Here is a 68,247-nt window from a genome sequence, read left to right as displayed (position 1 = left end):
CCCCTGACACAGCTCCTGACCGCCCCAGCCCCCGCACTGCCCCCCGGCCCCCGCACTGCCCCCCGGCCCCCGCACTGCCCCCCGGCCCCCGCTCTGCCCCCCGGCCCCCGCTCTGCCCCCCGGCCCCCGCACTGCCCCCCGGCCCCCGCTCTGCCCCCCGGCCTCCAGTGCGTGGCATGCCTTCCCCTCGCTCTGCCCACACAGGGTCACATGCCTGGCTGGGGAAGGGTTCGAACCCAGGCCCCTCCACTGTCTCACCACACTCCTCTGGGGACAGAGAAAGAAGCCCCCAAGCTGACCCAGCTGGGCCTGAGTACAGCAGCCATGGCTGTGGGGAGGGCTAGCGGCACAGAGCGACTTCCCGGCCCCCCAGCAGGGCCCCAGCTCCCCTATCCCCTCTGCCGCCCCACCTCCGAGTGGACCGGTCAAGAGTCAAGCCTCACTTGTCGACGGAAGAGATGGCGTTTCAGCAGGCTTGGCAGGAACCGAGGACTGGCCTGGATCCCGGCACTGAAAAGCCCAGGAGAAAGCTTCCGGCGTGGCTGGACCCAGAGCCCTGAGAGTCAAGAGAGACTCGCAAGGATGGGCAGGGCAGGGCAGGCGGGTGGGGGGGAAAGGGGGCAGCCTCACGGGGGGGCAGCCACACGGGGGGGAAGGGGGGCAGCCACACGGGGGGGGAAGGGGGCAGCCACACGGGGGGGGAGGGGGGCAGCCACATGGGGGGGAAGGGGGGCAGCCACATGGGGGGGAGGGGGCAGCCACACGGGGGGGGGAGGGGGGCAGCCACATGGGGGAGCAGCCACATGGGGGGGCAGCCTCACGGGGGGGGCAGCCACACGGGGGGGAAGGGGGCAGCCACATGGGGGGCAGCCACATGGGGGGCAGCCACATGGGGGGCAGCCGCAGGGGTGTGGCCTCAGGCTGTGGTCGCTGATTTCCCAGCTGGTCTCTTGGAGCTTTGGGGCCCACTAGCTGGGGGCGGGGGGGGCCACTGAAAGCCAGGGAGACGTGGGAAGAGGGCCAGGAGGCGCGTGGCACCGCGTGGTGCTGCATGGTGCTGCGTGGCACTGCGTGGCGCTGTGTGGCACTGCATGGTGCTGCATGGTGCTGCATGGTACCGTGTGGCGCTGCATGGCGCTGCGTGGCACTGCGTGGTGCTGCATGGTGCTGCATGGCACTGCATGGCACTGCGTAGTGCTGCATGGCACTGCGTGGTACCGCGTGGCACTGCATGGCGCTGCATGGTGCTGCATGGCGCTGCGTGGCGCTGCGTGGTGCTGCATGGTGCTGCGTGGCACTGCGTGGCACTGCGTGGCACTGCGTGGCACCGCGTGGCACTGCATGGCGCTGCATGGTGCTGCATGGTGCTGCATGGCACTGCGTGGCACTGCATGGTGCTGCATGGCACTGCGTGGCACTGCGTGGTACCGCGTGGCACTGCGTGGCACCGCGTGGCACTGCATGGTGCTGCATGGCACTGCATGGCACTGCGTGGTACCGCGTGGCACTGTGTGGCGCTGTGTGGCGCTGCGTGGTGCTGCATGGCACTGCGTGGCACTGCATGGTGCTGCATGGTGCTGCATGGTGCTGCATGGCACTGCATGGCACTGCGTGGTACCGCGTGGCACTGTGTGGCGCTGTGTGGCGCTGCGTGGTGCTGCATGGCACTGCGTGGCACTGCATGGTGCTGCATGGTGCTGCATGGTGCTGCATGGTGCTGCATGGCGCTGCATGGTGCTGCATGGCACTGCGTGGCACTGCATGGTGCTGCATGGTGCTGCATGGCACTGCGTGGTACCGCGTGGCACTGCGTGGCACCGCGTGGCACTGCATGGCACTGCATGGCACTGCGTGGTACCGCGTGGCACTGTGTGGCGCTGAGTGGCGCTGCGTGGTGCTGCATGGCACTGCGTGGTACCGCGTGGCACTGCGTGGCACCGCGTGGCACTGCATGGCACTGCATGGCACTGCGTGGTACCGCGTGGCACTGTGTGGCGCTGAGTGGCGCTGCGTGGTGCTGCATGGCACTGCGTGGCACTGCATGGCGCTGCATGGTGCTGCATGGCACTGTGTGGTGCTGCATGGCACTGCGTGGTACCGCGTGGCACTGCGTGGCACCGCGTGGCACTGCATGGCACTGCATGGCACTGCGTGGTACCGCGTGGCACTGTGTGGCGCTGAGTGGCGCTGCGTGGTGCTGCATGGCACTGCGTGGCACTGCATGGCGCTGCATGGTGCTGCATGGCACTGTGTGGTACCGCGTGGCACTGCATGGCACTGCGTGGCGCTGCGTGGTGCTGCGTGACCTCCAGAGCCCTCTGGGGTGGCCGCCTGGCCTGTGCTCGCCCTCAGGGGAGGTGCCCAGGCCCACCCCCCACACGGTGGAGTCTGCGGCCCCACTGAAGAGATTCTGGGCTGGTCTTGGAGCAGAACCCGGCCCTGGGCCGGCTCAGCTAATCCAGACAAAGGATAACAGGTCCCTAATTAATTCTCCAGCCAGTCCACCCATCTTAATGAGCTTAATCGACTGGACTTGATGATTTTATTCCAAACCTAGGACCGAAAATTAAGCTCTTAAAAATGCACTTGAACTTGATTGGCAGCAGTAATCCCAACAAAGTCGGCTTAATCCCCGGGCTGCCTGGGGTGGGGGGGCGCCGCAGGGGCTGCCAGAGCCCCTCTTCCTCCACGGTCTGCCCCCCGCTCCGGGAGAAGGGACCCACTGGCAGGAGACACTCTTGCCTCCTCCCTCCTACCCAGCTGGTGAACTCCTAACCACCCTTCAAAGCCCAGCAAGAGCCTCTCCCTGAGCCCTGCTGCACACATTCCATCACAGCCCAGCATGCCCTTCTGCTGGTCTCCACATCCGTCCCCACAGTCCACTCCTGACCACATGGAGCCCCACCAGGCCACAGCCCCCTCCTCCATCTGAGAGCTGAGCAGACGTGCCAGACAGCCTGGTAGATGGCGCCATGGTCACAGGACTCCAGTTCTCCATACGCCGCTGTGGGCACGGCCTGGCCTGGGGTCCTCCTGGGGCAGACGGTTGACTTCTGCAGCCTGGACACCGCCCCAGCCCCCGCACCCCCCCGAGGGCCCTCGCTTCTGGCTGAATGAGGGTCGACTCATTCCTGGCCTCCAAGTCACCCTGTGCGATGTGCCTTCCCACTGCTGGGAACAGTCTGTAGGGCAGAGCCAGGCGCTCACAGCCAGGCCTTCCTGGACAGCCCAGCCTGGAACGCTCTAAGCCCAACTACACCAACCAGACGCAGCCTAGACGGGCAGCCCGACGGGCAGCCCCGCATGGACGGGCAGCCCGGGATGGATGGACAGCCCGGATGGACAGGCAGCCCCGGATGGACGGGCAGCCCGGGACAGACGGGCAGCCCGGGATGAGCAGCCTGAGCAGCACCTGGGCTCCGTACGCAGCCCGCTCGCCTGTTCCTCACCGCGGCGTGTGAGGCGCGTTAGCGGCGCCCGTGTGCAGCCTGGCTCACCGGCACTTGCTCCCCGGGTCACCAAGCTCCCCGCAGGGCCCACCTTTGGTCCCCAAGGCCTCGGGATGTGTAAGAGTCGCGCCTCAGCAGCCATACCCCGGGCCTGGCCCGAGCCGGCCCACAGCCCAGAACCCAGCCTGCAGGCCTGACCTCAGGTCCCCAACTCCCGCCAGGAGCACCGGCCTCCCTCCACTCACACGCAGATCCACGGGTGCGGAGGCGTTGAGTGAGACACACAAACACACGTGGGCACACACGCACATGTGCGTGTGCATGCACTCACATTCGCACACAGAGCTCCAGCAAGCTCACACTACTCTGCACAAGCTGCCCTGCAGTTGCTCACTGAGACAGCCACTCAGCTAGCACAAAGAACACCAGCTTCTCTATAGTTCTCAAAATGTGTTTTCTGCTATCAGATTGGCCGGGCTCCAAGTGTTTTCAAGGCGCTTTCTTGCTAGACCTCCACAGTTGCATGCACACCCTGATCTGCCGGGGCCAGAGGACGGCCATCAGGGGCCAGGGCAGCTGCCCGGCACACCCAGCCAGTGCCTCTCCCACCTACAAGTCATCTTCCGGGCCCAACGTGAGGCTGGTGGCCAACCCAGGCTCAAATCATGGTAGGGCAGGATCTGGTTTTGAGAAGCACCCAAGATGTGGCAGAGAAAGAGGTGAGGCAAGCCTCCGGGCCCTGCTGCTCTGTGCTCCCACCTGCCCACCCCAGGCATACCTGCGGAGGGCAACGCGCCTTCACACCCTCCTCACACAAGTCCTACACCAGCAGCCAGCATTCATGGCCAACCAAGCCCTGGGCTCCTACACCAAGAGCTGAGGAGATGGCACTTGGATGAATTTCCAGACTTTATGCATCTTTCAAGAGCAGACAAGATGGGGTCTGCATGGAGGGTCTACATGGACAAGATCTGCATGGACAGGGTCTGCGTGGACAAAGTCTGCATGGACAAGATCTGCATGGACAGGATCTGCATGGACAGGATCTGCATGGACAAGATCTGCATGGACAAGGTCTGCATGGACAGGGTCTGCATGGACAGGATCTGCATGGACAAGATCTGCATGGACAAGGTCTGCATGGACAGGATCTGCATGGACAAGATCTGCATGGACAGGATCTGCATGGACAGGATCTGCATGGACAAGATCTGCATGGACAAGGTCTGCATGGACAGGGTCTGCATGGACAAAGTCTGCATGGACAAGATCTGCATGGACAAGGTCTGCATGGACAGGGTCTGCATGGGCAGGATCTGCATGCACAAGATCTGCATGGACAGGGTCTGCATGGACAAAGTCTGCATGGACAAGATCTGCATGGACAAGATCTGCATGGACAGGGTCTGCATGGACAAGATCTGCATGGACAAGATCTGCATGGACAGGGTCTGCATGGACAAGGTCTGCATGGACAAGGTCTGCATGGACAGGGTCTGCATGGACAAGATCTGCATGGACAAGATCTGCATGGACAGGATCTACATGGACAAGATCTGCATGGACAGGGTCTGCATGGACAAGATCTGCATGGACAAGATCTGCATGGACAAGATCTGCATGGACAGGGTCTGCATGGACAAGGTCATGGACAAGGTCTGCATGGACAAGGTCTGCATGGACAGGATCTGCATGGACAGGGTCTGCATGGACAGGATCTGCATGGACAAGATCTGCATGGACAAGATCTGCATGGACAGGGTCTGCATGGACAAGGTCTGCATGGACAGGATCTGCATGGACAGGGTCTGCATGGACAGGATCTGCATGGACAGGATCTACATGGACAAGATCTGCATGGACAGGGTCTGCATGGACAGGGTCTGCATGGACAAGATCTGCATGGAGGGGCCCCCAGGGCTGCCTCCTCTTTCAGGCTGGGTGGGGGCTACAGAAGGCAAGACAGAGCCCTGCACTGGGGTTGAGAGGGACCCCTGGTCTGCAGCTTCCCTGGTGGACGGGTCCCAGGACCCAGCTTCACCGAAGGACTTGGCAGAGTTTCCCAGAAACTTAGCCTGAGACTTCCCTGAACAAGAAGGCAGTCGAGGCTTTGCCGGCTGATTTCTGTCTCACCTTCTACCTCAGCTCACCGTGGCTTTCCTTCCTGGTTCTGTCTACCCAGCTGTCTCTGGGCAGCGCTGGGCTATTCCAGGGCAAGGGAAAATGTGAAGGTGGTCCTGGTCCTGTGGTTCAGAGGGGCTCCAGGGCCAGGAGTGGTGCAGTGGCCCTTAGGAAAGGGGCCCGAGGCTCCAGGGACCCAGCACACCGCTGGCCGAGCCCCGACCTCCCTGGGGAGCTTCCTTCCAGCGCTCAGAGCACCACCCTTCTTGGTTCTGAGCTGTTCTCTCCACAGCGACTGTGATCTCTCTGAACGTCAAGAGTGGCAGGCCTGCACATTAAGATGCTCACAAGCAGGGGTGGAGAAAGCCATCCCCGAGGACAGGACAGACCCACAGGACAGACCAGCAGCCAGGACAGCAGCACCCCGCGGACCCCGCCAGCGAGGGCAGAGCTGGGCCACGGTTCATCGTCTGCCCACTTCCCCACATTCTTCCTCTCGCTAAACCAAAAGCTCACGCTTGTGCCCTGAAGATGGCTGACGTCCTTCCTTTGTCTCTGACAGCGGCCGTCTGTGCCAGCAGGAGCTCCCCGCTCTCTGCCCGAGGATGAACCTGGATCAGCTGGGGGCCGCAGACAATGTCTTCCCCAAGGAAACCCTAGCCGAGGAGAAACGTTCCCGCGTAACACTTGTGCCCCTCTGGTCAAGAGTCCCATTCCAGAGACTTGACCAAGTCTGCCATGGGGGACATTGGCTCTGAGCCCCACGGGCTGTGATTGGGAGGGTCCCAGGCGGGGCTCTTCAGAGGAGGGGCGGACCTGGGCATGCACAGGGGACCCCGCTTCGTGGTACTTTTCTGTGAGGCCTAAAGGCCACCAAGGGATCTTCCTGTGAGGACACGTGTCACCCTTCCTTCCCGTGAGGTCACACGTCACCCTTCCTTCCCGTGAGGACACATGTCACCCTGCTTCCCGTGAGGTCACGCGTCACCCTTCCTTCCCGTGAGGTCACGTGTCACCCTTCCTTCCCGTGAGGTCATGTGTCACCCTTCCGTGAGGTCATGTGTCACCCTTCCTTCCCGTGAGGTCACGTGTCACCCTTCCTTCCCGTGAGGACACGCGTCACCCTGCTTCCCGTGAGGACACAGGTCACCCTGCTTCCCGTGAGGTCACGCGTCACCCTTCCTTCCCATGAGGACACATGTCACCCTGCTTCCCGTGAGGACACGCGTCACCCTTCCTTCCCGTGAGGCCGCGTGCTCCCCTCCTGGGAAGGCGGGTGGCCTCTGGAGCCCCTGAGGCCTCCTGGGCTGCTCAGCAGCGCGTGGGCTCCCCCTGCCCACGGCGTGGCAGAACCCAGCCCCCCGCACTGCAGGCCGCTGCCCCTGCCTGGGTCACCACCCACACCCGGCTTCCATGTGACCTCGGCGTTGCTGTCCACACCCTGACCGCAGCACCACCTGTCCTCGAGCCCCCGCCCACCTGCGCCGGCCCATCCCCCGCCCACATGCCCCGGCCAACCTGCACCGGCCCACCTGCGCCGGCCCACCCCTGGGCCACCCCCGGGCCACGCTGCCATTTTGTCCTCATGCTGGAGCCTCGTTGTGCAGCGCTCTGGCCTCTGACCCAGAGCCCTGACTCCTCATTAGCGATGAATTTTACCTAGCAACCGTTGCCCAGCAACGGCCTTCAGAGAAAGACGCCGAAGGACTTGGGGATGCTCCAAGGTTGGTGTGAGGGAATGTAGGTCAGCGTGGAGTGCGTGGCGGGGGCCTCTGTCCCGGCCACCGCTGGCCCTTGGCGGGACCTTGGGACAGCCACATCACCCCAGGGGCAGCCGCCCCTCCACCCATCGGGAATGACGCCTGCAGCGATGGCGGCCCGGCCCACGCACGCCGTGGCTAGCGGGGGACCTCTGGAGGTCCCTGAGTGCACCAGGACTGTCACCCCCGCCCCATCCCTGGGCCAGCACCTGGTCCCCACAAAGAGGGAGGAGGAACTGTGGGCACCAGGGCTGGAATTCTCACGCCAGCAGTGACTGAGGACAGGAGCCCGGCGTGGAGACCAGACGAGGCAAAGGAGCAGACGGCGGGGTGTCCGGAAGTGGCGAAGGGACAGGGAAAGAGCGTGCCTAGAGGCGCGGGTCTCAGGGAAGCACAGCGAGCACGAAGTGAGGTAGCACACAGCTCCTCACCGGGCAAGGCCTCTGCGCCGCTCGTATGCACTGAAGGTGGAGGCCGGAACGGAACGCGGGCCAGTCGGACCAGTTGGGGGTGGGTGCCAGCGGGAGGCGACCGACCGACCGACCACAGTGGGGTCCAAGTCGTCTGTTTGCAAATATGACATTGGAACAATAAAACCTGTTGAAATTGTTTCAAGGAGGGGGAGGGGCCGAGGGGGAGGGGAGGGGTGCGGTAGGTGGGGTGCATTGTGTCAATGTGTGGAGATATCACAATGAAACCCCCCCTTGCACAACTAATGTGCACTAATCGTCTTAACTTTAAAAAGAGAACCCTCAAACAGACAAAGCTAATATTATTAAAAGGAAGACGTTTACTCACCTAAGCCCCGTTCAAAGGTGAAATGACAGTCCACGGATGGAGAGATTCTCTACAACAGATAGAAGTGCAGAAAGATCAACACCCAGACTGTATGAAGGCTCCGGACTGTGAGGTGTGGCTGGGGGGGGGCGGGTGGAAAGGACTCGGCTGGCGGGTGACCAGGAAATCCAGGCGAGCGGGAAGTCTCGCTGCTGGCTTTGGGACCCCGCGGGTGACAGCGAGCCGCTCTTCCCCACCACCCGGGCAGGAACTGGACAAGCACAGCACACCGTGGCAGTTTCTGGGCCGCGCGGCCATCCGGACACAGCACACTGGTGTCTGCCTAAACCCACAGCACCAGGCGCACTAAGCATTAACTACAGGCTTCATTTAATCATAATGTATCGATATTGATTCGTTAATTGTGCAGGTCTACCGCTCAAGTGCAGGATACAGAATTGTGTTTGTGAGGGGGCAGTTTGTATGGGGATCCTGTCGTCTGCACAAGTTTCCTGCAAACCCAAGGCTGTTCTAGAAGGTACTCCGCTAGGCTGTTTTTAAATGATCACTATAAGAATATAAGCCTCAAACGGAACCTCATGTGATATGAAATTCAATCAAAATGGACCACAGACTTACAAGTGACAAATTATAAAACTCTGAGGAGAAACAACAGCAGAAAATCACCAGGATGAAGGGTGGTTTACAAAGGGCTCTTGGACTTGGTGCCCATGGCCCACAGCTAGGAGACCAACTGTCACCAAAGCTAAAAGCTTTTACTTGCAAAAGACCCTGATAGTGGTGCATGAAAAGCTCCGCCCCCCAGGAGGACCTTGGGGGTCCCTGGGGGTCCCTGGGATGCCAGGCGGTGGGCATGGGCCCACGGCCCCCTCCAGCCCCCCAGCACTGGGGCTGTGGTCAACCTCTGATCTCTGGGAGCCCTAGGAGGCCTTGGGCAGGTATGGAGCCCGCCCCCCCGGCGTGCGCAGTGGGCGGGGCTCGCAGGATGGGTTTGAAGTGGCGGCGCACAGTGGTGGAGTTAGCCCTGAAAATGCAGGTACCCTCCCACTCCCACCCCTGGAGTCGGGCCGCCCAGGTGCCAGTGCCTGGCCGCGGGGCCTCCACCACCGGAGCCACACCCCGGCTTGGAGGGCGGTGGTGGGGTGAAGCAGTCTGCAGGGTCGCACCCCATCAAGGACAATGACAGCAACAAGCACAACCCGCCCCAAAAGCCCAGCGGGGAAGGGAGCTGAGGTGGCCGCGGGACCTGGGCTTTCTGAGGGGGCAGTGGGCCCTGTGCGTGTCAGGCCCAACCCCTCAGAGGGTGACCGCAAAGGAGCCATTCCAAACTGGTCAGGTACCTGCCCGGATGTCGTGAGGAGTGAGCTTCAGCCCCATGGGGCTGGCGGGAGGGTCCTGCAAGCAATGGCATGCACTGACACACGCGTGTGGACTGACCGCAGCCCACGTGCTGGGCTGGGGGGGTCTGCAGGCCAGGCTGGGGGAGCGGGGGGGAGGGGGGCTCAGGCCAGGCTGGGGGGGGATCAGGGGGAGGGAAGTGCAGGCCGGGCTGGGGGGAGTGGGGGGAGGGGGGCTCAGGCCAGGCTGGGGGGAGTGGGGGGAGGGGGGTGCAGGCCGGGCTGGGGGAGCGGGGGGGGGAGGGGGGCTCAGGCCAGGCTGGGGGGGATCAGGGGGAGGGAAGTGCAGGCCGGGCTGGGGGGAGTGGGGGGAGGGGGGCTCAGGCCAGGCTGGGGGGAGTGGGGGGAGGGGGGTGCAGGCCGGGCTGGGGGGAGCGGGGGGGGAGGGGGGCTCAGGCCAGGCTGGGGGGGATCAGGGGGAGGGAAGTGCAGGCCGGGCTGGGGGGAGTGGGGGGAGGGGGGCTCAGGCCAGGCTGGGGGGAGTGGGGGGAGGGGGGTGCAGGCCAGGCTGGGGGAGCGGGGGGGGGAGGGGGGCTCAGGCCAGGCTGGGGGGGATCAGGGGGAGGGAAGTGCAGGCCGGGCTGGGGGGAGTGGGGGGAGGGGGGCTCAGGCCAGGCTGGGGGGAGTGGGGGGAGGGGGGTGCAGGCCGGGCTGGGGGGAGGGGGGAGAGGGGGGCTCAGGCCAGGCTGGGGGGGATCAGGGGGAGGGAAGTGCAGGCCGGGCTGGGGGGAGTGGGGGGAGGGGGGTGCAGGCTGGGCTGGGGGAGTGGGGGGAGGGGGGCTCAGGCCAGGCTGGGGGGAGGGGGGGAGGGGGGTGAGGTCGGGCTGAGAGGGGGAGCGGGGGGAGGGGTGGCGCATGCCAGGCTGGGGGGTGCAGGCTGCGGGGCCCTGTGCAGATGGGGGTGTTCAGCAGTGGAGCATGGACAGCACCCAGGGAAGAGAAGGCAGACAGCTGTGCGGCCATTAACCCCTGTGGTGTGGACCCAGACCTCTCCACTGCCCCTGCCTCAACCGCCCGCCGCCTGGCGCCCAGCGTCTCCTGTCACAAAGATTCACACGCACGCATGCACGCACGCGCATGCACGCACGCACACGCAGCACACACACACGCATGCACGCACACACGCACACCTCCCCAGGAAACTGTAAAGACAGGAATGAGGTAGAAAAAGCCACCACCAGGCCCAGGCCGGAGGACTGGCCTGCTCAGCCCCCAGCTGAGCGGCCCGGCCTGGCCTGGCCCGGCCTCCAAACCTGGCTTGTGGGGCTGGGGCTCCGCGGCGGGAGCTGGCTGGCAAGGGAGGGAAGCCGCCCCGCCACCGGCCACTGGGTGTGAGTTCAGATCCCGGGCAGCTGAGAGAGCCATCATGTGAACATCAGGCTTCTCAAACCGCAGTGCCGGGTGGTGGTGACGCTCAGGCTGGCGGGAGCTTAGACCACCAGAAGACGCTTTCAGACCGGCCCGTCCTCTGAGCTGCATGCTGGTGGGCCCCCGGCAAGGTTGGCTCCAGGGCCAGGTGAGGGCTCTGCTGCCCGCTGCCCGGGGCTCAGAGCGGCTGTCCGGCTCTCGTGCTCCTCAGGCCCCGAGTCCAGTGTGACAAAGCCCTCCCCCTCCCTCTGGCCCACGTGGCACTGGCTCCCATGCTGCCCTGGGTTCCACTGCTGGACGGGCCCATGGCACCCGCCTCCGCCTGCCGGGCCGGGCCTAGGTTCTGTCCTTGCGCAGCCTGGGGCTCCCCGAGGCCCTGCGGCCAGCCGTCACCGCCGCTCTGCTCACGGCAGCTCGGAGGGCTGTTTTGAGCCGCGTTACGCGTGCAGCAATCAGATCCGGCTCCGGCTCAATCACGTCTCATCGCCTGGGTGCTGGGGAGCTGATTGCGGCTCTGCGAGGCCCCTCGGCTCAGGCAGCGGCCAAAGCCTTCAAGGACTTCCTTAACAAGGGTAATTGAGGCAGGGCTGATTATGCTGGAAAGCTGGGGTGGGTGCACCGAGCCCCGGCACAGGCCGCGTCACCCCCAAACAGGGCCACATTCTCTGAACTTGTTTCCCACGCTACTCTGCGGTGATTACACGCACTTCTTTTTAGTAACAGAGCGGCCCCGGCTGCCGCAGGAAGCACTCATGATGATTTATGGGCTGCTGTCAGACCTAGGCCAGGCGGGCGGAGACGCGCAGCCCTCCCGGGGCCCTGGCCTCCCTCGCAACGTCCAGGTGGCCCTGGGCCGCGTGCAGACAGTGCAGCCCGGACACCCCATCCTGCGGGGCAGCGCCATCCCCACAGGACCACGGGCGTCCCAGCGCCAGCCACCCAGGACCGTCCCGGCCAGGCCTGCCAGGGGGTGTGCATGCGCCCCCGGGACCCAGGGGGCCACAGCCCACCTGCCACGGTGGAACCACGGCAAAAGCCACAAGCCAGAAGAGGCTGCGCGATGCCCCAGCAGGCGAGGCTGAGGCCGACCCCCAGGCAACCCCCGCCCAGGGCTGACTTCCAGGTCCCTGCTCTTCCAGGGGATCCCAGCACTGCAGCCTGGATGCCCAAGCTTGTTCACCGCCAGCTCCTGCCGCTCCGTCCCAGGCCGTGGCTCTCATCTTTGCACGCAGCGGTGCGTGGCTCTGTGTGTGCCACCGCCAGGGCCTCTGCCCAGGACGGAGACCTGTCAATGCCGCCGCCACCCACGAGTCCAGTGCCACGGGGGCCACAGCTGACCGCTGCCCACTGAGTGGGAGCTGCGGGCCGTCCCAGCCGCCGCCACACCTCCCAGCAAGCAAGACTCGCAGCCAGCATGTAGCAAAAATGTTTAATCTCTCCTTAATGTGTGTTTATTTACAAGTACTAAATCTGAAGAACAGTAAAATAGGAAATAGCCGTGTATGTACACTCTGCAGGCTGGACCCGGGCAGCTCTGGCCTCCAGCGGGACCTGGCCACGCTCGGTCCACTCAGACCGTCCAAGGGCCGTTCTTCTTTTGGGGGTTCTATAGAGTTAAAGGAAAGCTAACGGTGGCCTTTGTCTTAAAAATATCATCCTCTCTCTCTAAATATATCTATTCTAGCTTGTGTAGCACCAACATGAGCCATCAGATTCGGGCAGGGGCACCGGAGACCCTTGGCAGGGGGACCAGAGAGGCATGGGGCACTGGCCCATGCCTGGGACTCAAGGCTGTGTCCTGGGCACCCCGGGCTCCTCTCTGTTCCCCACGCTGCCCCTCAGGCCAAAGGGCAGGCCAGGCAGGTGGGGCGGCAGGGTGGGCCCGAGGTGTCAAGGCCGAGTGTCCAGACCAAGGCCCAGGCCTGAGCTGGGTGCTGGGGCACAGCGGGTCGGGTAGGAGGGGCTCCAAGGGGCGGGGCCTAAGGCTGCAGGCAGCAGAAGAGCTCTGCTGTGCCAGGTGGGCCGGGGGCCCCGGGGCTGCTAGGGGCCCACGGCGTCTTACCACCTGGAGCACAACACGCTCATGCCCAGCCCCCAGAAAACACAAGCCGGAGGCCATCCGGTGTTGTCGCATCCTGCAGGGCGCCTGGGCCAGGAGGACAGGGTGAGGACACACAAGCCCGGGCCCAGGCGGGTGCAGCGGGAGCCGAGCAGCGGTGGCTGGATCAACTCACATGTAAACAGGATGCTAAAGTGCTTCAGACAGATGCCCCGCGGGGCTGCTTAGGCTGGGCGCGCACCCACCGCCCCTGCCCAGCATCACCACGCGGACAGGGCGGCTGCCAGGGCTAAAGGAGGCCACCCTTCTCTGTGGAGGCCTGAGAGGGGGCAGGGAGGGTTCTGAAGTGATTCGGGAGCCCAGAGGCTGCTGCGTGGCCGAGGCAGAGCTGGAAGAACGGGGGCTTCAACTCGAAGCCAGCATCCAGGGAAGACTTTGGGGGAAACGGAGGCTCTACCCAGTCCCAGCCTAGAGACGTGAGAGGGGCACACGGGGAAGGGTCCCGGGCTACACCAGGGGCTGCAGAGACCAGCCCGCTCCCAGGCTGAGGAGCCCGGGCGCTGGACGCCCGCGGGACCATGGGGACAGGTCCAGGGGCTGCAGAGACCAGCCCGCTCCCAGGCTGAGGAGCCCGGGCACTGGACGCCCGCGGGACCGTGGGGACAGGCCACGCACAGCGCCCAGGGCAGGAACTCCCTGAGTCAGAAGTTCACGGACCTCACACCAACCCCGTGCGGGAGCAGCTCTAGGCTGACCTCGGACGCCCCCTATGACCCACACCGCTTACAGGGGCCAGATCCCAAGGCTGGCCAGTTAGCTGTCCCTCAAAGCCCATTGAGAAGATTGAGTACCATTGAAAAAGTGAACTGGAAAAGGGGAAGAGCCACTTGTTTGCTTTGACAAGTGATTACCGATTAATTTAAAAAACATAAAAAAGGGTCTAACCACCTCTAGTATTCAACACTTGCAGTTTGAAAAAGATCAACCCAGACTAAACTCTAGCACGATCATGCAAATCCACGGGCCCTGCACAGGCCGGAAGCCGGGGCTGGGCGGGGCGGCCGCCCCTCCCCCGCCGCGCCTGCGTGCCCTCGGCTTGCTCTGCTCTGCGCCGCAGCGTCCTCTCCTCTAGTAACTGTACAGGGCCCCACTGGGGCTGGAGATGAGGCCAGAGCCACACATGTATATACACACATATATATACACACACATATATATATATGTACAGGAGTTTTGGGTTTCATTAAAAATCTGTTCTTTGCTCACAGAGGGCGAGGGTGGTCAGCAGCCCATCTCCAGCCCCTTGGGTTATGGCTGCCGTTTGTGGTCCACGTGAATCCAGGGAGTGCCCGAGAGGCCCTGCCCCTCGGCCGGAGTACAGCAGGATTTCTTGTTCCCCTTTAACCAAAAACGCCCCCTAAGTCGCACTGTTCCGGAGGGGCCTGGAAGCCACTGAGAAGCCAGACAGCAAGCCACGTGGGACAGAGGTGGCGATCAGGAGGAGACAGAGAGGAGGGAGAGGAGAGGACAGAGACAGAAGGGAGGGCCGGGGAGAGGACGGGGCAGGCAGCCGGCCAGCTCTGTGGGCAGCACAGGGCTGCACCGGGGGCAGGCGGCGAGGGAATAAATAAGGGGAACATGCGCTCTGTGACCCGGGGGCCCCCAGAGGCACAGCCCTGAGGACAGAGGGGCTGCCCAGTCCGCCCACGAGTCTCTGGGGAGTGGCATCTGCACCCTCCACGGGAGGAGCAGCCTTTCCCCCGGTGGACGTGGCATGCTGGCCCCGGCGCGCGGAGCACGCGGTGAATCTCAGGGTGACGGCCGAGCGCTGGCACAGGTGCCGACGGGAGGCCGGGGGCGCGGCCCAGGCCGCAGCTGGCCGGCCCAGCCTTGGGCATTTCGCCTCTCCCTCTTCTGCCAGCCAGGCCCTGGACCCTCACGCTGCCCGCGGGTGAGCTGGGGAGGCGGGAGCCGTGATGCTCCAGGGACGGGCCAGCCACTGCCGGGCCTCTGAGTGCTCTGCAGAGACCGCCACCCTCTCCCGCCATGGCCGCCGGGCAGGGAGGCGGCCAGGCCGGCACCAGGGCCCTCGGACAGGGGTGGAGAGGCCGCGGGGGCCCTGCCCGGCACTCCGCGGGCGGGGAGGCCGTCTGCCCTTGCACCGGGCCTCCAGTGGGAGGCTGCTGGGGCTCTCAGCTGCTCAGCGCCATTGTGTCCACCACCTGCTCCAGCTTGCTCCGGAGCCGCTGCCGCCGCGCCTGCTCATCCTTCTCCAGGGCCACCAGGATCTGTGGGGCGGAGGTCAGGGCTCAGGGCTGCCCTGAGTGTGGGCCAGACACCGTGCCATGATGTGTCAACAGGGAAGACCCCAGAGGCCCAGTCCTCACGCCCCACGCTGTGGAAAGGGGCTCCCCGAGACGGACACCCGGGCCTCACATGCGGTCTCTACCTCCCGTCCTGGGCTCTGACCCGCGCAGAGGTCCTCGCCTCCTCCACCTCCCTCCCGGCCCCAGAGGCCGCCAGCCCGCCAGCCCGCCCCCCACCCCCCAACCTGCCCAGCCCAGCCCAGCTCTGGCTGCGGGACCACGGGCTGGGCGGGGCTTAGGCTGCCCCTCCTGTCCCTGCTGCCTCTGCTCCAAGGCCCTTCTCCTGGGCTGAGAACTTTCACTTCCAACTTGGTCCCAGAACCTTCCAGAACCCACAGCTCCACAGCTTTCAAACCTAGAACCTGATCTCAAGGCCTTAAACCTCTGTTCTTGGCTGGTCATTCTGACCCTCATCTCAGGGGCCCAGAACCACACGGGATACAACCCTGCCTCAGTGGCTCCGAATCGGCAAGTGGACCCGCCGGTCCCGCCTCAGACTGCAATGGCCGACTTGCTCAGGGAAATGGCCCCGTCTGAGCCTGCCCGCTGGGGACAGCCTGCCCGCCCCGGGTCAGTCCCGCCCCGGCGCCCGGCCACTGCCCACACCTCCGTCCTTCCAGACCTCCCACCCCGGCCGCCGGCTCTGCTCAGCTAGCAGGGACCTTCCACGGCCCCACTGGGTCCTACAGCGCCGGGGGCAGAGGCAGGAAGACAGCCAGGGACGGGGAGAGCCAGGGGAGGAGCTGGGCGGGGGGTGGCCCGGGCCAGGACGCACCTCGTCCTTGTACTTGGCGATGTACGAGTAGATCTCGTGCAGGGCGCTCATGCTGTTGAACTGGCTCAGGTGCAGCCGGGACTGCTCTGCCAGGTACGCGCTCATGTCCTGGTCGCTGATGGCGGGCATCTTGGCGATGTCGGCGTAGTACCTGCCAGGGAAGATGCGGGGTGTGGGTCAGACCCCAGCTCCGCCCGCCCGCCCGCCCGCCCGCCCGCCCACCCCTCCGCCGGCCGCAGCGAGTGGCCCACCTCTCCACCCAGCTCTTGTAGTTGGGGATGTCCTTGGCGTAGAGCAGCTTGTTGGAGGGCGAGTCCTTGCCCAGCTTGTGCTCCGAGGTGGAGCAGGAGTCCATGAAGGTCTGGGCCACCACCGACAGGCAGGCGTCCGTGATGCTGTTCTTGTGGATGTCGAACACGAACTGCGGGTTCTTGATGACGTTCACCCAGAAGCGCAGGGGCAGGCTGTGGGCGGGAGCAAGGTCAGCTGGGCTCGCTGGGCTGTGTCCTTCTGAACAGGCTGCCCCTGACAACGCTTCTGACCGTGGCCAGCGGGGAAGTCAAGGCCCACAGTGGGTAGGGCCTCTCAGGAAGGTGCCCTCCCCAGCCCTCCCTGCCCTCCCCTCCCCTCCCCCGGCGTGCCTCTCGCAGAGCACATCCTACACCCAGGCAGCACGCGTGTGTGGCCGGCAGGCCGGGAGGCGCTCAGCCCCCATCACTGTCCCCTGCAGCCTGCCTGCGTGGCCCACACCCTGCTCCAGAGCGGGACCCACCTCAGCCCCATGCAGAGGCCCAGCCTCTGCGCCCACCTCTGTCCCCACCACAGAAGGCCGCCGCTGAGCCTCTAGCCACACACAGCATCGTGGAGGTGGCACTGGAGACAGACTGGCCGCCCAGGCACATGGTGCCAAGAACTCAGGGGCCGCGTAAGGCCAGTGACACAGCTGTCTGGGCAGCACGAGTCAGGAACACCCATGTGTCAGAGCTCCTGGGCAGGCAGCCCTGACCAGCCGGGGGCTGCCCGCGGCTGCCCTCCCTGCCAGGCCCTCAGTGCCCGGACGGGAGCACCGGGCACCCCTCCCAGCAGGCAGCACAGGCAGAGTCCTGGAAAGGCAGAGGTGGCCAGGGCCGCCCAGGAACATGCCAGAAGAGAAGCCCAAGGCACAAGGGCTCTTGACCGTAAGTGCCACACATGTGAGCCAGTACTGTGCCCCACATGATGGGCAGCCAGCCCTCCCCGCCCCCCCCCGCCTGCCCCTCCCCCCCGCCCCTCCCTGTCCGCCCCCCTGCTCTCCCTGCCCCTCCTGCTCCCCCCCCCCCCCCCCGTACCAGTTGCTCTTCCAGGTGTGGCGCACGTCGGAGTCGTGGATCTGGTGCTTGTCCGCCTGCTCGTCCAGGAAGTCAAACATGTACTTGATGGCGAGCGGCAGCGCGGAGCCCCGGTGTGCGGTGCTGAAGATGGTCTCGAAGAGGTCGTCCACAAACTTCTGCAGCGTGCCCTGCAGCGGCAGGCAAGGCAGCGCCTGGGCTCAGCGGCCGCGCGGCACACGCAGCAGGGTGCGGCGGGCCGGCGGCCGGCCCTCGGCCCCCCCGGCCACACTCACCTTGGTGGCCAGCAGCCGCGTCAAGTAGATCTCCGAGACCATCTTGCTGCCCCGGTCGCCCTCGCGCTGGTCCAGGTGGTCGTGGTTCTTCACCAGGTGCCAGAGCTTGGTGCCGCTCTCCAGGTCGGGCGTGATCATGGGCGTGCGCGAGCGCAGGCTGTCGGGGCTGCTGGCGGTGCGCAGCATGCTCTCTGCGGGGAGGGGTCTGTCAGCCCCCGTGCCGTCCTGGCCAGCGGCTCCGCCGGGCCCCCGTGGGTCCCTGCTTGAACCAGGTGCCTACCTGAACCTCATCCTGGACCTGCCCCCCCCTCGCCCGAGCCCCTCCTGTCCTGGTATGAAGCTGGGACGTTAGCACAACCCCAAGGGGCTGGTAGGAGGCAGCTGGGTCTGCACAGAGAATGCAGGGGCAGGCTACAGGGAGAGGCACGGCCTCCAGAGCTGGGCCCCTACCATATCTGCTGAGGGACTTGGTGAAAGTCGAGGAGTTGGAGATGTTGTAGGCAGACGTCTGCTTGGGCACCAGAGCCACTGATGACCCGTCTGTCACCTATGGGCAGAAAGGCAGGGACCCATGACGACCAGGATGCTACCAAGAGGCCCGATCCGTCGCCTGCTGGGGACCAAGTGACACCTGGTGCTGTGCCTGGAGGTGCTCTGTGTCTGAGGCTGGGCGGGGAGATCGCCCGCAGCCCGGGCCTCCCCTCCTGACGCGTGGCACCGTCCTGGGCCGGCATCTTCCTTCCAGCCCAGTGGTGCCCGAGGGCAGGGGACCCGCGCAGAGCCGAGCCAGGACGGGCGGGCACCTGGTAGTGGGCGAGCGTGTTCAGCCTCTTCCAGTCGTTGTCGATCTTGGTGGTGACGTCCTCGTCCTGCAGGATGATGCGCGCCATGCGGCCCTGGCGCCACTCTGCGGGGACAGTGTGCTGGAGGCGGGCCGGACCCCACTCCCGGCCCAGCTCCTCCACACAGCCCTGCGGGCCCACTCTCGCTCAGCGCGGGACGCGGGGAGGGCGGCGGGAACAGCTGCTGCGTGCTGGCCCCACAGGGTCGGCCCCGACCCCTGGCTCAGCAGCGGGCCCTGCCCCTGGGGTTCATCCTGGCCTTGCTCTGGCTCAGGGCTGGGTTCCAGACGCTGCCCCTCAGCCTAGACCCCTCCACCAACAGCCCTGGCCCAGGCCCTCAGCTGCACCACAGACAGGACCCCAGGGTTCTGCTGCATAGCCCCTCCGGGGCCTCCTACAGCCCTCATCTACCTGGCCAAGGCCGGAGACCCATGGCTCCAACAGCCCAGCCTCCCTGCGACCAGGGCAGCTCAGTGTGCCTCTTTTCTGGAGCTCTTCCACCTGCCCCCTCCCCCGCACCTGAGGACCCCAGGCCCCTCTCTGCCCCACTGTGGCCTCTCCAGGCCTTGCCGGGGCCCCGGGGGGCTTGAGATGGCTCCCCAGCACGCCCCACTCCCCCTGTCAGCACACACTGGGCCTGCTGGCCACTCCCAGCCTGCAGCGTGGGCGCAGTGCCACTTCCCGTCGGCCCGGGGCCTCACCCAGGTCCATGTCCCCGGCCTTGGGCCGCTGGGAGTAGGGCACCCCCTTGTACACGGCGTCCAGCAGCTTCTCCTTGACCTGAGTCACCGTGTCGCAGTTCAGGCCCTTCACGGGCACCTCGGGTGCGTTCTCATTCTCAGGGTTCACGCAGTTCAGGGTCTGCGGGGGAAAGGGGGCCACGTCAGCCCCACCGCCCACTCTCCAGCCTGCTCCTCGGGGTGCCGGGCGCAGGGGGCCGCCGGCCCCGCCCACTCTCCAGCCTGCTCCTCGGGCCCCGCCCACTCTCCAGCCTGCTCCTCGGGCCCCGCCCACTCTCCAGCCTGCTCCGCCGGCCCCGCCCACTCTCCAGCCTGCTCCTCGGGCCCCGCCCACTCTCCAGCCTGCTCCGCCGGCCCCGCCCACTCTCCAGCCTGCTCCTCGGGCCCCGCCCACTCTCCAGCCTGCTCCGCCGGCCCCGCCCACTCTCCAGCCTGCTCCTCGGGCCCCGCCCACTCTCCAGCCTGCTCCGCCGGCCCCGCCCACTCTCCAGCCTGCTCCTCGGGCCCCGCCCACTCTCCAGCCTGCTCCGCCGGCCCCGCCCACTCTCCAGCCTGCTCCTCGGGGTGCCGGGCGCAGGGGGCCGCGTCAGCCCCACCGCCCACTCTCCAGCCTGCTCCTCGGGGTGCCGGGCGCAGGGGGCCGCCGGCCCCGCCCGCTCTCCAGCCTGCTCCTCGCCGCCGGCCCCGCCCACTCTCCAGCCTGCTCCTCGGGCCCCGCCCACTCTCCAGCCTGCTCCTCGGGCCCCGCCCACTCTCCAGCCTGCTCCTCGGGGTGCCGGGCGCAGGGGGCCGCGTCAGCCCCACCGCCCACTCTCCAGCCTGCTCCTCGCCGCCGGCCCCGCCCGCTCTCCAGCCTGCTCCTCACCGTCGGCCCCGCCCGCTCTCCAACCTGCTCCTCGGGGTGCCGGGCGCAGGCGCCGCCGGCCCCGCCCACTCTCCAGCCTGCTCCTCGGGCCCCGCCCACTCTCCAGCCTGCTCCTCGGGCCCCGCCCACTCTCCAGCCTGCTCCTCGGGCCCCGCCCACTCTCCAGCCTGCTCCTCGGGCCCCGCCCACTCTCCAGCCTGCTCCTCGGGCCCCGCCCGCTCTCCAGCCTGCTCCTCGGGGTGCCGGGTGCAGGGGGCCGCCGGCCCCGCCCACTCTCCAGCCTGCTCCTTGGGGTGCCGGGCGCAGGCGCCGCTGGCCCCGCCCGCTCTCCAGCCTGCTCCTCGGGCCCCGCCCGCTCACCAGCGTCTTGTAGTCGATCTGCTGCCGGATGAGCTTGTCCTCGCTCAGGGAGTAGCGGGCCTCGCCCGTGATGGCGTCGATGGGTCCCTTCTCCATCTGCTGCTTGATGGCGCAGTACAGCATGAAGAGAGGCTCTCCAGCACACTCCTGCGGGCGGCAGCGCGTGAGCCGGCCGGCCGACCCCACCCTCGGCGCTTCTGACGGGCCGCTCCCAAGCCGGGGCCCGTGCGCGGCCCGGTCCTCCTGGACGCGAGCCAGGGACAGCGGCCCTCTCGACGCAGCACCCTGGTCCTGAGGGCGGTCTCCCAGGACCTGTGCCCGCGTGGCCAGCCTCGGCGCCCCGCCTCACCCCGCGGCGCTCTGGACAGCACCCAGAAGGCCCCCACCGCTGGCCGTGGAGGGCTGGATGTGACTACCGCCAGCCAAACGGGATCTGTGATTCCCGAACTTTCCATGCCACCCTCCGACAGGCTCATCAGCTGAGGGCACGGAGCGTACAGCCACGTGCTACAAGGCCCGGACCGCGGGGTGAGGGCTGCTTCCCACCCGTCTGCTCCACACAAGGCAGCCATGAGCCCCGGGCCCACTGCCGGGCCTCACGCAACTGCTGTCCACACAGCCAGGCCGCCCTCCCCCCCCCCCTCCTCCGGGGTGGGAGCCTGGAGCACCGGCTCACCCACACCACGCCCGCCCGCCCGGGACGGGGTCCCGAACATTTGCTGATCCACTGAAAGCTTGAAAAGCCATCCCGGGAAACTGTTGAGTCATGCCATTTCAGCATGCTGAGAGCCAGCTGGCTGGGCTCAGACCGGTTCTGCCGGCCTCCAAGGGTGGCAGTACCCGCAGAGTCCCCACTGGGCCCGGCCAGGGTCCCCTGCCGTTCAGGTGGGAAGCCCTGGGCTGGGGCCCCCGGGGGCATCGGCAGCCCTGCCTCCACCAGCCTCAGCGGTGCCTCTGCTCGGGCCCAGGTGCCGGGAACCTCGTTAGCATCTGCAGTAATTACATAGACAGCGGCTAAGGAAGGGCCAGAAGCACCTTCCAACAACACGCGAGGCAAACTGGGCTTCGCCAAGTCAGCCAAGGCGGGTGGGAGGGTCCCGATGAGCAGCCGCCCATCGCCGCCTCTCTTGCTGCAAACGCCTTCTGACCAGAGGAGGAAGAGTCTGCCGGGGTTTCTCAGGATAGCAGCCTGCCAGGGCTCCTGGGCCTGGACGTGGCAGGGGCAAAGGAATGCAGCCCCAGCCTCTGAAAGCCAGAGGCGAGCACTGCCGGGCTGCGCACCGCGCCAGGGGTGCTCAGACAGCTCCCCCCCGACCCAGCTGCTGCCCCCGCCCCCCCGGGCCAGCCTCGACCTCCACCAGACCACGCCGGGGCGCTCAGACAGCTCACTCCCGACCCAGCTGCTGCCCCCGCCCCCGGGCCAGCCTCGACCTCCACCAGACCATACACAGTCCAGGAGGGAAGGTCCAGACCGAAGGCCACTGAAGCCCAACCCTTCCCCTCTCCCCTTCCCCTCTCCACTGAAGACCGACCCCTTTCCTTCTCCGACCCCTTCCCCCATGCAGGGGGCTTCCGGGTCGTGCTAGGGATGGAGGGAAGCAAGGGCGGTCCAGCGGAGCGTGCAGGAACTGCCCAGGGAGTTTGAGCGAAGGGAGGCCAGTGAATGGTGAGAGGAGGAGGGGAAGGAAAAGGAGAGCAACTCCACCCTCAGTTAACGCCACCACTGTAAGAGACAAGCTGGTGTTAACAAGTGCTATACTGAAAGAAATATCCCTAGAAAGTATGTGTGTGAAGGATAAAAAAAAAATCTGTTTCCAAGTTTGGCATCAAAGAAGAAAAATAAAAGCCAGGCGCCGGTGGCTCACACCTGTAACCCTAGCTACTCAGGAGGCTGAGATCTGAGGGTTGCGGTTTGAACTCTTATTTTCAATTAACCACCAAAAAAAAAAAAAGAGGCCAGAAGTGAAGCTGTGGCTTAAGTGGCAGAGTGCCAGCCTTGAGCACAAAGGCTCAGAAACAGTGTAAGCTGGAGCCCTAGGACCAGCACAAAAAAGGAAAATGTGGACATCAACACAGGAGACAATGTACAACCTACAAAGACAACCAAGCCACAAGCGACCAGTGTGTGCCCACCCAATGGCCACCATGACAGAGACCAGCGCCCCCACACCTGTGAGGCTCCCCAAGAGCTGCAGCCCTTGCTGTAGGGTGAGACTGTAGCCTACGGTACGAATAAGCCCGTGCTGCCCATCTGTGTTCTCACTCCTCGGGAAGCCACCGCAACATGAACGTGACCAGCACAGACAGCGCACAGAGAGCCAAGGGAGACGCGGGTCAGCAGTCACCACACACAGCACTCGCACTGCACGCAGAGCACCATGCACTTCCTGAAAGAAGGGCCAGCTCCCGCGTCTTCACAAAGGGGGGCTCTGCTCCACCCAGGGTGAGGTACCGCGTCTTCACGAAGGGGGGTTCTGCTTCACCCAGGGTGAGGTACGAAGCAACATGAGTGGCACGACCAAGAAAAACCTCATGAGAATCAAGGCTCAGAACCAGGGTTCCTTCTAAATACCAACAGCGCACCAGTGGCCCACGCCTGTAAGCCTCACTACTCAGGAGACTGAATCTGAAGATGTTGGTTCAAAGCCAGAATGACAGGAAAGTAAGACTTTTACCTACATTAATCACCAAGAAGCTGTTAAGTAGAGCTGTGGCTCAAGTGGTAGAACACTAGACTTGAGCTAGAAAGCTAAGAAACAGTGACCAACCTCTGATTTCAAGCTCCAGGACACACGTACACACGTACACACATGCACACACACACCAAAGAAACAAAACCCCAGTTGTCCACACCTACAAGTATCAGCAACTTCACGGAGACCGAGGCAGGATTGCTCAGGACTTCTGGACCAGACTGGACAATCAGCAAGACCTCATCTCAAACAACTTTTGTTAAACAAAAATAATTCTATTTATAGGTGTCTGCCTGCGATTCAGAGACCGGAGCGCGCGCGGCCCGGGGACAGGCAGGCCCGCCTCTCCATGCTCCCCTCGGGGGTGGTTATGTGCGCCAAGCTGAGTCACGGTGCCTTTTCCAGGGAAGAAGACGATGGAGCTGAGAACAGCGCATCCCATGCTCACCACGCTGCAGGCCGGGCCAGAGCTCCCTCCTTCCTTCCTGGCTGAGGCAGCAGCAGCCCCACGCTGAGGGGAGTCTCGGCCCACAGCCTCTTCCTGGCCGTCCAGGCCGTTCATGAGCAAGTGAGCCATCTCTCGTTTCAGCCCAGTGCCGCGTGGGCCGTCTCCATCAATGAGAACGGGAAAGTCTGTGTCACTGCCTGCAAACCTAACCCTTTCCAGATGACTCTGGCTTTACCACCAACTTTGCCGAAACGTTTACAGTCCTATGTGCCCGCAAGACTACAACGGATTTCCTTTTCTTCACAATCTCAGACAGATTTGTTCTTGTGGCAGCCTCGGCGGCCTCAGTGCTCGGCTTCCTCCTTCTCTTCCTTTTAGAGGAAGGGTCCCTGCGCGGCCTCTGCTGGGCACGCCACTGCCCCCGGGCGGGCACTGCAGGAGCCCGTACAGCGCGGACACCCGTCAGTCCGGACGAGAGCAATGCTCCACATGCTGCTCAGCCCGACGCGCAATTTGAAGCGCATGAGCGGCTCACCTGTACGACTTCCGGTGAGAATGTCTGTTCTGAACTGAAGCCTGGACAACAAAGCATGGCGCGGGGACTATCACGGCTACCCATCCCCTCTGCTGAAGGACACGGGGCTGTTCACCAGTCACAGAAACACACACTAGCTCACTCCACCTACAGGAGCCCCCAGAGTAACGAGGGACGGGCAGATGTGCGTGAGGCCAGGGGCTTGGCGAGAGTGGAGTGCGGGAGCTCAGCGGGGGCAGACCGGGGCTCTGGACCGTGTGGGATCTGGGACTGCACAGTGAAGCTGAGGCACACAGGCCACGCCTGCAGTAGAAAGCTTCGTGAACACCACCGCTCGGCGAGCTAGCGAGCCCACTGCCGGGACCACGTGGCTGATCGGGAGCCACGGCCCGCTGCCCTGCTCTGCCCCGCCTCTCCAGACAGGACCGCTGCTCTCACCAGGTTGAGAAAGATCCACACTCAAGCGTCAGGGCAGTTCCTGGTGGACGTGTATCTCTGGGCACCGTGCGAGAGCTGAGAGCTGTCGGGCAGACCCTTCCTAAGTCAGAAGCCTCTGCGCCTGACTCACTGTCCCACACAAACCTCACCGGCCCTCATGGCCTAAAGGCGGCACTGGCAGCAGGGCAGAAAATCCAAAACTCTACCTCCAATGAAGCACCAAAGAAACCCAACTGAACTAGAGACTTGGTTCACAAGGCAGAGTGATGAGCAAGCGCATAAGAGCCTGTTCAAGGCCTGGTCCTGGCCGGGGGAGGGGAACGGAGATGGGGAGGGAGGGAGGGAGGGAATCAACCGCCAGGAGTGCGTCCCCTGCAGAGGAGCGAGCCCCGTCTGGCCACCTCCACGTGCACGGCGGGCAGCGCATCAGCGCAGGAGGCGAAGGCGGAGTACGCTTGGAGCTCCCATCAGCCCACCTCCTTCCTGGGACCTTGGTGACCTAGAGGGCGGACGGGGGTCTGCTCGGCCACTGTGCTCCCCGGCCCTCCTCCCTGTCGCTCCCTCCTCTTCCTCCCCCTGCCCTCACAGCCTCAGCCTCAGCCTCCGGAGACACAGCTCCTTCCCATGAGCAGCCCGGCCCCAAGTAACCCCTGGCCTGCCGCACGGCCCAGCTGCCCGAGACGCCCTGCTGGCTGCAGAGGCCACCCGTCTCCCGCTGCTTGGCACAAGACAGGCATAGACCCAATGCCAGCCCTTGGCCAAGATGCACTGAAGTGCATCCCGCTGCTGGGGGCGTGGAGAACGGGGGTCAGCGGGGACAGCACACACCAGCTGCTGGCGCCGTTTAACCCCGCGTGGCACGGCTGCCTCGGGTTCAGAGCCCCAGTTAATGCCCGTGGAAGTGCATGGTGGTCTGCGCAGAGCGGTGCACGTCACAGGAATGCACCTGTGCTCTCTGCTGCAGGCCTGGAACAATGGCGGCGGCGTTTACCGGGCAACTGGCCGAGGGCCTGGGACTGCTGGATCCACACATCCGCCCCTCTGAGGAGGCAGGGGCCTGGCCCTGGCCCTGGCCCGCCTCCACCTCACCTCCTCCCCGCACCCCCTCTCCATCTTCTCCCAGCAGTCCTGGGGCCCTGCCAGGGACCTGCTCTGTGCACAGACCCGTGTGCTCCACGAGGCCAGCCAGCGCCCGGCAGCGGCCTGCTGAGGGCGGAAGCAGGGAGGCGGTCCCGGGCCACAGCTGCAGCGCCAGTCGCGCTGGTGGCCACCACCCTGCTGGACATGTCCTAGGCACACATTTGCACGACCCCACCTTGGGGGGACACGGACCACCTGCCAGCTCTGAGCAGCGCGCTGCTCACCGTGGACAGTGCAGCCAAGGGGAACCTGTGCTGCCGGCCCTTCCCTCCTCTGCTCTGAGTGTGGCTGGTGTGGTCACCTGGGCTCCGGAGACGGCAGAGGAAGCCAGCGCCCCCTCCCCACTCATGGCACACGGGAGCCCTGAGACTCCCCAGCAGGGCCACGGCTGGGCACTGGGCCATTGGAAGTCCTGTCCAGCTGCTACCCTGAGCCTGGTGGCCAGTCCCAGGTACCTGGCACAGCAGTGACCAAGGCCTGCAGCCAGACGCCAGGCCAGGCCCTTGGTCTGGACAGAAATGTCTGCCGAGGGCTGCACAGGGGAGAAGGAGAAGAAAGGAGGAGGAGAGGAGGAGAGGAGAAGGGGAGGAGGGGAGGAGGGGGAGGAGGGGAGGAGGGGAGGAGGGGAGGAGGGGGAGGAGGGGGAGGAGAGGGAGGAGGGGAGGAGGGGAGGAGGGGAGGAGGGGAGGAGGAGGAGGGGAGGGGGAGGAGGGGAGGAGGGGAGGAGGGGAGGTGGGGAGGGGGAGGAGGGGAGGAGGGGAGGAGGGGAGGTGGGGAGGAGGGGAGGAGGGGAGGAGGGGAGGAGGGGAGGAGGGGAGGAGGAGGAGGGGAGGGGGAGGAGGGGAGGAGGGGAGGAGGAGGAGGGGAGGAGGGGAGGAGGAGGAGGGGAGGAGGGGAGGAGGGGAGGAGGGGAGGAGGGGAGGGGGGAGGAGGGGGAGGAGGGGGAGGAGGGGGAGGAGGGGAGGAGGGGAAGAGAGGGAGGAGGGGAGGAGGGGAGGAGGGGAGGAGGGGAGGAGGGGAGGAGGGGGAGGAGGGGGAGGAGGGGAGGAGGGGAAGAGAGGGAGGAGGGGAGGTGGGGAGGGGAGGAGGGAGGGGGAGGAGGGGAGGAGGGGAGGTGGGGAGGGGGAGGAGGGGAGGAGGGGAGGTGGGGAGGGGGAGGAGGGGAGGAGGGGAGGAGGGGAGGAGGGGAGGAGGGGAGGAGGGGAGGAGGAGGAGGGGAGGGGGAGGAGGGGAGGAGGGGAGGAGGGGAGGAGGGGAGGAGGAGGAGGGGAGGAGGGGAGGAGGAGGAGGGGAGGAGGGGAGGAGGGGAGGAGGGGAGGAGGGGAGGGGGGAGGAGGGGAGGAGGGGAGGAGGGGAGGAGGGGAGGAGGGGAGGGGGGAGGAGGGGAGGAGGGGAGGAGGGGAGGAGGGGAGGAGGGGAGGGGGGAGGAGGGGGAGGAGGGGGAGGAGGGGGAGGAGGGGAGGAGGGGAGGAGGGGAGGAGGGGAGGAAGGGAGGGGGAGGAGGGGAGGAGGGGAGGTGGGGAGGGGGAGGAGGGGAGGAGGGGAGGAGGGGAGGTGGGGAGGAGGGGAGGAGGGGAGGAGGGGAGGAGGGGAGGAGGGGAGGAGGAGGAGGGGAGGAGGAGGAGGGGAGGAGGGGAGGAGGGGAGGAGGGGAGGAGGGGAGGGGGGAGGAGGGGAGGTGGGGAGGAGGGGAGGGGGGAGGAGGGGAGGAGGGGGGAGGGGAGGAGGGGAGGAGTGGAGGGGGGAGGAGGGGAGGTGGGGAGGAGGGTCGGGGCCCTTGTGGCGGCCTGGCCCAGGCAGCTCAGCTGAGACCACGGCTGTTGGGTCCCCCCCCACCCCCAGGCAGCAGTGCCTACCTTGAGGAACTTGTACAGGAGGAAGGTAAACCAGTTGGTCAGCATCTTCTCAGCCACGGATTCGGTCCTGTAAGTTGCAGGGCAGCAGACACAGCGATGGCGTTGTCCTTGCCAGAGGCCCCGCAGGCCCAGCTGGCCCTCGCCCCACAGGCCAGGACAGCAGGCCTCAGGCTTCTCTGGGGGCGTCGAGGACTCGGAGACCTTACCCCAAGCCTGGGGTACAACCGCGCGGGCCCAGACGGTGCCACTGGCGGGGAAGCGAGGCCCACAGGGCCCACGACCCCGCCCCCCACGCACCCCAGGCAGCACCGAGGGCTGTCTGCAGGGGAGGCCTAGGCCTTCCCCCTACCCACGGGCCCGGTCCCCCTCGGCCCCCGCTGGGCCCCCCGCTGGCTCACCGGCGCAGTAGCAGCTTGGGGTGGTTCTTGCTCTCCAGATTCTTCTCGATGAGGTCGGACAGCAGCTGCTTGAGCACGCCTGTGGCATACTCCATCTCGCCCTGCAGGGCGGTCATGATGAGCGAGGCCACATTCCCACGGTCACGCATGGAGAAGCTGCGCTGGGCCTCCAGCGTGCGGATGAAGGTCAGCAGGAAGTGCTTCTTGGTCAGCAGCTGCCCAAAGAGCGTCAGCGACTTCTCCACGTTGGCCTGCACCTGGGGGACACGGGCGTGCTCAGACCACGGGGCAGGCAGTGCGTGGCCGGGCCAGCGGGGCAGGTCAGGGACAGACGGCAGGCCAGGTAACGGTGGCACAGCACCCCGGCTACACAGCCCCGGCAGCCAGTCCCGGCCTCACAGTCCTCAGCAGAATAAATGAATCCTGGAAGCCAGAACGCTGCCCCGCGAAGCCAACTGCAGCTGAGGAGCAGAGCACTCTGAGGGAAGAGGGCCTGCTCTGCCACCGCTCCGTGTCAGGACCTCTGACTGGTGCCTCCCAACACAACACTCCCCTCCCGGAGCAGACAGACAGTGCACGTGACAGCATACATGACACACAGAGCCTGCGTGCTGCCATGCATGAAGTTCAGGGCGTGGAAAGGCAGGGAGAAGCACCCAAAGCAGACCAGGGCCTAGGCCAGAGTGACCGCAAGGCCCTCAGACGCGGGGGAGCGCCCCGGGCCGCAGTGAGCCGCGGGGGTGCATCGGGCGGCAGAGTGACCGCAAGGCCCTCAGACGCGGGGGAGCGCCCCGGGCCGCAGTGAGCCGCGGGGGTGCATCGGGCGGCAGAGTGACCGCAAGGCCCTCAGACGCGGGGGAGCGCCCCGGGCCGCAGTGAGCCGCGGGGGTGCATCGGGCGGCAGAGGCGGTGCAGCCTGCCGAGCATGGGCCGTCTGTGGCCGGGGGTGAATGCGTGGGCCACAGTGGGGCCCTGAGGCTTTGCGCACCCACTTCTAGGCTCACTCTCAACAACCTGAGCCTGGCTGCTGTTCACGCACAGCCCAAGTCCAGCTGAGCGCCTCCCCTCCCCCACACCACACAGGGATGTCCCGAAAAAAAACAGCAAAGGTGAGCGGCGGGTGTACCCAGAAAAGAGGCAGGATGCACAGCCCAGCTACTGAGGAAATGCTTGGAACCCAGGCTGGACATGGCTGGTAAGCCCGCCTGTGCCAGCGGAGTGAAGCAGGAAGCCTGCCCCGCCCCGCCCCGCCCCGCCCACCCTGGCTCCTCCTGGATCCGCTGCCAGCATCTACCAGCTGAGCCTCAGGGTCCTGGGTGTTCCCGGCTCCCCACAGGCCGAGGCCCACACCCTACCTCCATCTCCTTGAGCACAGGGTGGTCCTCAATCCCGGGGAAGAGCACCCGCATGGCGTACGTGCGGTAGTCCAGGAACGGGATGCCGGCCCCGTCCAGGTCGCTGGTCAGCTCATGGATGTCTGTCTGCAGCTCTGCAAAGGCTGTGGACCGGCAGGGGCCAAGGTCAAGACCCCTCCTCATGCCCAGCCTGTCCCTGCCCCCAACTGTGTGCCAGGATCAAATTCTAGTCCCTCTGGCCCTGGTCTTTTGAGTGGAAACCACTCTGCTGCCTGGCGCCCCTGTGTCCTCTGTCCTGATGTGGATGAAAGCCCTCACCCGGCTGTCATCAAGGCCTCCTGCTTTGACCACAGCCGTGAGGGGGAAACACGTACGCGGCAGGCGCTAGCCCCTCCACCCCCAGAAGGGATGTGGGCAGCAAATGTCCCCGCCAGCAGCCTCAGGGGCTCCCCGCGCTCCCAGCCCCAGGCAGACACCTGTCACGTGCACACCTGGGGCACCCGCAGAGCCAGGGGACCGCTGCACCTGGCCCTGAGCCACCACTAGATATTCGGGTCTGACCAGGGCTAAGGGACGTCCTAAGTACACCTCGCCCGTGCCCCTGCCCCCAAGCCCCTGGCTGTTAACCGGGTAAATGCCAGCGAGGCGGCGTTCTGTAAGCTTCTCACAGGCCTCGCAGTCTGCCTCCCACCGCCTCCTCTGCCGAGGCTCTGAGAGGCGCCCAGCAGGGGCAGGGCCACAAGCCGTGGACCCACAGCAAGTGAGCCGGCACCCAGGCCCAGCCTAAGGCCCCGCCACACCACCCAGGGGCCAGCCCGACGCCCACTGCCTCCAGCCCGACACAAATCCAGGAGCGGCCCCGTCCCAACAGCCCATGGCTGCTGTGCCACCCGGGCCTCTGTCCGGGGCCGCCCGCCTCCCCCATTGGCTACGCTGCCTAACTCCTGCCTACCCAGCACCCCAGCCATTCATACCCCACAGCCCCAGGGCAGGGGCTGGAGTCCAGGAGATCCACAGCCCTGGGGCACAGAATGGAGTCAGGAGACTCCTGAGCTTTTGGGGCAGGGACTAGGGGTTAACCCTAGCACGCGACGCCTCTAAGGAACTGAGCGGCTGGGTGGCGGCGCGTGCTGGCACACTCAGGGAGCCTTGGCCCTGGCCCTGCCCTCCTGCTCTCCCGCGCCACTCTCTACTACCGCTCAGCGTTCAAGTCCACAGCCTGCACACCTGCGTCTTGGCTGCCCACAGCCCACCCCAGTCTCTGGGCCCTGTCTCCACCTGCCTTTGGGGTGCCCCCGGTTAGGCTAGGGCCACCAAGGGCTCAGGCCTGAGAATGGGGAGGTAGGAGACCCAGTGCGGCCATCAGAGTGCTCCAGCCACCATGGAACCGGCTCCACGGCCTGTCACCCAGGAACGTGGCCTCCGCCCATTCTGCAGACAGGGAACTGAGCGGCCCATCCGGTCTCACCACGGGGCTGGGCTGTGAGTCTCGCCTAGTCCTGCAACCCTCGACAGGTATCTGCCACCCCCGGCACGTGACAGCGCTCAGGGCGCATGGGCGCTGAGCCTCGGTGGGGGGCGGGGGCGGGGGAGGGGCGCCCTGCCGGACCCCCACACACCTTCCTTGCACTCGAGTGCCACTCGGGACTCCAGGTTGTCCATCTGCAGCTGCAACCGCTTGAGGGTGCGGTCGGCATCGCGAGACTTGCGCTTGTAGGCGATCAGCACGGCCACGATGACCAGCAGCAGGAGGCCCCCGCCCCCGCCGATGCCCACAATGGCGGGCAGCGTGAGCAGGCTGTCTGAGTACATCTGCAGCATCCCGGGGGAGAACTCAAAGCCGCCTGCTCGCACCTGCCGGGCGGGCACAGCGCATCAGGAGCCGCACTCACTGGGCGCCGGAGCCCACTGTACAGCCGGCTTATAGGCACCGGGGCACCCACGGCGCAGAAAGGGCGGGCAGGGGCCGTGGGGCGGGGGCTGAAGGTCTGGAGAGGAGCTGGTGGCTGGGCAGGCCAGGCTGGAGCGGAGCAGGGCACCCGAGTCTCCTGGGCTCCGCCCCCAGGTGGGTGTGGACCAGGCACGCACCGTGACCTTGTGCTGTCCCGTGAGGTTCGGCGACTCGCACAGCAGCTGCGTCTCCGACACAGTGAGGACACACGGGGTAGAGCCAATGAGCACCGTGTAGTTGAGCCGGGAGTTGCCAGGTGCCGGTGGCAGCAGGTTCCGACCCTGCACGGGGTGCAGATGAGCCGAGGGCCGGTCCGGGTCTCCCTGCCCGGCCTGCTTCCCCACCTGCCCCGGCCAGGACCCACCTTGAGGATGAGGGGAGAGCTGGGCTTCAGCTCCAGGAGGCCGGTGGGGCTGAGCGGCTCTAGCACCGGGTCGGGGTAGTAGAGGAAGGAGGAAGAGTTGAGCACTAGCAGGGCGCGCACGTTGTCCATGACGAAGCCCAGCTCGTCCGGCCGCTCCCCCAGCTCGGGCGGGCTACGCGTGGGGTTGTCCACAGACGGAGCCCGGCACACCATGGTGGTGTCATTGTACACCATGCAGCTCTGCGACAGACGGCAGGGTGCTGGGCCGGACTCACAGAGCCCCAGAGCACCCCCCTTCCCCCCGGCCCCAGAGCTCACGAGACAGAGCCCTGGCCCGGGGATGGCTGCGCAGGAGCCAGCCGGGCCCCTCCCTGAAATCCACCCCACAGTGGGAGAACAGACCTGTCAGGGCAGGCCGGGACTGGCACCGTAGGGAGACAGAGACCCAGGTAGACAGCAGGGCTGAGCAGAGCAGGGGGCAGAGGGCATGGACTTACATTCTCCCTCTCAACGCCTCCATACTTGGCCCGGATCCGGGGTTCACGGACAGTGGCCAGATTGGTGCCCGTGACCGTCAGCAGGGTCCCACCACTAGAGGAGTGAGCGGGGGTGAGTGGGCTGCTGGGCTGGAGGGCACAGGGGCCACCCCAGCCCCACTAGCAGAGCTGTCCCAAGGCGGCAAGGGGGGTCTGGGGCTCGGCATAGGGCACCCTGAGACCGCCACGGCGGCCGTGGCGGTGAGGTGGCCCTCACCTGTTGATGCTCCACTCGGGGTCGATCCTCAGGATGGTGGGGTCCTCGGTGTAGTTGTACTTCACCTCGGGGTTGGCCAGCTGGGCACGGTTGATGTTGATGACAATGGGAGCGCTACCCGGACTCTGCCCTGGCGGCGTCAGGCAGCGGATCTCCCGCGAGTTTCTCCTGGGGGCCGAGCACGTGTGAGGGTCTCCCCGGGCACTGGCGCCCCTGGGGCAGGGCCAGCAGGGTGCGCAGGACGTGGCGCCTCACACGCCACCATCTGCCCGCGGGCGACTACCTGTGCCGGAGGCCTTGGCCCTATCCTTGGCCAGGCTGACCTCCCTGCCTCCCCTCCCCCCTCAGGCCTGGCCTGGCATGTGGGCCTCTCCCCGGCCCCCGACTGGACCTCGGGCCTGGCCTGGCATGTGGGCCTCTCCCCTCCCCCCTCAGGCCTGGCCTGGCATGTGGGCCTCTCCCCGGCCCCCGACTGGACCTCAGGCCTGGCCTGGCATGTGGGCCTCTCCCCGGCCCCCGACTGGACCACTTTAGAGTAGGAAAGGCCTGGTCTTTGTCTCTCTCCTCAGGAGACCCTGGCCAGGCTCTGTGCGCCACTCTGTTTCCTCCTCAGCACTAGGCAGGCGTTAAGTCTGCCTGGGCCCTGGAGGCCTGAGCCGCTCACCCACAGTGGGCCTGTGCCCTGCTGCAGGGCCAGCAGCGGCTCACCCACAGCTCGGGAGGCCAGCAAGGCGAACACTGCTTCCTCTTTGTACGCCAGAGTGGACTGGGCTGGGGTTCAGGGCCAGGCGGTCACCTTTATGGGAGCTGGCAGCCAAGGCCTGCTCTCCCAGACTCTCTCCCCCCACCTCTAACTACAGCCTGGACGCCCAGAGCTGCCGGGCCTGGCTCAGCTGCAAATACCAATGATCAGGCTGATAACGGGTAATTACCACAGGAAAATATTTAAAGGGCCGTTCCATTATCTCCCTAATCTAAAATTATCCACTTCAGGCCTCAAAGCTTTTGTTAAGATGTCTGTTTTCTCTAAAAAAAAATTTTTTTAGAAAGAATATTTCTTATTTTGTTCTCCAGGGAGTCCCGTCCCCTCCCCCACCCCCCACTCCTGGACGGCAGGCCCCGCCCTCCTCATTTCTACCATGGAGGCAGTCCCCGTCTCCATGGTAACCTCTGCCTCTTGAGTTTCCATAGTGATCACCCCAGCCAGGTTCTCCATACCCGTTTCCCAGGCAACAGGAGGGGACACAGCCAGGGATAGCCCTGACAGGACCACCAGTGGGTACAGTGTGTGTGTGCATGTGTGCGTGTGCACATGCACATGTGTGTGTGTGGCCATGCCCTGGCCCTGCTGCCCCTGCCCCGCATACCAGGAGAAGGAACAGGGCCGGCCCCCAATGGACACGGCCACGTCGCTGCCCGCGTTCAGGTGGCTGCCCTCGATGCCGATCCAGGTGCCTCCCGACAGAGGCCCGCGGGAGGGGCTCACGCGGTAGAAGGTTGGAGTCTGCCGGAAGAGACTTGTTATGAGGACGCTAGCCCACAGCTCTGTCCCCAGACCAGGAGTCCCAGGCACAGGCTCTGTCCCATGCCCCTGGTGCGGGACAGCTCCAGGAAAGGGGCAGATGGCACAGGACACCTGGTGCTAGCCTCAGCCAGGAGGGGAGCACGGGGAGCCCAAAGCCCACGGTGACCCGAAGCCCCTGCGCCCAGACCTGAGGTCTCCCACCCAGACCACCTTCCCAGGCAGAGGGGGCAGCGGGCGGCACTTACCACAAACGTGAAGCGCTTCGGTGACAGAGCCCGGTAGTGGGGCGAACAGTCCCGCACACACACCTCCACCAGGGCGTCATGGGCCCGCACTGTGCTGGCGTCCCCGATCTCACACACAATCCTGCAGGCGGGGGCCAGCAGCTGCCCTGGCTGCACCGTCTCTCCACCCCCACCCGGCCGCCCGGTCCTGAGCACTGGCGTACCGCCCTCCACAGGGCTGCGCCCGGCCTGCCGCCTGGTCCTGAGCACTGGCGTACCGCCCTCCACAGGGCTGCGCCCTGCCTGCCGCCCGGTCCTGAGCACGCCCTCCACAGGGCTGCGCCCGGCCTGCCGCCCGGTCCTGAGCACTGGCGTACCGCCCTCCACAGGGCTGCGCCCGGCCTGCCGCCCGGTCCTGAGCACGCCCTCCACAGGGCTGCGCCCGGCCTGCCGCCCGGTCCTGAGCACTGGCGTACCGCCCTCCACAGGGCTGCGCCCGGCCTGCCGCCCGGTCCTGAGCACGCCCTCCACAGGGCTGCGCCCTGCCTGCCGCCCGGTCCTGAGCACGCCCTCCACAGGGCTGCGCCCGGCCTGCCGCCTGGTCCTGAGCACTGGCGTACCGCCCTCCACAGGGCTGCGCCCTGCCTGCCGCCCGGTCCTGAGCACGCCCTCCACAGGGCTGCGCCCGGCCTGCCGCCCGGTCCTGAGCACGCCCTCCACAGGGCTGCGCCCGGCCTGCCGCCCGGTCCTGAGCACTGGCGTACCGCCCTCCACAGGGCTGCGCCCGGCCTGCCGCCCGGTCCTGAGCACACCCTCCACAGGGCTGCGCCCTGCCTGCCGCCCGGTCCTGAGCACGCCCTCCACAGGGCTGCGCCCGGCCTGCCGCCCGGTCCTGAGCACGCCCTCCACAGGGCAGCCCCCACCCCCAGTCCCGGGGTGCACTCACTGCTCGGCACTGATGTACTGGCTCTCCACAGGGCTGCACAGCACCTTGCCCACACGCACGCCCAGACGCACGTCCTCAAACCGAAGGCCCAGGTTCTCCCCGGTGATGGTGAGCCTCGTCCCTCCCTGTCGGGGGCCTGTCTCTGGAAACAGCTGTGGGAAGGCAGAGGCTGGGGCACCAGCAGGCCGGGCCCCCCCGCGCCGGGCTCGGCCAGGCCCGGCCTCCGGCCTACCTTGAGAATCTTGGGGTCCGCGCAGCGGCTGCTCCCGTGCCGGGCGTGCATCCAGGCGGCGGGCGCCTCAGCGGGGCAGTGGTGGCGCAGGGAACAGCGGCGCTCGGCCACACACCAGCCGCACTCGAAGCGCGGGTCGGCCTTGAGGCAGAGGCCGCAGCTCTGGCGCAGGGCTGGGCACTTGTAGAGGTGGGCTGCGGGGGGGGGGGGGCGGGGAGGAGGCCTGGTCAGCACGGTCCCCACCCTGCCCCGCCCCACCCGCCGGCAGCCCAGGCCTGCTGCTCACCCTGGATGTTCTGGGGGTTGTCGATGACGAAGTTGCCATTCCACACCACCGACAGATTCACAGGGAGGTCGCTGACGTCGTTGCCTTCATAGGAGTACTGTGGGCACGGACACAGCAGTCAGCCCCTGGTTGCCAGCTCCCACCGCCAGGCCGCACGGAATCAGGCCTGCCAGCTGGGGCCTGCGAGCCTCTCTCCCCAAGATTGGCCACATCTGGCCGGCGCCCCTGCCCACCTGTCACATAGACCCGCCCCCTCTTGCAGCCAGGCAGACCCCTCAGGAGTGAGCTCACTCCTCCCTGGGACCTGCTGGGAGAGTCAGCCTTTCTTGGAAACTGGGGCCCCAGCCAGCCTCCTAGACAGCAGCAGGGATACTTCCAACTGAGCATCTGAGTGCTGAGTGCACAGGGCTGCCCTGAAGCCTGGTGCGTATGCCCTGCAGTGCCTCCCAGGTAGCCTGAGCTCAAGGCCACGGCGCCTCCCAGGAGACGGGGCCTGGGGGTCCAGCTCTGCCCCGCTTTCCAGCATTGATGCCTCTACTCCATCCCTCTGCCTGGCTGCAGGGAGCAAGCCTGGCATCTTCAAGGGTAGCACAACCACCCAACGTATCCCTAGCTGCAAGACATTCCCCAACACTCCCGCTTCCTGCTGAGCGTGGACCAGGAGAGGAGGGGCCTGGAGCCTGGGGAGTGGAAGACGCAGGCAGCTCCGGAGGGTGACACGGAGCACAGAGCACCGGGGCACAGGCACAAACAGCGCAGCCACCATGCAAGGAGCAGTCTGCAACCTGCCCGCCTCTGAAGCCGGCCCTGACCCCCAGGCTCCCGCCCCACAAGGACGGCCCAGACGGCCAAAGGGCTAACGAGGCCAGACCAACATGATCAGACCCTCCCCAGGCTGCCGAGGCCCTGGCCTGAGCCTCCTGTTCACGCAGCAGGACCCAAGGCCACACTCCTGACTGAACAAATGGAGAAACTCTGGAGCCAGAGGAGAGTGCAACCTGAGCCGGGCCTTGGAGGAGGCTCCCCTTCCCTGAGCACCCAGGTCGCGTCCTAAGATGCCCCTGGCTACTCGCTAATGGAGCCTTTTCAGCAGTCCTTGCCACAGCATGCATCCCAGACCGCCCGCATGCACCAGCGCTGCCTGAGTGCGCGTCTCCACTGCTGGCCACAGCCCCAGGCCCCGTGCTCTGCCCTGGCCATCCCCACGGACACGGCCCACCCTGGAGCCCAAGGCCCGGAATGTCCCTACACCCGAGGGGTGAGGGCGGCGGTCGCATCAGGCTTGAGCGTGTGCGCAGCATGGGAGGCTGGGCGGTGAGGGGACCGGGCGCCACCTCAGCCCCCCCCCCCCCCCCCCCCCCGCCTCACCGAGGAATTCTGGCACTGCAGGCTGGAGCTGTTGAAGCGCAGCGCGGTCACCCGGGCAGGGCTGCCGGGGATGTGGAAAAGGCACTCGTAGCCACGCTGGCCTGACTGTGGCTGTGGCAGGTTCCGGGCAGCCAGGGTGATGGGCTTCACCACGCCCACTGGCACGTAGATCTGCGTGGAGGGCAGGATCTGGGGGCAGTCCTGGGGAAACACGACTCCGAGTGAGCCAGGCTCGTGCGTGCCACCGCCGGGGCCCACCGTGGGTGATCTGAGGACCAAAAGCACCATGTCCTCGGCGTGGCTCTCCGGCAGGCGGAGGCTGCACACCCAGCGGGACGCGCGCCTTGGCTCCATGTCCTAGGCCCCGGCAGTCTAGAGGCCGCAGGGCCCCATCTGGCCTGCAGCTGCACAGGCCCTTGAGGCGGGAGGCAGGAGCCAAGAGCGGGGTGCTGGAGCCGCCGACTCTCAGCTGGGGACCTGGGGAGCATGTAAAAATAGCTGGAGCCGGCAGAAAAACAGCCAGGGCCCCCTGGGCCGGCGGCGCTCCACAACAATAGCTGATGCAACGCGGGGCTGCCTTGCAGCACGGCTGGCGGGTCCCTGGGGAGCGGCCTGCGGGAGCCTGGGCGGCTTTAAATAGGGAGGCTGGAAGCAGCCGGAGTCCCCAGGTCCGCTCACGGCTGCCCTGTGGGCGTGGGTCCAGGACAGCTCTGTGGGGCTCCGCGGGGTCTTGGACCCTGACTCGGCCCTCGAGGCCCCTAGGGAACAGGGCTGGAAAGGCCATCTAAGTGAGCGGACCACTCACCACCCAGCCACCTAAGTAACCGCACACTGCAGGGCCGCTGGGTGAGCAGACCCCTCATTGCATGGCTGGCTAAGCGAGCTGGCCACTCACTAGGAATGCTCTCTCGTCCACTGGCCAGAGGCCCAGCTAAGGGCTGCACTGAAGGGGTGCTCAAGCCACAGCCCTGGAGACCCTGGCCCTGTCTCCAGCTATTCCCTGCCACACCCCAAGCCCCAGCCGGAATGTCCCATGATGGCCCCAGCACCTCAGGTCCCCACTGAAGAGGAGGACGGACTTGGGTCCATACCCAACCTGCCCTTCAGCCTGGAGGAGCTGCTCAAGCTGTGCGGCTCCCCTCCCATCACACCAGCCAGGAGACGGCCATGGCAGGCAACCAGGGGAGGTCCTGGGGCCCCCGGCCCAATCCCAGCACGGACGGGGGAGGTCCTGGGGCCCCCGGCCCAATCCCAGCACGGACGGGGGAGGTCCTGGGGCCCCCGGCCCAATCCCAGCATGGACGGGGGAGGTCCTGGGGCCCCCGGACCAATCCCAGCACGGATGGGGGCCACCCCACCAGCCCCTCGCCTATCTCAACATCCCGCCCTGCTCCCACACCTCACCCTCCACCCTCCCAAGCACTAAGCCGACCGGCTGAGGCTGAGCCTGCCACCACCCCACCAGGCTGGCGGCCACGCCTGCGCCTCCCAGGCGCCCCCATACCTCACTCCCCTCTCCCATCCGCTCTCCACACCCAGAGGGCACACAGACACCCATCTCAGGAGACCCGCACTGCAGACCCTGCGCTGAGGAGGGGACATGGTAACGACTTCAATCCGACAGGAAGAAGGCCTGGCAGGTCCTTGTCTCCAGCAGTCACCTAGGAAGAGGCTGCAGAGCCCTGGGGAAGGCTGGAGAAGGACACTCACTGAGCGTGTGAGGGCGTGGGCTGGGCCTGAGGCCCCTGGGACCCGGCTCCCAGCTGGGGAGGATTGCACGGAGCTGGCGAGGTCCCGGCTCACAGCTGGAAAATGGTGGAGGGAAGGAGGCCCTTCACGACCCAGGCTAGCACTTCATTCCTGTGACCCAGAGCTCTACACGGAGTCAAAATTTGGAAGGCTGCCCGTCTACAACGGGCCTGCCTTATGCATGGTATTTCTAAGCAGTTTTCACTATGGTCTACAAATTTTAAAAAAATGAACTCCTGTGTGTAGTACACAGCAGAGCACAGCTCTCAGCCAGTCCACAGTGTCACCTGTGGGGCTTCAACCACTGCCATCTGCTATGTCCCAATCTGTCATTTTATGAAGAATTTGCCTCTCAAAAAGTAAACAGTGCCAGGTGCTGGTGGCTCACGCCTGTCATCCTAGCTACTCAGGAGGCTGAGAACTGAGGATCGCAGCTCAAGCCATCCAGGCAGGCAAGTCTGTGAGACTCTTATCTCCAATAAACCACCAGAAAACCGGAAGTAGTACTGTGGCTTAAGTGGTAGAGCTCTAGCCTTAAGAGCTCAAGGACAGCACCCAGGTCCTGAATTCAAGCCTGACTACCAACCAGTCAATGGTGTCCTAAAAGGCAAGGTAAGCCAGTTCTAAAAGCTCACATCTGTCATCCTCGCTGCTCAGAAGCTGAGATGCAGAGGTATATAGTTCAAGGCCAGCCTGGGTAATAAATAAAAGTCCACTAGACTACAAAATAACCAGCAGGAAACGGCTAAACCAGGTTTAGCAGTGTGGCTCAAGTGGTAAAGTACCAGTAGAGCCCTCAAGCAGGAAAGCCAGGGAAGCACAAAGTCCTGAGTTCAAACCCAGTGCTGGGAGGGCAGGGCCAGGCAAAAGTGAGTGTACTTAATTTGAGAAAATGCACATTTGAGCTAGGGCTCAAGTGGTGAAAGACTTGTCAGCAATAACAAGTCCTGAGCACCAACCTGAGGGAAAAGAAAGGATAAGCCTCCACAGAGCCAAAGTTCTGGACTTTGAAAGCTGGTGCTTGGCGGAGGCCGGAGCCTGTAGGGCAGTGATCTCCCACGCGGGGCTTCTCCTCACCACGCTGTCCTCAGGCCCGCTGCGGGACTCGCCCGTCCCAGGGCCCGGCGGGTGTGACAAGCCAGAACCTGGAGTCTCCTAGGGCCGCCTGTGGGCAGGAAGCTGACCAGGTCTCCAGGAAAACACCAGCCGTACTTCCCACTTCTCCACAAAGGCCAGAAAACCCACCTCTGGGAGCGCCGGCCCAGGTGGGCTCCTCCAAACCCGGAGCCCGGTGCCCAGTGCCGCCACGCCTGCCACCTCCCGCGCGTGGCCCCGGCACCAAACTCGGGCAAGTCTGAGGGCCCAGGCAGGGGCTGGGGAGGCCTTGGGAGGCCCTTCCTCCGTGTCTGAGAGCAGAGGCTGGACAGGAAGGCCCTGCCTACCTGGGAGCTGGGCTCCAGCGCGGAAAGCGCTTGGGCCCTGGCAGTCTGCTGTGTGAGGACCCCAAACCAGGAATGGGAAGCAGAGTGCTGCCCATCCAGTGCCCTCGCGGCGCTCCTCACAAGTCCACCCCAGTCTGTGGACACACAGCAGTCCTCACCAACAAGCCCAGGCTACAGCCAAGGAAAAAGAATCCCTTCCCCGAGCCCCCAGCCCCGTGCTCCGCTGCCCTCCCCAGACCCGGGTACCCACGCGGCCCCACCTGCGGACACCCCAGCGACTCCAAGGGACAGTGTGTTCTGCTGCCCTGGAGCTGATGGCTTGGATGGGGCAAAAGGCAAAGACCCGTACGGGAGAAGACCCGGCGTGCTTAACCCCGGAGCCCCCACCTGCTCCCAGCCCTGCCAGGACACCTGTGGCCTCCACAGGGTCACAGACCTACACCCCGGGTCGGCCTCTGCGGCCACCTGGCTCTTACAAGCACAGAAGGGGACAGTGCCCGTGGGGGGGGGGGGCTTAGAGGGAAGGGCACCGGCGGAGAGCGAGGCCCTCGGCATCCCAGAAGCCCGCTACTCCATTCTCGCTTCGAGGCCAACCAGCCGTCAGGCCCCACAGGCCACCCTTCCCTCTGGGACAACAGACTGGCGGCCACAGGGAAGGGAAGGGTGCTGGCTGCAAGTCTAGGCTCCACACCACAGGGTGCCATGGAGCCCGCCTGCGCTTCCCAGCCACACGGTGCCCGGTCCGTCCCGACGCGGACAACCGAGGCTCTCGGCAGAGCAGCCTGCTGCTCATAAACACAGTCTGCCTTGCCCAGGCTTCAAAATAATTACCACCTAATTACCAGCAATTACCACGCAGCACTTCAGACGACTCCCGAGCCCACCAGCCCTGCACCAGTGACGCACCAGTGAATCCAGCCGGTTCCTTCTTGTCTCCCAGGACTCAGCCTGCCACGCGCCCCGCTACGCCAGACCCCCACAGCTGAGGCCCCTGCCACGCGGGCCTCTTTGCTGTGCCCCGGCAGTCACCCCCAGGCACCCCCACACAGAGGCCAAGGGGCAGGGCCTTGTGGAGGCGTCTCCTAATTCTTGGGGGACACCATAAAACTTGGGTACTCCACCCTGGCTTGGCGGGGCCTCAGGCTGAGATGTCAGGGGCTGCACCCACCCTGACCCTGGGCCAGGTGTCCAGCGTCCCGGAGGCCGACCCGCTGGCCAGCGAGGCTGGCAGGCAGGCGCTTGCCGACGCCTCGGCCTCTGAACTGAGCCCCTTCCCACTGCCGTACCTCAGAAACGTTGACACGGCCCTCCAAAAACGCGCAGTCGGCAGCGTTATTGGTGCACACGTGGCGGTATTTGCACCAGTGGCAGGGGAAGGAGCCGTTGACACAAGCCAGGCAGCTGCAAGGAGAGGGCAGGGGGTGAGTCTGAGGCCAGAGGCCAGCGTCCCACATCCCCCGCCCGGCCCCGCACATGCAGCCTGGCCGTCCGGCCAGGCCTCCCCTCCACACTGGCCATCCAGCGCCAGGCCTCTACACTGGCCATCCGGCTGCGGGTTCCCCGGGCCTCCGCACTGGCCGCCCGGCCAGGCCTCCCCTCCACACTGGCCGTCCAGCCAGGTCTCCACACTGGCCGCCCAGCGCCAGGCCTCTACACTGGCCGCCCGGCTGCGGGTTCCCCGGGCCTCCGCACTGGCCATCCGGCTGCGGGTTCCCCGGGCCTCCGCACTGGCCGCCCGGCTGCGGGTTCCCCGGGCCTCCGCACTGGCCATCCGGCTGCGGGTTCCCCGGGCCTCCGCACTGGCCGCCCGGCCAGGCCTCCCCTCCACACTGGCCGTCCAGCCAGGTCTCCACACTGGCCGCCCAGCGCCAGGCCTCTACACTGGCCATCCGGCTGCGGGTTCCCCGGGCCTCCGCACTGGCCATCCGGCTGCGGGTTCCCCGGGCCTCCGTACTGGCCATCCGGCTGCGGGTTCCCCGGGCCTCCGCACTGGCCGCCCGGCTGCGGGTTCCCCGGGCCTCCGCACTGGCCATCCGGCTGCGGGTTCCCCGGGCCTCCGCACTGGCCATCCGGCTGCGGGTTCCCCGGGCCTCCGCACTGGCCATCCGGCTGCGGGTTCCCCGGGCCTCCGCCTGCTGGGAGGCCTGGAGGAGCTTGTGCCGTCTCCTCTCGGCCTTTCCTTCCTCTTCACCCTTTCGTTCTCTGTAGTGCTGGTCACCAACAGCACACCCCAGGTCCAGCCAGTGTGGTGGCCCGAGCACAGAAAAGGAGCTCGCACGGGCAGGAGCTGTGCTGGGCCTCCTCTCAGTGCAAGTTCAGATGGCAGGCAGCTCGCACAGCACCGGGCCAGCACGCACTCCCACCGGTCAAGCCCACCTGGCCGGAGCGTGCGCGTTCTGTAAAGGGACCGGCCATCGCAGCCCTCCCAGGCTGTCCACCAGAGCCACGTCACCTCCCATCTCTGAGGCAGAACGGACTCTCTGCCTTTTGTCAGGGGCTCCCAACCCTGAGGGCGCTCACGGCGGGCTGAGGTACAGGGGACTCGAGCCTCAGAGGTTCAGAAACCTGACCCCCAGATGCGCTGTGGTCCAGCAACAGCTGGGCTCAGAGGCAGCAGGCACCAAGTGGCCAGGGTTCTTGCAGGACCTGGGCCCTCTGGTACCAGAGACCACCGGCCATCCCCGGTGACGGCATCACCCAGTGTCCCTCTCCTCAGCCCTGCCCTCACCCAGCCCTGCAGCTGCCTAGGCTCTGTCGCACCTCTCCACCCACCCCTGGTGACCGCAGCCCTGCAGGGCTGGCCCCACACTGCTCTGCCTGCTGCCCACCGGCATGCCCCCGGGGCCAGGCCTGAGCGTCCCTTCAGCACGCAGCCATGCGGGCACCACGGGCTCCTCGCAGCTCTCCCAGCAGCCCCTTGCTCCTCCTGGCCCATAGGGAGGCCCTGAGCGTGAGGAGTCCGGGGAGCAGGAGGGGCACCTGCAGAGGGGTCCGCGGGGGACAGGGCGGAGGGGGGGGACCTGCAGAGGGATCCGCGGGGGACGGGGCGGGGGGGACACCTGCAGAGGGATCCGCGGGGGGCGGGGGGCACCTGCAGAAGTGTCCGCGGGGGGCGGGGCGAGGGGGGCACCTGCAGAAGTGTCCGCGGGGGGCGGGGGGCGGGGGGCACCTGCAGAAGTGTCCGCGGGGGGCGGGGCAGGGGCACCTGCAGAGGGGTCTGCGGGGGGCGGGGCGGGGGGGCACCTGCAGAGGGGTCTGCGGGGGGTGGGGTGGGGGGGGCACCTGCAGAGGGGTCCGCGGGGGACGGGGCGGGAGGGGGGCACCTGCAGAAGTGTCCGCGGGGGGCGGGGCAGGGGGGGCACCTGCAGAGGGGTCTGCGGGGGGTGGGGTGGGGGGGCACCTGCAGAGGGGTCTGCGGGGGGTGGGGTGGGGGGGGCACCTGCAGAGGGGTCTGCGGGGGGTGGGGTGGGGGGGCACCTGCAGAGGGGTCCGTGGGGGACGGGGCGGGGGGGCACCTGCAGAGGGGTCTGCGGGGGGTGGGGTGGGGGGGGCACCTGCAGAGGGGTCTGCGGGGGGTGGGGTGGGGGGGGCACCTGCAGAGGGGTCTGCGGGGGGTGGGGTGGGGGGGCACCTGCAGAGGGGTCTGCGGGGGGTGGGGTGGGGGGGGGCACCTGCAGAGGGGTCTGCGGGGGGTGGGGTGGGGGGGGCACCTGCAGAGGGGTCTGCGGGGGGTGGGGTGGGGGGGCACCTGCAGAGGGGTCTGCGGGGGGTGGGGTGGGGGGGCACCTGCAGAGGGGTCCGCGGGGGACGGGGCGGGGGGGCACCTGCAGAGGGGTCCGTGGGGGACGGGGCGGGAGGGGGGGCACCTGCAGAGGTGTCCGCGGGGGGCGGGGCAGGGGGGGCACCTGCAGAGGGGTCTGCGGGGGACGGGGCGGGGGGGGCACCTGCAGAGGGGTCCGCGGGGGACGGGGCGGGAGGGGGGCACCTGCAGAGGAGTCCGCGGGGGGCAGGGGGGCAGTGGCGGGACACTCACGCCTGGTGGACGCTGCAGTTGTAGAAGACGAAGTCTACAGACGCGAACTTCTTCCCCGTCTCCTTGGACTTCAGGTAGAGCTTCACCACCCGCTGGTCTCCTGCGGGCAGCAGGCGGGGCATGAGGCTGCGGGCCACAGAGCCCAGGACCCCACTCCGCCCCAGACCTAAGCCTGGACTTGGGATCCCAGGAGGCCGAAGGTGGGGGACAGCACAGCCTGACCTGTGGGCTGGCCGCTGGGGAAGGGCTCTGCCCTCCAACTCCCCCCCCCAGCTTCACACCCAGCCAGTGTTCCCCTCTGACCTCTGACCCCAAGTGCCCTGACCCTCAGGTCTGCAACCCACGCTTTTGCCCCTGCAACTCCCTCCTCCTGCCTACCCTGTGCCTACCACCTCCCGGGCTCTGAGTGGGCGACGGCCAGCACCGTCCCCCATGCCTGTCTGCTCCGGCCAGGTCCACTCACCCTGGCCCCTGGTGATGGGCGCCACCTCCTGGGCGGAGGGCGAGCGGCAGTAGACGTGGCCATCCTGGATGATGCTCTCCGACTCAGTGAAGTCCTCGAAGGAGCAGTTGACCCCAGCCGAGAGGTCGGGCACATTCCAGGCCTGCAGCATAAGCTGGGCCACACACACCTGTGTGAGTGCTGCCTGTGACCCCCCCCCGCCCGTCGACCCCTGCAGCCAGACTCACCGGCACCTGAGACATGGTGACGGACACGTTGCGCGGCTGCACGGTCAGCACCACGCACTGCAGCAGGCTGGAGGCAAAGCGGTGGGGCTCGTCCGCCCGCTCACAGGCGTCCTTCCTGGAGCAGCTGCGGGGCAGGGCCGCACTCACCACCAGCCTCCAGCCTCCACCCTCCTCCCACATCCGGCTCGGCAGCCAACGAGCCCCGGAGCAGCCTGGAGTGCCCGCCCCGGACACCCCTACTCACACGCTCTGTAGGACACACCAGCCGCAGTGCGGGTCCCGAGACCCCAGGCACAGCTCACACGAGGAGTACTGCACGCAGCTCTCCACCGGCACCCGCGTCACCTGGGGAGGAACGGGGCATCTGGGTCCCGGGCCCAGCCACCCTCGCCATCTACCACAGCACCAACGGTTTGTACAGAAGGGCCGAGGCAGACTCCAAGCAGGGGAGGCCAGCAGAGAAAGCCCACGGCTCTGAAGAGAAGGGCCAGACCACCGACCAAGCCGCCAGATGGCCCCATGCGGACCCTGCCTGACCCTGCTCAGTCAAGCACTGGCTTCTGGGACTCTGAAAGTCATGTGGGGAGGACGCGGCAGTGGTAGAGGGAGGACCTCACCCCACCCCCGCCGCCTGGCCCACATCTGTTCCAACAGGCCCTTGCACACTGGGTCTGCTGGTGGACAAACCACGTCCGCCAGCCAACGGGCAGCCCTGGTGGGAAGAGCAGCCTCGGCTCACACCGGGCACCGACCCGGCTTCCTAGTGACCCGATTCCCCGGCAGGCCCCCCACCAGCCTCCCGCCAGCCTGCCTGCCACGGCCAGCCCCCGCCACCCACCTGTTTTTCTGTCATGGCGTACAGGTACTGGCGGCTGGGGCTGAGGACAAGGTCACGCAGGATGGGGCTGCCCTCCTGGGCCACCACGCTCTCGTAGGCCAGGGCCAGCGGGCTGCCCGGCTTGTCAGGGTCCACCAAGATCTGCAGCGGTAAGGGGCCTCTGCAGGAGCTCGCCCAGGCCTCTGCCCCAGCTCCACACCCTTCCCCCCCTAGCCCCCCACGTCCCAGGACCCGAGGGGCCTGTACTCGCTTCCTCGCCGGCCACCAGGTGCCCAAGCACAGGGCGCGGAGTACGCGGGCCCAAGCCCAGATGGGGCTGGGGAGCCAGGCTGGGCTGGGGAGCAGCATGCTTGGGACAGGGAGTGGCCTTGGGATTGCAGGGGAAGTGGGCCCAGGGCAGCAGAGAAAAGGGACCGAGTTATCTCCTTGGGGGGGGGGGGCAGGGCCAGGTATCTCCTGGGAAGGCGGCCAGGGCCAGCCCCAGGGACACCCCAGCTGAGAAGCAGCAGAGACGGTGGCTTGGAGGCAGGGAATGCATTCCAGATCCCACACAAGCCGGGCGCTAATTAGCCAGCTCTTCTCTGCAGCTTTAGTGCCCTAAGTATTTTTAGTTGCTTTTACCAAACAAATGTATTTAATTAACAGAGAGACCCAGGGGGCTTCTAGAGCTGGGGCTCAGGGGTGCATCTGCCCCGCCTGGCTGGGCCAGGCCGGTCTCAGGGGCGCGGGGCCTGAGCTGGCGCCTGCCCCCAGGCAGCCAGCCTCCTAGCACCCCCTTTGGGCCTTTAAACCCAGTGGCCGGCCCACCTTTCCATCTCCACTTCCACCCCAGGTCAGGGGCCTGGACCCGGGCTCGGCACAGGGCCCTCCGTGGTGCCCCGAGAAGGTGGACAGGGCAGGCCTGAGGGCAGCGGAGCCAGGCAGAAGCCCCACCCCGGCTCGGGCTGGGCTGGGGCCAGCCAGGGTGGGGCGCTGTGTGTGTAAGCCAAGAGGCTGCTGGCTGTGGAGGGGGAGGCTGCATTCCTGAGAGGAGGCCACCCCCACATCCGCTCAGCTGCCTCCCCAACAAGCCCGCTTAAGTCAAACCAGACTGGGAAGAGCTGGGCAGGGGAGGGGCCCGGCTGGGCCCAGCTAGGACACCGGTCTGCAGGGGCTGGAACTACTTTGGCTCACGGACTCTGAAGGAGGGACATGGGAGTGAGGTGGCTCAGAGGCAGCGAGGCCTGTCCTCACAGGGGCTAGGGCACACTCAGATCTGCCCGCTGCCAGCCACGGCCACCCCACCCGCCCTGCAGCTGGAGCGGGGGCAGGCGGCTCAGCCCAAAGAGCCTGAGGGGGGCAACGAGGACCAGAGGCTGGCTGGGCCGGGGGCTGGCGCATGACCCGCCACAGAGGCTGGCTGGGTCCGGGGCTGGAGCATGACCCGTCACAGAGGCTGGCTGGGTCCGGGGCTGGCGCATGACCCGTCACAGAGGCTGGCTGGGCCGGGGGCTGGCGCATGACCCGTCACAGAGGCTGGCTGGGCCGGGGGCTGGCGCATGACCCGTCACAGAGGCTGGGTGAACTGCAGCCAGCCAGACTTACACAGGATCGAGGCCTGGATGGGACCCAGGCCTAGACAGGACCCAGGCCTAGACGGGACCCAGACCTAGACAGGACCCAAGGCCTAGACAGAACTCAGGTCTAGACAGAACTCAGGTCTAGACAGAACTCAGGCCTAGACAGAACTCAGGCCTAGACAGAACTCAGGCCTAGACAGAACTCAGGCCTAGACAGAACTCAGGCCTAGACGGGACCCAGGCCTAGACAGAACCCAGGCCGGGACAGGACACAAGGCCTAGACAGGACCCAGGCCTAGACGGGACCCAAGGCCTAGAGAGGACTCAGGCCTAGACAGAACTCAGGCCTAGACAGAACTCAGGCCTAGACAGAACTCAGGCCTAGACAGAACTCAGGCCTAGACAGAACTCAGGCCTAGACGGGACCCAGGCCTAGACAGAACCCAGGCCGGGACAGGACACAAGGCCTAGACAGGACCCAGGCCTAGACGGGACCCAAGGCCTAGAGAGGACTCAGGCCTAGACAGAACTCAGGCCTAGACAGAACTCACGCCTAGACAGAACTCAGGCCTAGACAGAACTCAGGCCTAGACAGAACTCACGCCTAGACAGAACTCAGGCCTAGACAGAACCCAGGCCTGGACAGGACACAAGGCCTAGACAGGACCCAGGTCTAGACAGGACCCAGGCCTAGACAGGACTCAGGCCTAGACAGAACTCAGGCCTAGACGGGACCCAGGCCTAGACAGAACTTAGGCCTAGACAGAACCCAGTCCTAGACAGAACTCAGGCCTAGACAGAACCCAGGCCTAGACAGGATGGAACCCAAGGCCTAGACAGAACCCAGGCCTAGACAGAACGCAGGCCTAGACAGGATGGAACCCAAGGCCTAGACAGAACTCAGGCCTAGATGAGACCCAGGCCAGAAGCCAGACTGAAGCATGCTGCCCAGGTCCAAACCTGACCCAGATGTATCCCAGCTATGGCACCCATGTGTGGTGTTGAAGCATTCGCTGCTTTGTTTCCCAAATGACTATCATTGTTGGGAAATAGAAATGGCAGCCACCCCCAGACCAGCCTCAGACAGGCACCAGGGAGTGGTGTGGAGCAGGTCAGAGGGTAACACACTCCAGACGCCAGCCTCAACACAAGACCCCACCCAGCCTGCATCAGGTCTGCACCCCTCTCCTGCCACCCAAGCCAGGCCTGACACCAGAGCACAGGGCCCTAGAGGCCTCTAGACAGGGCAGACAAGAGTCGCACCAGCACCCCATCCACCCCCCAGCAGCCAGGTAATGCTTGGGACCTGACCCCAGCCTGGCCCAGCCTGCCATCCCCCCCAGGCTAGGCAGAGCAGCTCCAGGGCCGGCGGGGCTCACTGTCAGGCCGGGCAGCACGGGCAGGCCCCGCACAGGCGCCCGCCCACGCAGCCTGTACTCAGATGGCTGGACAGGTGGTACAGACAGCTGCACCAGGGCAGGCGTGCCCCGCTGTCCGTCCACCTGCCCAGCCATGCCGCCCCCTCACACACAGGGCCCCGCGCAGGCCAACTGTGAGGACAGGCCATGGAAAACCACGGTCCCGCCTCTGAGACGAGCAAGCGGGGTTCCGGGCGGCGGCCTGCCAAGTCAGGGTGGAGCCTGGCGAACCTGAGAAGCCAGAGTCCGGGCTCAGCAGACACGGGGTGTGCACACGCATGAGGTCCCTGTGTGCACACGTGATGAAGTCCCGATGTACACACGTGATGAGGCCACACGGTTCCCCGTGAACGTGTGATGTGCTGAGGTCCCTGTGTGGGTGTGATGGAGCCCTGGGCACACACGTGCGTGATGGGGCTCTACACGCACGTGCAATGGCGCCACAGGTGCACATGTGTGTGGTGGGGCCCTGCACAAACACGCACGCAACGACATCCCTGGACACGCCCACGGGAGCCCTGTCTTCACATGTATGTGATGAGGCCCCGTGTCCCCGTGGGAGCTCCTGGTGTCACACAACGTGGGGCTCCTCACGTGCATATGCCTGGGCTGGAGTCTCACGCACACATCACAGGAGTCCTCACGTGTACATGTGTTGTAGGATCCCTGTGTGCACACGTTGCACATGTGGGGCACCTGCACAAACATGTATGTGGCAGGGTCCCCGCACGTGCAACGTGTGCACACAGGTGAAGCCTCGTGTGCGTGTGTGTGTGGCAGGCCCTGCCCAGTGTGAGGGGGAGCAGGCTAGAAATGGCCATCACAGGCTCCTGCATTCCACTCACAGCTTTTAGGCTTGAGGGTTGCCAAAGCCCCGCCACTTCACTGACCACAGACGGTAAACTGAGACTCACAAGATCTGCAGAGGAACCCGGAGCCCAGGGGCCCTCCCCGCAGTGGGAGGGAGTCAGGAGCGCAGAGACCCAGACGGCAGGCAGGCACAGGGCCAGACAGCTGGCAGCACGGCAGGGCTATGTGCCGATAACCACAGCTGTCCAACGGGAGGGCCACCCACCTGGAGGCGGCCGTGGCATGGCCCCTGGCCGCGGCAGCTGGACTGCTGGTGGAGCAGAGCAGAGCCCAGGCCCTGCCCACGCCACCGTCACCTGGCTCTGCACCGGCCTCCCAGAGCCCCCGGCCCCGCCCTCCTCCAGTGCACGCTGCCCACACTGGGGTGGACTTCTCTTCGGAGGTGACTGCCCTCGTGCTGGGGGCACCCTCACAGCCAGCCCCCTCCCCCGCTCCTCAGACTCTGCGCGTGGTCCTGGACACCCAGCCACCCCAGCTCAGGGACATGGGCTGCCACCGCTCGGTCCCCGGTGGACTCTGAGCTGATGGCTCTGGCCTTCTCCGTGGACGGCGTCACCAGAGGGCGGACAGCAGGCTCAGCCCGTGTCCAAGGCCCTCCAGGCAGGGCCTGTGGGCGAGCCCCAAGTGCGGGGCGAGCAGGGCCGTGGCCTGCTCCACCACCGCCAGGGCCTGCCCGACGGCTGCGGCCAGCAGGCAGCTGACGGCCCGGCCAGGTCAGCTGTCCATCCAGCCTGGAGCCAACAAAGGGCCCATTCTCCGGGTGGAGGGCAGGCGGGGCGTGGAGGAAGATGTCTGGGCCATCCAGGCGGTGTGCCAAGGCCGGCACGCGTCTCGCTGCCCAGAGGCAGGGGCTGCCTAGCTTGGCCCCGACCTGGGAGGGGAGAGTGCCCTGTTCTGGCCCCCTGTGCCAGCAGCCAGGGCCGGGTTCCAAGACCCCTCCCTGCTCGTGGGGGTACTGGCTGAGCTGCATTTGGTCTCTAGGGCTGGGGACAGGCAGGGGACAGGCGAGAGTCTCAGTACGCCTGCAACCGCCAGAGGCCAAGCTGAGGTGAACACAGAATGGCAGCAGAAGCCTGGGAGCCTCCAAGGACTGGGGCCACCCCTCCCTCTCCCCTCCCTCTGTGACCTTCCTCACCCTGTCAGAACCCCTTCCCACTGGGCAGGTTCCACGCCTGGGGTTCTGATGCTGGAAGAGCAATCCGTGCTTTCCTCCTCCCTGTAGCACTGGAAAGTTAAAACAGCCTGCAGGGCCAGATGGCTGTTCAGTAGGCCTGGAGCCTGGAGTGCAGGGAGCCCAGGAATCCGGCCTTCCCCACCCCACACAAGACAGCAGGAGTGACCAGGCAGGGCCTGCCCAGGATCAGCCCTGGCCCGCCCTGGAAGAGCACCTTCTGCACCCTTGGTCTCTGCTGCCAATACCTTGCAGAGTTGTCAAAGAACTCAGGAGCTCACAAATGCAAAGCAAAGAAGCATCGGGAAGCCACCCAGAATGAGACCCCAAACCAAGACTTTGCAACGGGGTATAGCTACTGGGCCAAAGCCATTGCTTGAGGGCCACACCACACCGACCACAAGACAGCACTCATCAGGAGCCAGGACATGTGACATAGCTTCCGACTGTCCATCTTTGATGGGCTCAGTCTCAAACTGAGACTGGTGAGGCCCCCTGAGCCAGGCCCCCAGCTGGGTCAGACCTCTGCAGCTCCCAGAGCTCACCGAGCTCCAAAGGACAGCTGCTCCAGCACACAGACCAGCACAGTGTTGAGTATGGCAGACCTGGGGGCCTAACCCTGCTCAGAACCCTATGCTGTTTGGTTCCCAACATACACTGTAACACCTCTGAGCGCTGTGTACACAGGGGAATCTCTGAGCTCTGTACACAGGGGAATCTCTGAGCTCTGTGTACACCGGGACACCTCTGAGCGCTGTGTACACCGGGAGACCTCTGAGCGCTGTGTACACCGGGGCATCTCTTGAGCTGTACACAGGGGCACCTCTGAGCACGTTCCCAGGAAACATGGACAGCCTCAGCCAAGCAAAGGCTCTGCGGGTGAGTGGACCACCACACACTGGGCGCAGGCGGCTGATCTCTCCACTCTAGCCACAAGCAGCTGTGGGATGGAGACAAACAGACCCCACAGCACCTCCCAGCCCCCGCCCAGTCCTCGGATCAGAGAGGAAAGATGACAGTGAACAGGAGGCCAAGCTCCTAACTCCGGGGCAGAAGCCCAGCAGGCCCCAGCCCTCTCTTCAGATCCTACCCAACGGGACCCGTGTGCACTGCACAGAGCCTAACAGAGCCACAAGACGTAGTGTCACCCCATGCAGAGCAGAGGGGACGCACACTCCAGTGTGCGTATGTTACGTACAGCACAGGAGGAGCGCGGCTACACACGGCTGCAGGATGAACTTCGCCAACAAAGCTGAGCAAAGACAAAGAAAACACGCTGCATGACTAAGCCGCAAGAAGTTCCGGATGCAGCATGACAGCCCAGAGCCAGAGGTCAGCCGGGGCATTCCCGGGTCAGCCAGGGCGGCCGGGGGGCGCTGGGGATGATGGGTGCCAGTGCACCCTCAGGCGACACCCTATGAGCGTCTGTCACTTCACTGTGGGCCCAGCTACCAACCAACCAGCCACAGAGGGCACAGCCCTGAGCAAGGCCGCAAGTACAGGCCGCTGGAAACCCCCAAGGTCCAGGCGGGGAGAGGGGGAGGGGCTGCTGTCCTAAGCAGGGCGGGGCGGGAGCCGCAGCCAGAGCCCAGAGAAAGCTCCCAAAGCACTGCAGGAAGGTGAGCTGAGCTGAGCCTGCCCCACAGGCCACTGTCCCCCAGTCGCTGAGGAACACCCCAGGGAATATATTCAGGCTGCTGTGAGCCCTGGGGTGTGGAGGCTTGGGCAGGAGCAGGTGGCAGGCTCCTGGGGGCCTGCAGCCAAACTCCCATACCAGAGGATTGCAGCAGGAAGCCCATGTGTGGCCGTGCAGTGCCACAAGGGAGGGACATAACCCTCAGAGAGGCCAGTGAGCGGCCGTGCAGTGCCACAAGGGAGGGACATAACCCTCAGAGCGGCCAGTGAGCGGCCGTGCAGTGCCACAGGGGAGGGACATAACCCTCAGAGCGGCCAGTGAGTGGCCGTGCAGTGCCACAGAGGAGGGACATAACCCTCAGAGCGGCCAGTGAGTGGCCGTGCAGTGCCACAGGGGAGGGACATAACCCTCACAAGGAGCTAAACAGCTCCTGGGGGTGAGGGGGACATGCCCTGGTTCAGTGAAGGAAAAAGAACCAGGAGAGTGGCAGTCAGCCTCCTTTTGGGTGGGGCTCCTTGTGTGGGGGGCCACAAGAGCAAGGATCCCTCAGCACCCCTGAACTGGGCCCCCAGGCCCAGGGCCTTTCCTGAGCAGCACCATGGCTCCACACAAGCCCTAGCCACACCTGGGGGTCACGGGCACCGCAGGCTGGTAGCCAGTGCACAACAATGAAGGATCTCACACAACACACGCTCTCCAGACCTGAAAGACCGGATATCCAGGCAGATGGCCTCGCTCCCGTCCGGCAAGGTGGCCAGAGGGCCAGGCTGTGCCTCGGCAGGCCCGGTGCACAGAGTGAGGGCACAGGGCTCAGATGTCCTGTCCTTCCCATCCCTAGGGCTGTGTGACCTCACTCTGGGGGTGCACAGGCTCCCCTCCCACAGGACCCACACCAGGGCCGCCCTGGAGTTAACAATCTGAGCACAGGGTCTGTAGAAGCCAAGGGCAGCCACGTGCAGTGCTGGGCTCTGGGGCCCAATGCATGCTGGGAAGGGCACCCAGGAGCGGCAGCCTCTGCAGGGGAGGGGCAGGCGGCAGGCTGGGCCCTGGGGAAGTGAGGGAGAGGCAGGGGCAGTGCAGCCAACCCTGCGCAGCTGAAGTTGGCAGGTCTTAAATTAATCGGCTACAATTTTACACAACAACACGTTTGGCAGGGCCTGGCTGGGGGCCAGCCAAGTCCCTGGAGCTCCTGAGATGCTTTTTAAAGCCCTGCGAGGACCAGGCCTGGGAATGGGGGGAGGGGCCACCCTGGCCGGCTGGCCTGCGAGTCAGGCAATGGGCTCCTGGGGACCCCGGCTCCCACAGTACGGTGGGCGCTGGCGCGGCAGCCGCAGGGCGGGAGGAACCTCCATGTACACAGTGCTGGCGGACCAGGGGCCCATGCACTCCCACACCCAGGCTGGGCCAGGGTGACGGGGGAGGCGAGGACGGTGGGAATTCTGCCTCCCAAAGGCTAGGCCCAGCCAAGAGGAGCCTGCACACCCACAAGGAGCAAGTGTCCTTCATCGTGGGCCCCTGGCAGGGCCGTGGGCCTGTACAGGGAGGGGACAGCCAGGCCTACCCCACGCAGGAAGGGCCCGGCATGACTTGGTGGGCACCCAGTTGACATCTGGCTTCAGGTCAGTGGTCCAGAGCAGGACATTCAGGAGAAAGTTCCCCAAGAGAAGGAAGGTCACAGGCAGGACCTGGCTAACTCTGCAGGCCCCCAGTCACGTCCTGAACAGCCCCAAAGAAAGGGAGGGGAGAGCAAGAACCCTGCAGCCAGCCACTCTGAGCTGGTGCTGTGAAGAGCTGTGCCTCAGTATCCCTATTTGTCAACAGATAATGGAACTGCTGTAAGGGCTCTGAGAGAGGCAGTGTGAATGACTGCTCAGCTCACACTTCCGTGGAAGTGGGAGCCCGTTGGGCCCTGGGGAAGTAGGAAAAACTGAGGGCCAGAGAGGCTGGCCAGGCGGGAAGGCACACCGATCGTGACGAAACAAGGCTTAACTCGGCCATCTGCACCACGTTGGGGAAAGACCACTGGTGGGTCTGACGGCTGCCGGCAGCTTCCCGGACCCTCGCCGGGGGACACCTGAGGATGGGAAGCACACACCCGCTTCACTGCGGAACTCCAAGCGAAATGAGGCTCCGTTCTCCAAGCACAGACCAACAGCTCAGGCCCTGGCCCCCGCAGCTAACTCCAGACACCCAAAGAGCACCATCCACCCAAGCGCCGCCACCACACCTGGCGCAGGAGAGCCAGTGCCCAAGGCGAGGCTCAGGGCAGCAGGCGCAGGGGCGCTGGGCTCTGGGGCAAAGGCACCGCAGGGGGACACAGCCTCACTTCCCAGCTGGACAGTCCGCACTGCCGCGCTGAGGAGGGCCCCACGCCCAGCGGGCCGGCCCCTGGCCTCCTGAACCAGGAGAGGGCAGGACGCTAACCCTTAGGGCCGTGCAGCCCTCCCGAGCCTCCAGCCACAGCCACACAGAGACACCGGCACAACCCGGACTCACCCGGCGGACCTGGCCCTCACTCAGGGCTTCCCACGCCCGCCACCTCCCTGCCGAGAGGAGAACCCACTGGGCACCACACCGCGGGCGCTCCGCCCCGCCCTCGGCAGGGGAGTGTCCAAGGCCCGCGGTGGCCGCCCACAGGAGGACACCAGAGCGTGGCGTCCAGCCTGGCCTCAGCCGGGGAGGCTGAGGAGAGCTCCGCACGCCGCAGCAGGGACGCGGCTCCCGTGGTGTGCGCACACGGGGCCACGTCCCACGCGGGGCACAGCCTGTGGCTGTTACCGAGGCCTGCCCCCTTGCTCCCGCTTGGGGCACCCCACCTTTCAGTATGGCTAGGAGCTTGTCCTCATCAGGCCTTGCTCCGCACACATCCAGCCCACAGGTATTGCCGTCCTCCACGGCCCGCAAGGCGCCCCCAGCCCGCAGAAAGGACAGCACGGACAGCGGGGAGGCCACAGCCCCGAGCGGGCTCAGCCACTCCCCCTCAGCTCCCTACCACCAAGCTAGGGCAGGGAGGAGGAGGAGGGCTCCCCTTGCCCTGCCCTTGGCCTGGAGAGAGGCGGGGCGGGACGCGCTGAGCAGAGTGCTGCTTCAGCAGACGGCAGACCGCCCAGGCCGTCGGGGTGGGGGCAGCGCGGGGGGCGGGGGGGAGTGGGCCGCTAGGCCTGCCCCCTGGGGGCTGAGCCCTGCCCCTGCCGGTGGGCACCCGGACCGGCCCCAGAATCCTGCAGAGTGGACTCAGGCCTGGGACCCACCCCATCCACCCTGAACCCCGACACAAGCCAGAGGCAGAGGGCACCTCCTAGGGGAGGCCCTCTGCTGTCAAGGTCACCAGGCCTGGCGGAGCACGGCCCCCACCCACTCACCGGGCCCATCTTCCCGTCACAGGCACACTGTCCCCTGCCCCAGTCCAGGTTTTCATGCCCCCTCGCCAACAGGCACCCCTCCCCTGGAGCGCCCGGGCCCCTCCCCGCCACCCCCGCGAGCGCACCCCGGCCTGACCTTACGGATGCGGCCGCTCCGCGTGCCAGCGAACACCACGGTGTGGCCCCGGTAGTCGTAGGCGGCCACGGCCGTCAAGCCGTCCTCCTTGTCCACAAACAGAGGCAGGCCCTCGATGGTGACCGTGCCCCCCAGGGGCTGGTTGAAGTCCTGGCCACAGAAGTCGTCATCGATCTGCAGGGGCTGCAGGGGACAGGAGAGTCAGCCACCGGCCCGACGCCCCTGCCGCCAGCACCAGACCGACCCAGACGCCGCCAACACCACTCAGGGCCAGCAACGCCTGGGCTCACCGGACACACTGGGGTCTGGGAGCCGCCGGGGCCCAGCAAGCATGCCCAGGAGGGACCCGACCGTGGGGGACGTGAGGAGATAATGAAGGACTGGGGAGCTGAGCCATCCACTCCCCACCCCCAGAACAAGGGGGTGGGCAGAGGAAGGGCGGCCACAGCTGGGAAGGCCAGGCGCGAGGCAGCCACATCTAAAAGCGAGGGAAGGTGCTGCTGTGTGTGCAGGAAGCAAGTGATAGAGGCTCCGGAGGTGGCTGGGGTCCAGCGTGGGGGGGCTGCTCGGCCCCAAGGCACAGCAGGGAGGGTGCACACGCAGAGTAAGGTTGGCCAAGAGGCCAGCCGGGCCCCCTCCGGCCTCTGAGGTCCGCCCGGAGAGGGCACCGAGCGGACAGAGCAGGGAACACAGGGCTAGGCTGGCTGGGCCAGAGTGGGAGCACGGAGAGCCACCCGAGGGAGAAAGAGGCAGGTCTCCGATGGGGGATGGGGGACAGGGCCCAGGGGGCAGGGGGCAGGGGGCAGGGCACAGAGGACGGGGCACGGGGGATGGGGGACGAGGGACGGGGGACAGGGCACAGAGGACGAGGCACGGGGGATGGGAGACGAGGGACAGGGGACAGGGCACAGAGGACGAGGCACGGGGGATGGGGGACAGGGCCCAGGGGGCAGGGGGCAGGGCACAGAGGACGGGGCACAGGGGATGGGGGACAGGGCACAGGGGATGGGGACGAGGGACGGGGGACAGGGCACAGGGGACAGGGCACGAGGACAGGAGGGCACAGAGGACGGGGCACGGGGGATGGGGGACAGGGCACGGGGAATGGGGGACGAGGGATGGGGGACAGGGCACAGGGGGCAGGGGGCAAGGGACAGGGCACAGGGCACAGAGGACGGGGCACGGGGGATGGGGGACAGGGCACAGGGGACAGGGCAGGAGGACAGGGCACAGAGGACGGGGCACAGGGGATGGGGGACAGGGCACAGGGCACAGGGGGCAAGGGACAGGGCACAGGGCACAGAGGACGGGGCACGGGGGATGGGGGACAGGGCACAGGGGACAGGGCAGGAGGACAGGGCACAGAGGACGGGGCACAGAGGACGGGGCACGGGGGATGGGGGACAGGGCACAGGGGACAGGGCAGGAGGACAGGGCACAGAGGACGGGGCACGGGGGATGGGGGACAGGGCACAGGGGGCAAGGGACAGGGCACAGGGCACAGAGGACGGGGCACGGGGGATGGGGGACAGGGCAGGAGGACAGGGCACAGAGGACGGGGCACGGGGGATGGGGGACAGGGCACAGGGGACAGAGCACGGGGAATGGGGGACGGGGGACGGGGCACAGGGCACAGGGCACACACTCAGCGAGGTGTATATGTAAATACGATGCATTTCCCCAGGACACACGGGGAGGCTGGGCCAACCGTCCCTGCCCCGTGTGCTCTTGGGAGGAGGAGGCCGCCCTGTAGAGGAACCAGCGTTGCCTCCAGTTAGGAGTGGGGGACCTGCAGCCAGAGGAAGCACGGGCTTCCCTGGGCCACACAGGCCCCAGGCAGCGGGAGCGCAGGGCCCGAGGCTGGCAGCCTGCTCGTGTGACCTGACCCCAGACGCCAGAAATCATTCTGGAGGGACCAACAGCTTCTATCCCCAACGGCACAAGCAACAGGCCCCTGGACTCTGGCTGGCCGGGAATGGCCCTGCTCAGACTTTGGGTGAGGCGGGGTACCGTGGCCACGGAGTGCCAGCCCCGTCCGTGCATCCTGGAGGTTCCCACAGCTGGGCTGGAGAGGGCGGGGGTATGGCCAGGGGGGCGGCCGGGCCCAGCCCAGGGATCCGCCTGGGCCCCAGCTCTGCCTTGCCAGCCATGAGCCCCCCCCCCCGGGGACATCAAGCTACCTCTTGGAGCCCTCGTACCCAGTCTGCATGACCCGGAGCTGCCAGGTCCCAGCAGCGCCAGGCGTGGCATCAACTCCAGCTGTGCTGCCCTTCCTCCCAAGGCGCGGGCCGGCGTCACGACCAGCCGCGGCCAGGGCCGCGCGTGGACGGCACTCACCGAGTTGATGCAGCCCAGCTCCTTGTTGAGCAGCCAGGGCAGCGAGAGCTTGCCCTCCCCGCGGTAGCAGGACTGAATGCGCTCCTTGATCTTCTCCTTGATGGCCCTGAGTGTGAACAGGCACAGCACGGACTCCTTGGGTGGCTTCACACGGTTCTTCTGGCCCTGCGCGAACACGGTGAACAGCACGTCCTCCCCCTCCGGGAGCTGCAGGTAGCTGGCCAGCGCGCGGCCAGGCCGGCTCAGGTAGGCGTCCTGCACCAGGCGGTACTCCACCCCGGCCTGCTGACAGCCGATGGGGAACTCCACGTAGGAGTAGAACTTCGGGTCGTCCACACAGAGCCGCACGATCTTGGAGGTGAAGAAGTGCTCGCCGGCAGCATCCGGCGAGGTCAGCTGTGTGTCCAGCTGCAGCGTGAGGTAGTACACGAACTGCTCGCTCCGGAAGCTGTACACATAGTAGATGTCGAAGGCCGGGAACTTGGACAGCGTGTCGGACGGGATCTTGAGCTGCGAGGACACGAACTCATCCTGGTACACGAAGCCGAACATGTCGGCGTCCTCCTCGTTGGCCATGAGCCGGCGGCTGGACAGCGTGGGGAAGTACTCGGACTTTCCGTCGATGGGGGTGCCCACGAAGAGCTTGGCCTGGCCCTGGCCCGGCGGGGCGGCGATGAGCACGCCCGCCATGCTGCCGGCCTCTCGCACGCTGGACAGGTAGTGCTCCTTGCGGTGATGCGGCTCTCCCAGCTTGAAGAGGTCGTCCAGCCGCAGGAACTGGCAGATGCCCTGGGAGGCGCTGCCGCAGGCCAGCAGGCGGTTGGCGGCGTAGTCCAGCAGCAGCAGCTTGTTGACGTTGTCGGTGCTGCCCAGGCCGTGCGGGCAGGACTGCACGCTGGGGGGCGGGTAGCACTTCTCGTTGTCCTCCACGGGGCCCGTCACGTGCACCCGCAGCAGCGTCAGGTTCCCCGACAGCTTGTAGATGCGGTTCACCCCACCCACGTACACCTCGCCCGTCTGCTCGTGGACCACCACGTGGGTGAGGCCCCAGTCGCTGGCCACGAAGGTGCGGAAGGCGGGCTGTGGCCGCCCGCCTGCCTGGGCAGAGCCCCACGCTGCCCACACGCACCCCAGGAGCAACAGCAGCATCGGCGGCGTCCGTGGGCTCACAGGCGGCAGCGGCATGGTGGGCCGGGGCCCTGACCCTCGGTGCTCGGGTCCCACTGGGGCGACGGTCATGGGGCCGGGAGCCTCAGCCCTAGGGAGAACAGGTCAGAGGCATGAGTACGAGCACACGCACACGCACACCTCCACCCGCCCGGACAACTTCCAGTGAAAAGACCCAAGTGCCGAGGGTCACCAAGACCGAGCCGCGCCACCAGCAGCGGCCAGGACACCTGCCTGGCAATGGCAAGGCTGCACCAGAGCCGCGCCCTGCCGGTGCTGGCGGAGGACTGGCCGATGGAGGGGCCTGGGGGCCCAGATTCGCCCGGAGCCGAGCTCTTCACCGCCGACTCGTGCACCTTGGCCCAGGGAGCCCTCACTCCAGGGCAGGTGACCCCTCCTTGCCCGAGGCTGCCACCGCCACCGCCAACCGCTGACTCTGCCCTCACGAGAGCTGCCCAGTGACCTCCGCCTGGCACTCGGGCCGGCTTTCCAGCCTCCCGCGTGTCCCCTCAGAGCACACCCCACAGAAACAGGGACCTCTCCAACTACCAGTTTAGCCCAGTGTGGCTTAACCAAGCCCTCTGCACTGCTCAGCAACCCACCACAGCCCACTGCGACACAGGGTCCCACTGCAACACGGGGTGCCCCTGCCAAACGGGACCCCACCGCCACACAGCTGCAAGGGACACGGGCCCTTGGTCACTCACGGCTCATGCTGGCCAGGTATCTCGCAGTAACTCTAGGCCTGCATTCCTAGAAAGGAGTGTGTGACTCTCACCCAAGTCTTTACACCCAGCAGCGTGGTACCCTCGCGGTCCCCCCACTCCCTCGCAGACCCAGCCCTCCCTCACAGCCTCCCTCCAAGCCTTGCGCCTGGCCTCACACCAAGGATGCTCCCGAGGCACAGCCCAGCCTCACCTATCAGGTCTGCGTCTGAGCAGGTCTGCACACTCCTCCTGCACCTGCACCCACATCACCCGGGCCCCCGCAGGCCGGCGCTCCCTCCAGTCACACTCCCATGCCAGCAGCACCCCAATCCCCTCCACCCAAGACGTGGCGCCCGCAACCCGTGCCCTCGCTCCACACGCAGCTCCAGCTACCTCTGACCTGCACAGGGATCACTGTCCTCACACCCCGCTGCCTCCCACCCGCCCGGAAAGCACTACCTCCCTCGGCCGGCAGCAGGTGCTGGGGCCGCCAGACGCGCGCCCCTCTGTCGCTTTGTAGCCTTCAAGGCCCCTTTCCTGGCCTCAGCAACCTGTGTATGGCCCCCGTGGACCACCCCGTGGGAGGGTGGGCCAAGGCCTGGGAGGCTCTGGTGGGGCCCTACCCCACTCCACTGAGCCCTGGCCCGGGCACACCGAGCAGGGAGGCAAGCTGCCCGATCTGTCCCGTCCTCCCAAACAGGGCCCTGTGCTGCCGGGCAGCCCCGCTTCACAGCCGGCACCACAGAGGCCAAGCCCAAGTCCCTGTGCCCCGGCCCCTCACCTGTGCGGGCTGAGGGCCTCCTCTGGCCTGCGCACCGAAGGGACAGCTGCCAGCACTGTCCGCCCTGCTAACGGCTTTTGGTCACTTGCTGGTGACGTACTATACTCTGAGGAGAAGAGCAGCACCCTTGGGCCCAGCTCCTCAGAGCCACAGGGCCCAAAACACACTTGTGAATGAATGAATGAATGGGTAAGCAGCATGGCCGGTGGGCAGAGTGGCCTAACACCTGCTCCCTGGCCTTGTGGCCCCCCTTTCCTAAAGGTTCGGGGAAGCCAGGAGCACTGTTGGGGTTTCCAGAGCAGAGCAGGACCCCTCCCAGCAGGCTGCCAGCTGCCGTTCGCAGATACCCACACTGCCCAGCCCACACGGCAGGGTCCCCCACAGGCGGCCCGGAGAGCCCCCCCCCGCCCCCCCCCCCCCGCTCAACCCAAGCCCAAGGCCGACCAGACCTGGGAACTAGACAGAGAACAGGTTCTACACAGAGGCAGCAGCCCTGGCTGAGAGCTCAGTGCATGTGAACTCCAAAGAAAACATGAATCACTCACCGTTTATCAGTTCAAAGCAGGCCTGCAATTACCAGGGGCTGGGCTCTCCCCTCCTCCGGGATAATTATACACGTCTTAATGCAATTACGGGCCCTACTTTTTATATTAAACGGGAGGGGCCCGACTGAAGAACCCACCATCTAAACTCCAGCCTGGCCCTGGGCGCTCCCCCACCTCCCAACAGAGGCTGCCAGGAAGGGACTGGCTCTGGGGCCCAGGGCTGCTGGCCAGGACAGGGGATCGCGGCTGGAATCCTCACACCCCACCAAACAAAGACCAGCACGGAAACCTAGGCCACTTTCTCCACCTTAAGCAAACCAGACTCCAGGCTCGGGCAGACTCAAGGTCACACAGCTGCCCCAACAGGTCAGGGGCCAAACCCAGAGTTTCCTCAGAGACCCTAAGCAGACTGGCGACCAGCGAGGGCTCAGCTCCCCCAGGGCCGGGGGTCTGACCGGGAAGAAGTGCCCTTGCGGTGCTGGGCGCTGGGGGCCACGCCGGCGCTGCGGTGAGCAGAGCCGCCTGAGCCACGCACGTCAGCCACGGGCGCGCCCACGCCGGCGCTGCGGTGAGCAGAGCCGCCTGAGCCACGCACGTCAGCCACGGGCGCGCCCACGCCGGCGCTGCGGTGAGCAGAGCCGCCTGAGCCACGCACGTCAGCCACGGGCGCGCCCACGCCGGCGCTGCGGTGAGCAGAGCCGCCTGAGCCACGCACGTCAGCCACGGGCGCGCCCACGCCGGCGCTGCGGTGAGCAGAGCCGCCTGAGCCACGCACGTCAGCCACGGGCGCGCCCACGCCGGCGCTGCGGTGAGCAGAGCCGCCTGAGCCACGCACGTCAGCCACGGGCGCGCCCACGCCTGAGCCACGCACGTCAGCCACGGGCGCGGCTTCCCTCGCCTCAGGGGCCTTGTCACTTGAAATGGAGGAGCACGAACGTGGGGAGCGGCCGATCTGGGCCACTTCTGAGCACAGAACAGGGGTGCAAGCCTGCTAGACCTGCGGACGGGGCAGAGAACAGTGGCTGACTCCCCAGCATGCAGAGTCAGAGTCAACCCAGGAGGGTCGCGCCTGTCTGCGTATGTACAGCAGGGACAGCAGGGCGCTGGGCCAGCTGGCAGCAGGTAGGGGCTGTAGCCTCAGGGGCTCCACCCCCAGATGGGACAGGACGGGACCGGTCATCAGTAGAGCGTACACTGCAGTGTACTGGTCTCTCCCCATGGCTCCTTTTGAAACACAAAGACTCCAAAGCCCCCCTCACTGAGGGGGAGCCCTCTGCCAAAGCCCTCCTGCTCGGGGGTCAGGTGGGGCTTGAGGGAGACAGGAAGGACAGAGCCACCTGTCCCCAGGATTCCCCACCAGCAGTTGGGAGAAGGGCTGCCCCAGGTCGGAGGTCACAGGAAGTAGTCCCAAGTGGCCCCCTTGCCACCAGTCTGGTGTGCTGGGTACTTGGGCATTGGAGTCCCGCTTCTCAGAACAACACACAAGCCTGCTCCGTGCCTTTCAGGCCTCTCTGAGCAGGGGCCTTCCCGGGGGCTTTCAACAAGCAGGCAGCCGCCCGAGGGCCGCGGGCTTTGTCCACGGGCACCTGGCTGGCTCCCAGACGCTCCGTTTGCGGTGCCCCCCAGGCCTCCTCCCGCGCTGTCCCCTGGTCTGAGATGCCCTTCCTGGGCCCCACAGGGCCCCTCCTGCCCTCTGGCAGCCTAGCCCTGAAGGAACCCCTGCACCCCTGCACCCCTGCCCGGGGCTGGGTGTGCCCAGAGCCAGGTAGTCTCGGCGTGTCCGGTCCTGCACACTCCAAACCAGCAGGCAGCCAGGGGGCCTGGCGGTGCTCGGGGTGGGGGGGCACAGGTAGAGCCCCACCCGGCGGGACGGGAGACCCGCACCCTGGAGCTGGGGCGGTCAGCACCGGGGGACCCCGCGGCCGGACCCCCGCCGAGGGCAGAGGCAGGCGGCCGGCCCCCTCCCCCGCCGCCCCTTCCTTTCAAGGGGCGTGGCCCCAGCACCCCACCGAAAAGCCGAAGGCAGCTCCGGGCGCGCGGCCGGGCCCAGCACGGCCCTCACCCTCCCGGGCCGCCCTGGGGTCCGGCGGGCCGAGGGTCTCCCGGGAGCTACCGTCCCCCCTGCCGGGCGGTGCGGGCCGCCGCCGGCCCCGCCGCCGCACGCCAGGCCCGGGACGGTCCGGGAAGCCAAGGGAAGCCTCCGGGAGCGGAACGACCCCGGCGAGGCCCGGCGCGGGGAGGCCGAGGCGGCCTCGCGGGGGCACCGCCCCGCCCCCTCCCAGCCCGGCGGCGGCCCGGCCACCCGGGCGCCCCTCCCGCGCCGGGCCGGAGCGGCGGGCCCCACCGAGCCCTCCCACTTCCACCCGGGCCCCGCGGGCCGGCGGGGCGCGGCCCCCACCCCCGCCCGGCGCCCGCGGCCCTGCCCGGGCCTGCCCGGCGCGGCGATCGCCCGCTGCCGCGATCCGAGCCCGCGCGGCCCGGCGGCCCGGCCCGGCCCGCGCACCGCGGGGCCCGCCCCGCGGGGCCCCGCAAACTTTCTCTCCCGCCTCGGGGCGGGGGCAGCACCGCCCCCGCCGCGCCGCCCGGTAGCGATGCCCCGCGGCGGGCCGGGCGGCAGGGGGAGGCCGGGCCGGGCCGGGCCGGGCGGCAGGGGGAGGCCGGGCCGCCCGCGTCCGGGCCTGGGGCCGCGGTCCGACCTGGCCGCGGGGACGCGGCGGCCGCGCCCGGACGCGGGCGGGCGCCCGGCCGGCGCCGCAGGGACACGCGGGCCGCGGACGCGCGCGCCGCAGTCCCCCGCGCACGCCCCCCGCACGCCCGTCGCCCCGAGCCGCCCGCCCCGCCCGCGCGCCCGCCCCGGACCCGCGTCCGCGCCCCGACCCCTCGCGGCCGCGCGGCCCGGCCTCCCGGGGACCCCGGCCCCCCGCACCCGCGCGACGCCGCGGGGAAAGTTGCGCCCCGACTCACCGGCCGCCCCGGGGCGCGCCCCGCCGCCGGCCATCGCCGCGCCCCGCCGCCCGCCGCGCCGCCCGCCCGCCGCAGGCCCGCCGAAGCCGCGCAGGCCGCCGCCGCCGCCGCCGCCGCCGCCGCCGCCGCGCCCGGGCTCCGCTGCGTCGTCGCGCTGCCGCTGCCCAGCATGAATGGGGCGCCGAGCGCCGCGCGGCTGCGGACCGGCCTCGCTCTCGCCGCCCGCGGAGCGCCGCGCCGCGCGCATGCGCCGCCCGAGGCCGGGGGGCGGGGCGGGGGGCGGGGCGGGGGCGGGGCCCGCGGCGGCCTCCAGGGGGCGCTCGGCCCCGCGCCGCGCGCGCGCCGGGCCCCACCGCGCGCCTTCAAAGGGCGACGCCGCCTCCCCGTTAGGGCGCTGGGCACCGCGACCCCCAGCGCGGGCGGCGGCCTCCGCACCCCGGGGCCGGGAGGCCGATGGGAGGCCTGCGCGGGACGAGGCCGCCGCCCGGTGCTGCCGGGCCACGCTCCCGGTTACGTCTGCGGGCCGCGGCGCCCCGCGGTGCGGGTGCCGGGGTGCGCGGGCCGCGGCCCCGCTGGGGGTCCCGGGGTGCGGGGCTGCGGACCCGGGCTGCGCTTCCCTCCGCGGGCAGCGGGGCGCAGAGCCGCGCCCGAGACGCCCCGGGCCCCGCGCCCGGCCGCCGCCGCCTTCTTTGGTGGCTCCTTCCCGGCGTTCCGGGGCTGACGTCCGCCCGCCCCGCACCGCGCGCCCCGCACCGCGCGATCCTTTGTGCGGCTCGGTTCTGGCCGTGATGGAAACGGGGTCACGCACGTGCGCCCCGGTGCGGGGCGCGGCGCCGCCCTCCGCGTGCGGCCTCCGACCTTCCCTCGCTGCCCCGCGACTCGCGAGGCCCGCGGCGCCGCTGTGGGAGGAAGGCCGCGCTGGCCCCGGCCCGGCCGCCCCTGCGGGCCCCGGCTTGTGCGGCTTTCGGCCCGGGAGGGCGCAGGAGTGGTCGGGCCGGGCGCCGGGCACGGGGCGCCCCCCCCCCGGCCGCCTCGCCCCCCCCCGGCCGCCTCGCCCCCCCCCGACGCCCCTGAGCTTGCTCGGCGTGGAGGGGCCGGCACACTTGCCTGACCGGATCTCACCTCCGTGCCTAGGCCACGCTGGACCCCCATGCGCCCACCCCGCCTTCTCCCGCGTCTGGGACGTCAGACTCTGCTGACCCGCAGCCTCCATCCGTCTCTGCGGTTGCCCACTCACAAGCTGTGGACTCCTAGGAGAGCTCCTCTCCTCTCCCGACACCCTCTGCACCCAGCCTTGTGGGTCCTTCTGGAAAACTCCAGAATGCCCTTCCTTCCCCCGTCTGGTCCTCCCAGCTGGCCTGCTCTCCCTGCTCCTGCTTGGTCCCTCCACTCCATAGATGGCAGCAACAGGAGCCTTCAGAAGGAGGTCGTGATTACATAACCCTCGCCCATGTCCCCAGGACCCCTACCGCGCATCACACAGAGGGACGTGTCAGTGCTGGAGAACCCTCATGTCCAGGGGACCACGGGTCTGCACATAATAAAGGAAAGGGAAATACTTGTAGGAGACGATGGAGTAGGCTTTCAGACCACTTCAAGCTAGGGAAAGATCTCGTGCAAGACATACAATTGATCTGTATCTAGAATATATAAAGGATACCAAGGGGTCAACAGGAAAAGGCTACCACCCACTAAAAAGAGGAGAGAGACCCGAAGCCCGAGGCATCTCCAGTTCCTGGACCCAGAGTCAGACCCCAGCAGCACTTCCCCTCTGGTTTGTGCAGGCATCCTCGTGTGAGCGCACTAGACCCTGAAATTGCCTTTCCTGATGCGACCTCTCAGCAGGGCTGGATGGAGCCGGGTCCAAGGCTGCGGCTCTCCTCACACCACAGGGAAGGGAAGTGAGTCAGCTCAGCTGCTTGGCTTGCGGGCTCTTCCCCCTGGGTCTCCCCCATGGGCTCACTTCTGCTTGCCCTGCCCAGTTCAGAGGGTGGAGGCCTGGACCGGGAACCGATTCTGCTTGGGCTTCCTGCCAAGAAGGATGTTCTCCATCCTTTCCCATCCCCGGCCACTGGAGCAGCTTCAGGGCCATTTCTACATTTGTATGACTCAGCACTTCCTGCAGAGGTGGGGTTGGGGGGGGGCCTTCCTCCCTCCTTAGGCAGCGCCACCAGGGGGTCCAGGTAGGTCCTTAGCCCCCAGGAACATGACCCACCCACCCTGGTGCCTGGCTCAATGGCTGGAGGCCATCCTGCTTCCCTAACTCCTGCCTTTCCCCAGGACCAGGACCATCAGAACCCAGCACAGCCACCTTGTCCCTCGCTCGCCACCTCCACCCGTGACTGGTGAGGGCAGGTCCTCCTGGCCACCAGCTGCCACCTCTGCCTGCCACGCCACCTGTGACCCAGAAAGGTGTGAGAAGGAAAGGGGGCCCACCCCCACCAGACACTCCAGGGCTTCCTCTGATACCGCCGTGCAAGGGCACATGTACACGCTCACATGCATGTACACTCACACGCACAAATAACATGCGCTTAAAGCACACGTATGTACGCACTCAAACATGCACGGCCACAGTCATTCACATAGACACCCTTCTGTACATATGCACACCACATACCTATGGCCGCCATTCTGCCCTAGCAGTCACCAGCCCTGCCTCTCCCCCTCCCCCCAGGCCAGCTGGACCACTGGGCTCCCCCATGCTCCCTGCTTTTAGGGCCAGGGTCTGCAGCCTGTGGCATGGCTCAGGCCCCCTGGAGCTCCCTGGTGTCTGGGGCCATACCTGCTATGGAGCCCTCCATGTGGCGCTCTGTACCCATCTTGTCTCACTGTCTTGTGGCTCTGAGGGGTCATGCTGGGCTCCTCAGCCCACAGAAGCCGCTGATGGCGGGCATGGACGCTGGGTGCAGCCACTCCCGCACCCCACCGGGCCACTCTGGGCACCGGGCAGAAAGAGGACAGGGGTGGGCAGCACAGACGGGTCCTCTGTGCTGGGGGCCTGAGGCAGGTGCTCACAAATAGCATCCTGACACCCCAGGGCTCTGCCCGGCCCTCTGCTAGCCCAGGGCTGGCACTGCAAAAGAGCCCTTCTGGCTGAGGCTTCTGCCCTCACCATGTCGTCAGGCGCTGTTGGCTGCAGGTGGCAGAAACCAACTCAGCTGCTCCCCGGCTCCAAGGGCATTCACTGGTTCAGGTGAGCAGCGGTCCAGACCTGCGGGATCTCTGCACAGCGCAGAGTGCCCGGGGCTTCCACTCTCCCCAGCTGAGCTGGCTGAGTTTTCCCCACAGAAACCCAGGGCATTTAGCAAGACACAGGCCCAGCCAGGAGTGTGGCTCACAGCTGTCATGGGAGGCTGAGAGTAAGAGCACTGAGGTTGGAGGCCAGCATGGGGGAATAAACTGAGAGGTGATCTCAACTGATGAAAAGCTGGGTTCTGTGGCTCATGCCAGGCATGCTGGCTACACAGGAAGTGTAAACAGGATTGCAGTCCAGGCCAAAGTCAAGGGCACGTTCAAAAACGGCTAGGGTGTGGCTCAAATGGTAATGTGTCTGACCATCAAGTGCAAAGTCCTGAGTTCAAACCCCAGCACCACCAACACAAACATCCAAGAAGCAGACTGTGCCTGGATGCAGGGCCACACCCTCACGCGCCGAAGGCCCTGCACCGCCTTGCTGTCCTCCCTCCCGGTGTCCAGCAGGAGCAGGAAGCGGGAGGTGGGAGACTGCCCCTGCGAACTTCCCTGTGGGGAAGGCCCATGACGGGCCAGGCCATCACGCGAAGTTGGCCCCGGGGGCGGGGGGACTTCCCCAGGCCTGCCATGGTC

General features: G+C 66.6%; 2 protein-coding genes across 2 annotated transcripts; one reads left to right on the top strand and one right to left on the bottom strand.

The window, feature by feature from the left end:
• Positions 1 to 12,308: 12,308 nt before the first annotated feature.
• Positions 12,309 to 61,129, bottom strand: LOC138822752 (plexin-A1). The gene is made up of 32 exons (XM_070015697.1): positions 60,911 to 61,129; positions 58,256 to 59,513; positions 55,919 to 56,101; positions 45,767 to 45,907; positions 45,173 to 45,273; positions 44,929 to 45,052; positions 44,702 to 44,855; positions 44,239 to 44,338; positions 41,492 to 41,606; positions 37,015 to 37,215; positions 35,647 to 35,743; positions 35,361 to 35,554; positions 35,129 to 35,280; positions 34,204 to 34,324; positions 33,801 to 33,937; positions 32,434 to 32,601; positions 32,178 to 32,271; positions 31,681 to 31,920; positions 31,454 to 31,597; positions 30,985 to 31,219; positions 29,366 to 29,508; positions 28,011 to 28,267; positions 27,613 to 27,679; positions 20,504 to 20,650; positions 19,240 to 19,399; positions 18,500 to 18,603; positions 18,147 to 18,243; positions 17,697 to 17,887; positions 17,422 to 17,591; positions 16,345 to 16,557; positions 16,094 to 16,244; positions 12,309 to 15,240 (listed from the first exon to the last, which is right to left on the bottom strand). Exons 1-32 carry the CDS (start codon positions 61,108 to 61,110, stop codon positions 15,145 to 15,147), a joined length of 5,955 nt encoding a protein of 1,984 aa, XP_069871798.1. The 5' UTR covers positions 61,111 to 61,129; the 3' UTR covers positions 12,309 to 15,144.
• A 1,982-nt stretch (positions 61,130 to 63,111) lies between these two features.
• Positions 63,112 to 65,140, top strand: LOC138822665 (basic proline-rich protein-like). Its single transcript, XM_070015446.1, has 2 exons — positions 63,112 to 63,204; positions 63,305 to 65,140. Exons 1-2 carry the CDS (start codon positions 63,112 to 63,114, stop codon positions 65,138 to 65,140), a joined length of 1,929 nt encoding a protein of 642 aa, XP_069871547.1.
• The last annotated feature ends 3,107 nt before the right edge of the window (positions 65,141 to 68,247 follow it).

This window comes from Dipodomys merriami, unplaced genomic scaffold (assembly GCF_024711535.1).
Source record: "Dipodomys merriami isolate MVZ:Mamm:240054 unplaced genomic scaffold, mDipMer1.0.p SCAF_114, whole genome shotgun sequence".
In the NCBI taxonomy this organism is placed as follows: Eukaryota; Metazoa; Chordata; class Mammalia; order Rodentia; family Heteromyidae; genus Dipodomys; species Dipodomys merriami.
Note: the sequence above shows the minus strand (reverse complement) of the source record. Positions and strands in the feature narration are given on the sequence as shown.

Coding starts and splice junctions, on each gene's coding strand:
- LOC138822665 (XM_070015446.1), top strand. CDS start 63,112: ATGCCCTTCCTGGGCCCCACAGGGCCCCTCCTGCCCTCTGGCAGCCTA. Junction 63,205..63,304: donor GCACCCCTGCCCGGGGCTGG/GTGTGCCCAGAG, acceptor GGGGGGGCACAG/GTAGAGCCCCACCCGGCGGG.
- LOC138822752 (XM_070015697.1), bottom strand. CDS start 61,110: ATGCTGCTTACCCATTCATTCATTCATTCACAAGTGTGTTTTGGGCCC. Junction 45,908..55,918: donor GGAGCGGCCGCATCCGTAAG/GTCAGGCCGGGG, acceptor TTACCGCTGCAG/ATCTTGGTGGACCCTGACAA. Junction 33,938..34,203: donor CGAAGCGCTTCACGTTTGTG/GTAAGTGCCGCC, acceptor CTCTTCCGGCAG/ACTCCAACCTTCTACCGCGT.